This window comes from Lampetra planeri, chromosome 38, assembly GCF_965212315.1.
Source record: "Lampetra planeri chromosome 38, kcLamPlan1.2.h2, whole genome shotgun sequence".
Taxonomy (NCBI): Eukaryota; Metazoa; Chordata; class Hyperoartia; order Petromyzontiformes; family Petromyzontidae; genus Lampetra; species Lampetra planeri.
Genome location: NC_136144.1, coordinates 4040903 through 4112991, shown reverse-complemented (window position 1 = coordinate 4112991; position 72089 = coordinate 4040903). Strand labels below are relative to the sequence as shown.

General features: G+C 48.7%; 2 protein-coding genes across 2 annotated transcripts in view; both read left to right on the top strand.

Annotated features, from left to right (window-relative positions):
* Positions 1-7414, top strand: part of LOC144731214 (lysozyme C-1/C-2-like) — a 9975-nt gene extending 2561 nt beyond the window's left edge. Inside the window, exons 3-4 of the mRNA XM_078612217.1 lie at positions 4306-4381; positions 6361-7414. Of these exons, the coding sequence (XP_078468343.1) occupies positions 4306-4381; positions 6361-6427 (143 nt within the window). The 3' untranslated portion in view covers positions 6428-7414. The remainder of the gene's footprint in view (positions 1-4305; positions 4382-6360) is intronic.
* Positions 7415-24838: 17424 nt separating this feature from the next.
* Positions 24839-63046, top strand: LOC144731213 (lysozyme C-2-like). Its single transcript, XM_078612215.1, has 4 exons — positions 24839-25110; positions 28414-28569; positions 60723-60798; positions 61962-63046. The coding sequence occupies exons 1-4, from the start codon at positions 24969-24971 to the stop codon at positions 62026-62028; spliced, it is 441 nt and encodes a 146-aa protein (XP_078468341.1). The 5' UTR covers positions 24839-24968; the 3' UTR covers positions 62029-63046.
* The last annotated feature ends 9043 nt before the right edge of the window (positions 63047-72089 follow it).

Sequence of the window (72089 nt, the reverse complement as noted above, 5' to 3'; positions counted from 1 at the left end):
TCCCCCTGCTCTGTGTGGCTTTCCTCCGTGCCCTCTGGTCCCCTCCTCCCTCGGCCAGATCACCGCGCCGTGTGCCCGGCGCTCGGCCACTCGGCCACACACGCTGCTACTGATACTCCTGCTGTTATGGAGTGACTCATGCAGCCAGCTGTGGCTGCAAAGTTTGGTCGTACATGTTACGTGTATATCGTTTATTGTTAAATTTTAATCACAGTTCCTGTGATCGCTGTTACATTGTTTTAATAGCTTTATTTTGGTGATTTTGAAAACGGTTTGGTCTAGCCATGTTTGTTTGTTGAAGTACAGAGTTAGCATGATAACTTTAATCTACATTGTCTTATGGTTGTTGTTATTGTTTGACTTTCATCCCACTTGGATTTTTGCACACACCGTTGAAATACGGTGTTTTTTCTGGAAGACTTTGTAGGAATAGGATGACCAATTCATAGAATTGACCCAACTTCCTCAGCTACAAAAAACTCCCTGAAAAAGTAAAACATCTTCTTTAGAAGGTGTTTTACTAAACATTTCCTGCTTCAAAACATCCTGGCCAGCCTACCGCAGCTGGCGGAATCCCATACTTGCGGTCTAAAAACAAAAAGAAAAACAAAATGACCAAGACCAAAGTGATACCACTCACTGTTGGCGCCTGGAATGTGTGCACTTTGATGGACACATCTGGATCAAAAAGGCCTGAGAGACGCACCGCTCTCGTGGGCAGAGAGCTAGCAAGATACAACGTGGATGTTGCTGCCCTTAGTGAAACCCGACTGGCCAATACTGGGCAGGTGCTTGAAGTGGGTGTAGGTTACACATTCTTCTGGAGCTGACGAGGCCAGGAGGAGATACGTGATGCTGGTGTTGGTTTTGCAGTAAAATACCACCTGGTCAACCAACTGGCAAGCCAACCCAAGGAGATAAACGACCGTTTAATGACCTTAAAGCTCCACCTATTGGGTAAAAAGGAGGCCACCATCATCAGTGCCTATGCGCCTACCATGACCAACTTTGACGAGATCAAAACCAAGTTTTATAATGACCTGGAAGTCATTATTGCTGCCACTGCCAGCTCTGACAAACTCCTGATACTTGGTGACTTCAATGCCAGAGTTCGGAAGTGACCATCAATCATGGAATGGAGTCATAGGTGCACACGGAATTGGAAAATGTAACAGCAACAGTCTTCTGCTGCTGAAAACATGCTCTGAATTTGACCTGCTCATCACCAACACGATATTCCAACTACCAAAGCGCAAGAAACTTCATGGATGCATCCTCGTTCACACACCACTGTCCACGTGATTGGCTACGTCGTCATGAGGAGGAGCAACCGGCACGATGTCAGGGTGACCAAGGCGATGTGTGGTGCTGAATGTTGGACTGACCATCGTCTCATCATCTCCAAACTTAACATCCGGATTAAGCCTCCCAGACGCCCACAAGGAAAAAGACATGTCAAGCGTCTTAACATCACTCGCCTTCAACAGGAACACACCAGACTGGCCTTTGTTGAGGCTCTAGACCATCACCTGGAGTCTCTAAGCTTCGAGCATACAGACGCTGAGGCAGACTGGACTGCTCTCAAGACCGTGCTGCATTCTACAGCCCTTGAATCACGTGGTGTTCCTATACGTACACATCAAGATTGGTTTGATGAGAACGATGCAGAAATCCGCGCACTCCTTGCCGAAAAACATCGCCTGCACGAAGCATATCTGAATGACAGCAGCTCAAGCTTAAAGAAAACTGCCTTCCTCAACATTCGCAGGGTTGTCCAACGGAGACTCAGTCATGCAAGACACCTGGCTGTGCGCAAAAGCTGAGGAGATTCAATCCTACGCTGACAGTAACAACACCAAGTGCCTCTATGATGCACTCAAGCAGGTCTATGGCCCGCAACACTCAGGAGCTTCACCTCTCCTGCATGCAGATGGAACAACACTCCTCACACAGAAGGACAAAATACTTGCAAGATGGGCTGAATACTTCAACGCAGTCCTCAACCAGCCATCATGCATAAATAAGGAGGCAATTGCGAGACTGCCTCAAGTTGAAATAAACCAGTCCCTTGCTGTTCTACCATCCATTGAGGAAACCAGCAAAGCCATAAGCCTCCTCTCATCAGGCAAAGCTCCAGGGTCCGATGCCATTCCAGCGGAAATCTACAAGGCTGGAAGGCCTCACTTAGTCGAGAAACTGACCGACCTCTTCCAGTATCTGTGGAAATTAGAATCCGTTCCCCAGGAGTTCAAGAATGCCTCTATAACCCATCTCTATGAGAAGAAAGGCAATCGGCAGGCCTGCGACCAACCATAGAGGCATCTCTATACTATCAATCGCTGGGAAAATTTTGGCAAGAATCCTTCTGAACCGCCTAATTGTCCACCTAGACCAGGGTCTGCTACCTGAAAGTCAGTGTGGTTTCAGAAAAGACCGCGGAACCACTGACATGGTATTTACTGCCCGGCAGTTACAGGAGAAATGCCAAGAACAAAATGTTGATCTATATTTGGCTTTTGTTGATCTAACAAAAGCATTCGACACAGTCAGCCGGGAAGGCCTATGGAAGATCATGGCCACGTTTGGGTGTCCAGACGAGTTCATTGACATCGTGCGCAATCTCCATGATGGTATGATGGCCAGCGTCAGAGACCAGCAAGAACTCTCTGATCCGTTCCCAATCACAAACGGGGTGAAGCAACGCTGCGTTTTAGCGCCAACGCTCTTCAGCATGGTGTTTCCTGCCGTGCTGCAAGACTCAATCCAGAACCACAAAACTGGGATTAGCTTCATCTACCGTTTTGACGGTGGGCTTTTCATGCAAGCCAAAACTAGAGTGGAGGAAGTCACTGTTCGAGAACTTTTGTTTGCTGATGACTGTGCTCTGGCTGCTGGCTCAAATAAGGATCTACAGGACAGTATGGACCACTTCTCCTCAGCTTGTAACAACTTCTGTCTAACAATCAGCACAAAGAAGACTGAAGTCCTATACCAACCTGCTCCTGGAAAACCCTACACTGAGCCCACCATCTTTGTGAATGAGCAAAATCTTTCAGCCGTTGACAAGTTTACTTACCTTGGTAGTACTCTGTCTCACGCTGTGCACATAGATGATGACGTTAACATGAGGGTTGTCAAAGCCAGTGCAGCCTTTGGACGTCTACGTGACTCGGTATGGGAAAGGACTGGCATCAAGCAGGAGACAAAACTGAAGGTCTACCGGGCTGTTGTCTTACCAACTCTTCTGTATGGGTGCGAAGCCTGGACAGTTTACTAGCGCCATGCTAAGAAATTGAATCATCTCCACTTGAGCTGTCTGAGGAAACTGCTGAGGATCAATTGGCAAGACAATCCCTGACACGGAAGTCCTCAGTAAGGCCAATATCCCCAGCATCTACACCTTGCTTGCGAAGGAACGGCTTAGATGACTGGCCATGTGACCAGAATGCCCTGCGCGAGACTTCCAAAACAAGTCTTCTTTGGCGAGCTGAAGAATGGCAAGCGAACGCAAGGTGGCCCCAAAAAGCGCTACAAGGACACCCGTAAAACTTCCTTGAAGAGCTTTGGATTCGACCTGAAAAGCTGGGAACCCCTAGCACAGGACCGACTTGCCTGGAGAAGAACAGTACAGGACGGTGCAGTCCTCTGCGAGAGTAGGAGAAGCTCCTGTGCCATCTTGAAGAGGCAGCAGCGCAAATCTACCAAGGAAGGATTTGTGGCTGCACCTCAGAGCTCTACATCCTCCCTGACCTGTCCAGTGTGCCACAGAGAATGCCGGGCTCGGATTGGCCTGTTCAGCCATCTGCACACTCGTCAAAACCCAACACAACGTGCCATGGTCATCATCAACTATGATGGACGAACAAGAGAGAGATGTGAGTCTATGTGTCTCTGTGTAAGTCTATGGGTCTCTGTGAGTCTGTGTCTCTGTGTAAGTCTATGGGTCTCTACTTCAGTCGATGGTTCTCTGTAAGTCTATGGGTCTCTGTGAGTCTGTGTCTCTGTGTAAGTATATGGGTCTCTATGTGAGTAGACAGTTCTGTGTAAGTCTATGGGTATCTATCCGAATCTACGTGTCCGTGTGTAAGTCTATGGGTCTCTACTTCAGTCGATGGTTCTCTGTGTAAGTCTATGGGTCTCTATGTGAGTTTATGGTGACCGGGCTGAGACCACCATCTCACTGACGGTGTAATCACCGTCAGCGCCTAACACCCACGTTGGAACCCAGGGGCTCAGCGGTGCCACTCACCGCATCTCTGCCACCGCTCTGCTGCTTCTTCTCAACGTCGCCGCTGTTGTTCACAGAGCTCCTTGAGGACGACATCACGAAGTCCGTCGCCTGCGCCAAGTTGATTGTCCAGCAGCAGGGACTGAAGGCCTGGTGCGTAGCCACGACGCACGCAGCAGCAGGACACGGCAAGGCTCACCACGAATCGGCATCATCGTCATCGGCATCATCGTCATCGGCATCATTGTCATCTGCATCGGCAGCTTTGCCAGGATCATCCACATCGGCATCATCAGCGGAATCATCATCATCAGCGTCGTCATCATCGGCGTTATCAGCCAAATCATTGTCGACATCATTATCAGCGTCATCATCTGCACGATCATCAGCAGCGTCAAGGTGGCACGGTGGTTCACGTGTTACCTTAAGACCGCAAACGAGTTAAGTTCAATTCCCTGCCACGGCTAACATCAGTGACGAGTGATATTTGAACCAGTCCTCGCACTGACCAGCGTGGTGAAGTATGGTCAAAGAACCCCGCATGACTCAATGCGACGTGAGGATGTCTTCGTCCAGCAGTGGATTGACAAAGGGCTGTACATGTATTAGTGTGTGTGTAGTAACGCTTATGACTCGTTCACACCGGAGTTGGAGGCACACTTGTTTATTCAACACCCACGTTGTGACATACACATTTGAGGGGGTATCGGCATATGTGGGACAAAGTCATTGTTATGCAAGTCCAAGTCGAGTCGCAAGTCATCAAAATCATGACTCGAGTCTGACTCGAGTCCAAGTCACATGACTCGAGTCCACATCTCATAGGTGGGACAAAGTCATTGTTATGCAAGTCCAAGTCGAGTCGCAAGTCATCAAAATCATGACTCGAGTCTGACTCGAGTCCAAGTCACATGACTCGAGTCCACACCTCTGGGTATCGGCCCCCTCACCCGTCTATCTGAGGAAACACCTCTTTAGCTAACCCTAGCCTGCCTCTGAGTCCTCCACTAATGGGCTAGGGGAGGCTATCTTGGCCCGACACTGGTCAGTCGGGCCCAGTACCCAGAGTCCAGACCAGCACTGGCTCTGGCCCTGGTACCACGCCACTGGCTCGAGCCTGCGCGGTCCTGATAAGGACGGCGTACCAGGGGGAGTCCAGGGCTCTATCTCGGACGTCTTCCGTCTTCTCTTCTTTAGCTAAACATCACTCCCGAGCCCTTCGATACATTCCCCTTTTATACCCAACCCCTCCCTGAGGGGTGGGGCCCCGGGGGATCATAACGACCGAATCGACCCCCCAGGGTGTCTGGCGCGGACGTCGCAGAGGGCACCTGCTCGTGCACTCATGTAGCCCCGCCTACTGTGTTTGTTTACCATAGGCTGCCATGCATAACGGGCTCTCTCTCTAACACCCCTACATGTGTATGCGAGTGAATAAACCGTGAGTGTGAGTTGTGTGTAGAGAAAGACCGAAACTGAATTTCTGGTTTCGTCCGAAACCGAAAGTAAACCGAAAGTAAAAAATTGACTTTCCTCCGAAACCGAAACTACGCCGAAAGACGCCATTTTCGAACTTTTGGCGCCAAATCCGAAACCGGATGTCGGTCGGCCTCTAGTTGTGTGATACAACACTGGGGAGTCTCGGGGAGATTCCCGCGCGATAAGAGACTTGCATCGGATGTCAACGCCATTGCAAGGGGGCACCCCCAGTAGTAGCTGTCCCTGTGAGGCACCAGGTGGATTCAGCACCGGGCGCTCTGAGCGGGTATCGGTCTGTCAGTCGAGGGGGGTGGTAGCTGCTGCTGTGGGATCTCAAAGGGGTCATTTGCGGTGCGATTTTTGTTTTAAATGTGGGCCATGACACCAGCGCACACTAACGCACTGCGAGTGAATTTGACGACGCTTCGTAGTATTGTCGGGGGTTAATACACACCGCAGTGTTAACCATGGTGGCTTCCCGGATTCGAAGCACGACTCTTTGCAACCAGCGGCTGGGCCACTACGCACTACTAACTGAACGATCGGACTAGGGGTGACTGAACGGACTGGCCGAGTGAACAAACTGACCCAGAGCGAGCGAGCGAATGAGCGGGATGAACTAACGAACGAACGGCGGCTCCCTTCCGTTGCAGGTATGGCTGGAAGTCGAAGTGTCAGGGCAAGGACGTGTCGGTGTACGTGCAGGGCTGTAAGCTCTAGCCGTGACGCCGCAGGAGGAGACGGGGGCTCTGACCGGGGGACGCCGCTCGCCCAACGTCGCTGCTGGGTTCATCTCGGCTCGCTCCGAGCTTGCTTTAAAACACAAACAGACCGAGACAAAAACAAAAACATTGCATTGATCACGCCACGGGATATTGACGAAGCCGATCAGAATGATGTCATCCGACAATCTATAGCGCGGGTAATCGGGGGGAATATAAATGTTTAGTGGAGCTCTTTGATCACAGATGTTCAGTCGAGCACGGGGTCAGAACAACGAGCAACGCAACCGCAATAGGAGTGCACAGTATAAGAAAGGAAAACAAATTACTTGAGCAATACATACAAAGAAAACTAAACTTTTTAGGTAAAACGTGCGCTCAGAGGACTATGGACGCCGCGGTGGCGAGATGTTAACTACCTCGCCTGGTCTACAGGAGGTCGTAGGTTCGATCCACGACCCTGACGCCTGCTGCTGTATATTTGCGCGTCTCTCTCCCGGTGGTGGCATGGATTTTTCTCACGCCTTTTAGAGTTTTTGGATGCTATACATTTCCACATGATGATGGTGACAAATAAGCCACTTCGTAGGGCTATCATTTGTGATGGGCCAGGTCGCTTCTGAAAAGAAAACAACAAATTCTTACCGAGTAAAGTAAAATAAATTATGTGGTTCCCTGGTGCTAATTACGACGTCACCTGCCACTGCACTACACTGTGATCATTGGGGCATCGTCTATTATCGAATGGTAACACAACCATGTCCACACACACAGCCAGACCTTAGGGTCTATCGACTACTTCACGCTTGTTAATGGAACCAGCACTATAGCACCTGTTATGCACCCATGCACAAGCACTGTCCGGTCTGTATAATTACAAATTGTGTTTTTTTATATTTACTGCTTAAGATAATTTTCTAATTGCGTGCATTCATTATGTCGCCGTAACTACCAATAAACCAATCGCATGTCGCTATGAGCAACGCCTTTCTGGTCAGCCTCGTTCTCCTTCGTAACGACAAAGGGACCGCTGCACCATCTGTGGCACCGGAGTAGAGGACGCGACGCGTCGGTAGAGAAAGAGAGAGACAGAGAGAGAGACAGAGACTAATGACTTTTAAACAAGTTCATGCTACCTTCAGCAATTTCTCTGGAGCCACTTTCGACGCGGTATCGACAAAAAACAACAACCAGGCAAACAGCACCACGGTACACTCGCCGCACGCCACGCCAGCGCCGCGTCGCCACGCGCACCGCCCGCACAAGGTCAGATCCTCAAAACGTGAAGGTCAGCACGCCATCCGTGTCGGTGCAGAGGGCCTGTCCGGCCCCCCACCGTTCAAGGATCGCGGTGCGCGCGTCCCCGGCGCAGGTGCAGTACGCGTGCTCCAGTCGGAGCCGCGCCTTGAGCAGGCCCTTCAGCATTACCACCACTGAGCAGCCAGCGTCCGTGTCACCCTGCAACTTTTCTTGCGGGTTTTGTAAATTTCCATCTTGACCTGGGCGCACGCAAAGTTCACGAGGTCGTGGTGTTTATTCGCCAGGTAGGGCACCCCACAAACAAACCAACTCTTGCAGAAGGGCACCCCCAGTTTGCGGGAGATGGACCCCACAACCCAACCATGAACACTCCAGGTATTGGTGTGCTGGATCTTCTCTCACGCCGCAGAAGGCGCACAGGTCCGACGACCCCATGGGCGACCTTACTCAGCTACACGGCCGAGGGCAGCATCCAGTGCATCAGCCGCCACTGGAGGTCTCCACAGCGCTTGGCTATGGGGGACCTGTACTAGCGGCTCCACTGGGGGGCGGTGTCAACCATGTGTAATAAAAGATTCCTTCAGGCACTGCTGGTCTCCGCTTGTCTTTTATTCAGGTTCTTCTCCACACCCCACTGGCCTCTTCCACGGACCAGTGTCGTCTCGCGCGCGTCCTGCGCACGCGCTTCCTCCACAGCTCCTCCACTCATCCTCACACCCCGCAGGTCCTGACAAGGGACCAGCATCTCCTCTCGCGTGCCACGCACGCTCCTCTCGCGTGCCCCGCACGCTTCTCTCGCGTGCCCCGCACGTTCCTCTCGCGTGCCCCGCACGCTCCTCTGTCAGCTCCTTCTCCCGCTCCGAAACACCGCTGGCCGACGGTGTGCCGAAGCCCCATCAGCCACGTGGCTGATGGCGCGGCGGCCACCCAACGTGGTCCCACTTCTTCACTCCATCAACTGGCCCCAATCTCTTCCGGGATCCCCTCTATAACCTCTCTCCCACGTGACCCTGACTCCTCCCTACCGGATCGTCAGATCCGGCCTTCCCATACTGCCCTGCTGGCTCCACCTCCATTCACCTCGCTTCCCATTGGAGCAGAGGTGAACGGCGGCCCCTCTCACATGCCCCCCATACCGGGCTCCGCCCCCAATACCCCGGGTCGTGTGATTGGGCCAGAGTCCAGCAGCAACCCCATTTACGCTCGCATTACATGACCCCCCCCCCCCCCCGAGGAAAAATCCAGCCGTCCCGGCTGCAATAGGATAAAATAAAGCGAGCGACGGCATCACAATCAGGAATCACCCCAGACACAACGGAAAGTACAACGACAGCACAATTAACGAAAGGCAAGGGATCTGGATCCAGTACGGAACACCGGCCCATCCTCCGCGCAACAAGCAAGAAAGAATTAAGGAATGGAAAGCAATAAACAACAACGGTAACCGACACGCAAGAACGGCCGACGCGCATAAACCAGGAATGCAGTGTCTTAGAGCGTGTCCGTGTTGCTGGTCCATCCGCCTGGCTCAAGTCCAACTTCAGAGAGCAACTGATAAAGCAGGAGTGACGAACAAGTGCTCCACTCCCCCTTCAAGTCCACATCCGGTTAGCACAACCAGTAACACCCAGTGTGGCAGGCGCCGAAGATCTCTGACGAGAAGGAGAATCCAACCCCCTGAGGCACAGCACAACGAAACGCACATCCGCATGTCGTACACAACAGCCACCCGGCCCCAGGGTAGTGGAGATGATCTAAATCCGCCCCGCGTAAGGAGAACCGCAATAAATACCCAAAAATCGACGCGATGGATGCCCCAGTATTTACATTTTAACAAAAAAATATTATTTACACATGACAACAAAAATTTACCTGCTCTTGCCCATCAGCAGTCCTCCCTTGAGGACCAGCACAGACAGCCCCCAGCCGCACACCCTCGCGTGGAGAGAGCCACGCTCCCCAGCGGCAATATTTAACTCGCCTTCACCCTCACCGTGGTCGTCCAACCACAGCAACGTCGACTGGCCATACACTCGGCCAGTGCAATTTCGGGGACGAGACAATGGCACATCGCAACGACTCAGCCACGCTCCATCCCGTACTATCCCATCACCAATGGACACACCCCAGCATCTTATAGTCTGACGCTTTACAGACAAGGGAAGGTTCATCCCTTGGCAAGGCCAGACCCCATCGACCCCCCCCCCCCCCCACGGGGCAATGTTCCCTAGCCAATATCTTGACGATATGGAGTCGCACTCCCCTGACACGCATTCTGAACAACTTAGGATTACTATCACCAATAGGCTGAACCCGCTGTCCAGCATGTGTCCTCAATGCCGTCGTAGCAATCACCCCGGACCCATCGCATTCCGCTAACCTAGGCCATATTCCAATCGCTTGAACCCCCACAATATCCATATCCCCGAATAGAATCTGCAGGACTAGTTTCCCTATACATTCAATAACGTCATAACCCAGAGCGGAACAAGTCCGCGGCCCTTCCCGCTGGAGGACCCACAAGGGGAATCCCCGCCCCATGTGAGCCAGGTCTCCCCGTTCGTTGCCACGTAACGGAACCTCTACTCCTGAATTCCGTGAGCCCCCGGCCCACCAGGTTCACAGTCTGCCACCGCACGACGGAACCCCGACTCCCCGAGCCATATGAGCACACGGCCAATTAGTTTGAGACATACCACGGAGTATCTCGCCTCCGGGCCGGCAGGTCAGCCATCGGCCATAGGCCGATGTGACCACAACTCGTGCATCACCCACTCAACAATGGCAGGCGTATACTGGTGAAATATTTGCCCCAGAATAGAACCCAGCCAGCATCTCTGTCTTAAATGCTGGTGCAATGACACACCCCCACCCCTTAGTCAGACACGGGCCACTATGCTCCTGTTACCCCGATGGGCGCCAACACGCCAGCATTGCGCACAACACGCAATGCACGCACACAAGTTAGAGTGCAACACGAGAGTCAAGGGATGATATCCATAACCGCATCCCCGCGGCTCGACGTGTATACTCGAAATGGCGGCGGCACGCTCAAAGTGCCCCACCAAGGTTTTCCCCTGCGCGCTCAAAATGGCGGCCCCACGCGCCGAGCGCTTCCCCGCGATTTCCCGCGCGCGCTCAAAATGGCGGCACCCTTCGCCAAGCGCATCCCCGCTATTTCCCGCGCTAGCCAAAATGGCGGCCCAACGTGCGACCACGTAGGCAGTTTTCCCCGTGCGTGCACCCCAGCTGCCCCTTGCTGGGGGTCACAACACACATCCCCTGTCACGTTTTAACAACCCCCAATGATACGACGCATAGCCGTTGACCAAGACACATTGCTCATACACACCAACTCGCAATGCAACCCCTGGCCGCATGCAATCAACGGAAAGAGCAACGCCACTTGGCGCCAATTTACGGCCCCATCACCCTTGACGGCAGAGCCACCAACAACGCCCTCATCCCTGAACACTCGCAATTTCCTATGAACACACATGCAATCTCGTGTGCACGAACACCCATACAACCAAATTTGAGGGTCCCCCCCGAATTGACCAATTTCCGAACAGGTACGCACAACTAATAACAATCCCGAACCCAATGGTTAAAACAATACAACAGAAAGACAGTCTATGCAGTACATGCAGTCAGCATATCGCGATTACAAGCAGCAAAGTTCCACACAGGTCGTATATTATGCAGGCAGACAACAGACCGTTAACCCTGTCGCACCGTGCAGCAAAAAAAATCATCAAAATAACCACGTCGCACACGGCAACCCACGGGATGGTAACAGCGCGGGAAACTCGACGCAACCAAATTAATAATTAACCTCGCCATCAAGATAACATCCCCATGCCGTGACGCATAACCACTATTTGACCCAGAGCAACACAAGCAGACAGCCGGTCCATCCTCACACACACACACATCTCGACCCGCGCTCCGCACGCTCGAGACATACAACAATCGCACCCCGGCACAAGCAAGATGGGTGAGATGTGTGTTAGTGGCCGGGTGCATATCGTCACGACTCGCCCGTGACCCTGACTCCTCCCTTCCGGATCGTCAGATCCGGCTTTCCCATACTGCCCTGCTGACTCCACCTCCATTCACCTCGCTTCCCATTGAAGCCGAGGTGAACGGCGGCCCCTCTCACACGCCCCCCACACCGGGCTCCGCCCACAATACACCGGGTCATGTGATTGGGCCAGAGTCCAGCAGCAACCCCATTTGCGCTCGCATTACACATGGGAGGGAACACGTCCCTCCATTTCGTGTCCGGGAGAGCTGCCAATTCCTGGCAATGCAGCGCATTGACGCAGCACTCGTACAGCACCTTCTTATGGCCACTCCGGAAGGCCACGTCCCTGCAGTTCTCAAGCTTCAGCAGCCTCACTGAGTCGATGCGCCCAGAAGGCTGGGCGCAGGAAAAGCGCAGCTTTAGCCGCAGCTCCCGCATCGCCGCAAGCAGCGCCCACAGCAGCTTTTCCCCGGCGAGCATAGAGTGGAGCCCCGCAGCGCTGCTGATCTCGGCCGCGGTCTTCCACTCGGGGCGACGGCCATGTCGCCAACCGTCCGCACCCCCGCCCAGGTGAAGCGAAGGGCCAGCGTCTTCTCTTCCCGGATTCCCTTGAAGCGGCCACTGAAGAACAGGGGTTCACCCATGAAGTGTTCGATCGCACAGTGCGGGTTCGCCCTGCTCCACACGAGGCTCCACCATGCGTCCAGGAGGCTACGCTGGTACTCCGGCAGCCCTGCGCAGTCGACCAGGGCCAGGTCCAACAGGAAGAGTTCCCTCCCGTACCCCAGGCTCCCCCCGGCGTCCCTCAGCAGGGTGAGGGTCAGCGCCGTCCAGGGCAGCTACCCTTGTCCGTACAGCAGCCACCTCACAGTCTGCAGCATGAAGGCCATCTCCCTGGCGGAAACATCCACTAGGCCCTCGCCGCCCTCACCCACTGGCAGACAGAGGACCCCCGGCCTCAGCCAGTGTTTGATGCCACGCCAGACAAAGCGGGTGAGTGAGTGAGCTGTTTGACCCCGCAAGTAGCCACCCTGGGGGCTGGAGGACCTTGGCCCTGTGCCACAGCACAGCGGCCGCCAGGTTGTTCACGACGAGCACTCGCCCCACTGAAAGACATCAGCGGGGCGAGGTGTGCCCAAGCCCTTAGTTTGGACTCAAAAAGATCCCTCAACTCAGTCCAGATAGCTCAGCCCTCTGCCTGCGACCCCAACCACAGAGCCTCGCACTTGGGCCAGTTCACCTTGGCGCCAGATGCCTCTTCGTACGCCTGCACTGCCCCGGAGAGCGCGGACACATCCTGAGCGTCGTTGATCACGACGCACAAGTCGTCCGCTTATGCGGAGACTGTGACGACTGCAGTACCCCGACAACGAAAGTCTCAGTCGGCACAGGAGCGGTTCGATGGACAGAGCATAGAGGAGCCCCGAGAGCGGGCATCCCTGCCTGACCTCCCTGGTCACGTGGAAGGGGCTGCCGAGCCGGTGGTTTATTTTTACCATTCTGGAGATACCCGTGTAGAGAAGCCGCACGTGCGATGTGAAGACACGTCCGAACCCACATGAGGTGAGCAGCCTTCCCAGATACACGTGGCCCACCCTGTCAAACGCTTTCGCGTGGTCCACGAGGAGGAGGAGGCCCTAGTCTGCCCCACTCTTCCGCGCAAGCGAAATCACATCCCTGACCGTGCCAATGTTGTCATAGATGCACCTGCCAGGGATGCAATACGCTTGCTCAGGTCGGACGAGCTGATCGACCACCGTCTTGAGGCGGTTGGCCTGCACCTTCGTGAAAATATTATAGTCGGCGCACAGGAGGGACACAGGCCGCCAGTTTTCAATTCGGCGCAGGTCCCCCTCTAGGGCAGCAGGGTGATCACGGCCCTCCTGCAGCTCAGCGGGAGCTCCCCCTCCCGCAAGTTCTCCGTCAGCAACTCCAGCAGTCGGGGGCCGAGCTCGTCCCAGAAGGCCGCATAGAACTCCACCTGTAGGCCGTCGATCCCTGGGGCCTTGCCAGCTGTGAGCCCCCGCATGGCGGCATGGAGCTCCTCCAGGGTGACGGGGCTCTCCAACCGCTTGCTTTCCGAGTCCCCTCGGGTAGGGCCCCCGTCGAGCAGGTCCTGGATCGCCTCGGCACGCACATCTCCCGCCTTGTACAGCTTGGAGTAGAAAACCCTGGCAACCCTGGCAATTTGGTCCCCCTTCGTGGCCGCCACGCCCTCCGGGGTCTGCAAACTCGAAATGCCGCTGTTGGCGTTGGACTTGTGCGTCAATCAGAAAAATAACTTGGAGGGGAAATCCATGTGCGTCAGGTGCTGCATCCGCTTGTGCACAAAGCAGTGGTATGCCCGCTGGTCCGTAACGGTTCTGAAGAGCCGCTGTTCCTCCAGCAGCAGCCCACCCTTGTCACCGTGCGCGTCCTGTGAAGAGCCCCACTCCGCTTCAAGGAGCAGCAGCAGCTCACACTGCAGGTGCCTTGCTGCGTCCTCCCTGGCGGTGGCGTGCTGGCCCTGGAGCTGCAGACATAGAGCCCGGATCTGGGCATTCACGTGTTCCCACCACCACCGGCCACAGTCGAAGCTGTCCCTGGTGGCCACCCAGTGAGCCCAGCAGGCCCTAACGTTTCTTTGAAGGCCGTATCCTCAAGCAGACGCACATCAAGCCTCCATTAGGCGCTGTGGCGCTCCGCCCTGGGGATCCGCAGCAGCACGGAGACCAGGCGGTGGTCAGAGAATCCCGACGGTACAATTCTGCTGTCACCGAGCAGGTTGGCACTTGTATTGTCGACATGAAGCTGATCGAGCCTGGCGAGGATAATGTTCCCCCCAGAGCCAGAGCGACACCGCAAGTCTTGACGCTGAGCTGGTTGGTGCAGCCGCCACGTGTCCAGCAAAACAAATGTCCGCACCACGTCGACCAACGCCCTCGCCGACTCTGGGTGAGGCTCGGCGCCGATGCGGTCGAGGGCCGGGTCGAGGGTGCAATTGAAATCACCCCCCACGACTGTGAGCACATCATCCGCGTCGTCCGCCTCCAGGGCATCCCGCAGCGCGCTCGAGAAGAAGAGCTTGCGTTTGCAGATCTTGCCAGGCGCATACAGATCGTTGAGAACGAAGTCTACCGAAATTAAACGACCATTCACAACCTCCTTAAAGATCACACCCTCGGGGGTGAAGCCTGGGCCAAATAAAATCGCGACTTCAGTTTTCTCACCATGGCTGAAGAAGGACCGGCCACTAATGAGTGGCTGACGTCAGTCCTACAGGGCAATGTCAAAGTACGTCTCCTGCAGGAGGGCCACGTCAATCCTTTGGTCCCGAAGCTGACGGCACACGCGGTGCCACCTCTGTTCGCTGCGGGCGTTATTACATTTCAAAGTAGCTACCTTGATTCCCGAAGCCATCACAAGGGTGTCGGGAGAGACCGCAGGAATCATTTCAGAAGGGTAGCGGCCTCCCTCTTCACCTTCTGTGCCAGCGCCTTCAGCTTAAAGCATTGTCGTGGGCTGGCGCTATACTTTTGAGGTTCCCTGTAGACCATCTGCACGGCCTTCAAGAATCCCGGCACATCGGGTAAGCTGGTTTCGACACGGACTCCCCGCTTCCTACAGGTGGATCGGAGGAAGTTGAGGATCTCCTCCGGCGAAGACTCCTGTTCCCCCGCAACCCCCAAAAAACTCAGCTCACTCGCGCCCTCGTCGACCTCCGACCCCGACTGGTGGTCGTCGGAGTCGTCGTGGGCATCGGCGCTCGGCGCGGCTGCCACCCCCTGCATCGCGCTGCACAGAGCCGGGGTCCCACCTGGCTCGGAGCGCCTCTCGTCTGCGGGGTCCGTGGCCGTCGCCCCGTCGAGCGATCGGGCCGGCGGGGTGGCCCCCCCTCCAGTCGTGCTGGTGTGGCCGAGGCCGGGTCCGATGGTTGTTCCAGCGCCTCGGTCACGTGTTCCTTGTCTGCACTCACACCGGTGCACTCATCGCTATGACTTCGCGTTCACGTGTCTGTGACTTTCCTATTGTCTCAACCGAGTTCCTTTTTCGGTATATAGTAAATACCAGGAGGGAGACAAAGGCGGCCGGGCGTGGTGTTGGCCAACTACCTCATCATAGCTGCTGATACACGCTAACAGCAATTACCAAAAAAGACAAAAACATGTTTTGTGAATTTCTTTCAACCTGTTGACAGGTGGTGTAATGGTGAGTGCACGACGCTGATGCACGTTCATCACGCCGTCGCCTACAGCCCTGAGCCTCCTCGCCCCCCCCTCGGGGGGAGGGAAGGGTAGGCGCCCCCCACGGCGACAGCGTCGCGGGCTGCCGCATTCAAGTTTGGATGTTCTCCCACTCTGTTCTGCAGAGTGAGAGAGAAAGAGAGTAAGTGGAGTTTTATGTTCTCCCCTGTTCCGCAGAGTGAGTGAGTGGAGTTTGTGTGATCTCCCCCTGTTCTACAAAGTGAGAGTGGAGCTTGTATGATCTCCCCCTGTTCTACAAAGTGAGAGTGGAGTTTGTATGATCTCCCCCTGTTCTACAAAGTGAGAGTGCAGTTTGTATGATCTCCCCGTGTTCTACAAAGTGAGTGAGTGGAGTTTGTGTGATCTCCCCCTGTTCTACAGAGTGAGTGAGTGCAGTTTGTATGATCTCCCCCTGTTCTACAGAGTGAGTGAGTGGAGTTTGTGTGATCTCCCCCTGTTCTACAGAGTGAGTGAGTGGAGTTTGTGTGATCTCCCCCTGATCTACAACGTGAGTGAGTGAAGTTTGTGTGATTGTGATGCCACCGCCACGAAGCCGTTCGGCAGGCGCCCCATCCCCAACCTCGCCACCACCAAGCAACGGAACCAACCCCTTGCCCCCCTCACCTCACCTCACATGAACACACCCGCACACATTTTCCCCCACCCATAGAGCGGGAAGGGGAGATCACCTGATCGACCGGTTTTTATCCGAGAAACCCTTATCGGGATTAACTCTCACGGTTTCCGGCGATCAGGGAATTGGATGACCTCCCCCGACGCTACGTTGCGCCGCGGCGCTGCGACCAGCCTTAATATGGTATGGTCGCGGCGTGGGGCATTCGGCCACCGCGGTTGAGGCGCATCCCCCACACACACCACCCACGTGTCGACGGGGCAAGCAGGGACGGGACAGCCTGAATAGCGGGACCGCAGGGGCTCTTGCGCATAGTCATGGAGGGTTGGGATAATTACGCTTGAGCGCGCAGGCCCCATTGTTAGGAAGGGTAAGGGATTAATTAGAATTTATGCCGCACATTGATTAGCATATCAAAGGTGCCCGGAACCGCCGTGCGCGTGCAAGCGGGCGCGAGCCCATTGTTAGGGAAGGGCGGAGGAACGCCATCCCGCTCGGAGCCGCATCCCTTTGATGTAGGGAGGATAAAAAGGGGGCACAAACGAGAAATCGCTCTTCTCTCCAGTGCCAGGCGACAGGACGCTCTCCAGTCCAGCGACCCGAACGTCCGTGAAACGCATCGAGGCACGCTGCGAGTACGGGATCAACGAACCGCCGTGGGCATCTAACAGGGAGTAAGAAGGTGAAGTAGGATCATAGCCGATAGATAGAGAATAGATTCAGGGGTGGTAGAATAGGCCAGCCTCGTCGACTCATACTGATCTAGCATCAATTCGCAGGTAGCAAATAATAAATCATTAATAGCGAAGCGTGGCCTCGTGTGATCTCGTGAGCGGTGTGGACGCGTGTACTGCTGCTGCTCGCCTCGTGGGAGCGCTGCGCAGAGCGGCGCGAGAGTGGGTGTCGCGTGTGGAGCTGCGTGTGTGCGTGTGCGTTCGCTCCGCGTGGGATACAGGTGTACGATCATAATGTGAGGAGTCAGTGTGGAGTTGGAGTGCACGGAGCTGTGTGTGTGTGGGTGTGCATACGTTCGCTCCGTGTGGGTTGCAGGCGCGCGATTAGGCAAGGGAGGTATCGTGGTAGCGTAAAGGGGGCATAATACTACTCGGTATCTAACCATGCCTACGACGCGGACCCGCGGTGGAGGGGAATCCTCGAGCGACGGCTCCCACACCATGGGTGAGGAACCCAGCAGCGGTTCGCTTAGCAGCGGGGGGGCGAGTGATGATGTTAGCCCGGCTGTAAGCATTATCGAGGGAGGGATCTCGGGGACTAGCGACCCCCACATATTGGTGTCAGAAACGGGACAATCCCCCGCACCCCCAAGAGAAAGAGGCCCCCCAACCCAGATTAAAATCAAATGCACATTTACGGGCAAAGGAATTCCATCATGGAAATCGTTTGCCCGCAGCATCAGGGGGGCTAAAAAAGTTAATGGGAGGTCAGATGAGGAGGCGTTGCAGCAGTTAGAGCTACATTTAGATGGGCGGGCAGCTGACTTTGTGGAAGCTTTGCCCGCAAGCGCACAAACTCAGTGGGAAAAATTAATGTGCGAACTCGAACGGCGCTTCGGCGCCTATGACGAGGAGGATGCGCAGACGGCCTTAGAGGCACGCCGCCGCCAACCCGGCGAGGATCTACGAGATTACGCCGAGGATGTACGCATGTTGACCCAGCTCGCGTACCCAGAGTACGAGGCCAAAATAATTGAGGGCCTCGCCGCCGGTAAAATCCAGCGATATTTGGCACGCACCCCGTGGTGGCAGCCAAATGTAGACGGTGCACGCCTCTCCTTTAACACCCTCGTCGAGTGCGCGCGCAAATGTGAGAAACTCTCGGGTGAGCGCGCGCAGCCTCGAGGGAGGGGACGAGAGTGCGCCGTAGCAAGCCTACTCTCCGACGAGGAGGAAGAACTCGCCATCGCAGTAAGGGGACGGCCAAGGGAGCCCCAGAGACCCAGCGAAACAACTCCGGGGTGGGTAGCTGGGTTACAGGCAGGTATGGGAGATATGATAAACCAGGTAGGTGAGAGGGTAACCCACGTAGGTGAGAATGTGACCAAACTGCAATCCGCCGTTGAGACCATCCGATCCGAAATGGGGGACCTACGCGCCACGGTAGGAGGGTTATCTGGAAGGGTAGCCCGACTAGAGGCGGAGGGTGGACAGCGGCGTAATGGGGGGGGAGGGAGTGGGCAGGGGGCCCACTACGGAGCCGCCCCCCCTCCCCGGACATGTTATATGTGCGATCGCCGAGGGCATCTAGTGAGAGACTGTCCTGAAATCACCCGAGCTAGGCAGACGCGGGTGTTAAACTCCAACGCCTCCTAGTGAGCGGACCAAATAGGGGTGCAATCGACGCGGTCCCGATACAAATAGACGATAATGAAAATAATGGCGAGCGAGTGATCTTCACACAGGTTCCAGCAACAACGCCCACGGAAACGGTGACTCCTGGCGACTGGCTACGGGAGCTGGTGGCAGGAATCACGGGGGCCACGTCGCTGGTGGAAGGGGAGGTGAACGGAATGCGTACCCGAATCCTGCTGGACACGGGGGCGGTGGCCTCGCTCGTGAGCGCAGCGCACTGCAGCGCGATCGGGGTCGACGTACGTCACCTGCAGGCACCGGACCGCGCGCTGCACACGGTGAGCGGAGCCAGAATGGGGCTGCTGGGGAGAGCCACCCTAGAGGTCCGCATAGGCAGCCAGGTATGCACCCAGGAGTTCTACGTGTCGAGTGCGTTGTGTCACGAGTGTATCGCAGGTACCGACCTCCTGGAACGGTTGGGACTCAACGTGCAACCCCGCCAGCGATGCGCCACCATGGAGAGCAACGGCGAGCGGATACCGTTCTTGGGACGAGAACCGACGCGCCCCCGCTTCGCACCTGTGGCTGCTATCCTGGCGACGGCAGTCACCATCGGGCCGCTCACCGAGATGCTGGTGCCGGTAGCAACATCCCCCACCGACCCCACGCTCCGACCATCAGGAGAGGTAATGCTAACTCCTCACCCGGAGTTGGCAAAACGGTATGGGGTCGTGGGATCCGCCACGTTGGTAAACGCAGATGGTGACCGATTGTTTATGCGGATGTTTAACCCGCACAATACCCCAGCGAGAGAGAGTGCAGTGTGTGCCACAGAGACCCTCACAGGTGGCACCGAGGATCCTGTCGACCGCCCGGCAAGCGCGGGACCCACGGCTCGGGACCCGGCGGATCACCCCGCCCCGATCGGACGGATCCAGGAGGACGTCGGCTGCGCCTTCCCGGGCCTAAACGACGAGCAGCTGAGACAGACCCAGCAGCGAGATCCCGATCTGGCGGCAGTGGAGGCGGCACTGCGGGAGGAAAAGAGCGCCCTACCAGGACCCTGGAGCGGTTTGTATGCCCGGTTGTGTGTGCAGAACGGAGTGGTACGGGAGTTAACCGAGGCCGGCCAGCCGGGGTGCATCTGTGTTCCTGCCCAGGTGCGACCCCAGCTGCTACGGCTGGTGCATGACCACCCACTCGGGGGCCACAATGGGGAACGACGCACTCGACAGACCCTGCGTCGCCAGTATCTCTGGCCCAAATTGGCACAAGACGTGGCGGCTTGGGTACAGGGCTGCCGCGCCTGTCAGCAGTGCGGGCCAAAACCGGCACAATACCAGGTACCCCTAAGGCCGTTCCGCGTCAGCTGCACGAATCAGCTGGTCGGGATCGATCTACAGGGGCCATTCCCGCGATCCCATTGAGGCAACCGGTATATTCTAGTCGCAGTAGAGTATTTCACCCGCGACCCCGTGGCAGTGGCCATCCCTGATAAAACGGCCTTGGTGGTGGCCTGGGCATTCGTGGAACATTACGTACTCAAGCACGGGATCCCAGAACGAGTCCTCACCGACCAGGGTAGCGAGTTCGAGGCCGAGCTGTTCCAGGCACTGTGCCGAGAATTCGGAATCCAGAAGGACCGAACCACAGCGTACCACCCCCAAGCGAACGGTATGGTAGAGCGCATGAATCAGACCCTAGCGGGGAAACTCAAACGTATGGCGGCCGCAAATCAACGGGATTGGGACGAACACCTCCCCTACGCCCTTTTCGCCTACGCCACCACCGTACACACGTCGACGGGACAAACCCCGTTTTTAATGATGTTCGGCCGTGAGTCTCGTTTACCCGCAGATCTGCTATTCGGCGTTCCTTCCCCCCAGCCGGAGGAGGGAAGCCGCCCCGTGGAACACCTGTTGGAGACCCTGCGAGAAGCCCGAGGCCGAGCATACCCGCAAGGGGAAGCCGCGCATCGGCGGCAGGAACAGGGCACCCGACCCCGCATGGAACCCCCCTTATTCCTGACAGGCGCTAAGGTGTGGCTACACACCCCTCGCGTCGGGGCCGGGCAGGTGGGGAAACTGACGACCTACTGGCGGGGACCCTGGACCGTGGTGCGGCAGATCTCCCCCTGGACGGTACTAATTTATGGCGGGGAGAGGGGTCGAGAGACGGTGGTCAACGTCCGCCGCTTAAAACCGTGGAAAGCGGCCCCGGCGAGAGAGAACCCCGTCACCCGAAGGCCCCGAAATCCCGGAGTACCCGCACCCCTCGTGTTGGGGGGCCTCGCACACTACATGGGCCCCGCCGGGCCCCCGATATGCCCCGATCCAGTCTGGAGACGGCGCGGACGACGGGCCCTAAACCCTTCCGCTGCTGAGTTTGTGCCCCAGCCCACAGGTGCCGGAGGACGGGGAGAGCCGCTGGAGTGGAGGAGGAGGCCGCCGCAGGAGCTACAGAGGACGGAACCACCCGCGCCGAGACCAGCCACCAGGTCCGGGTGGATCCCCCGGACCCCGCAACGTTTCCTCGTGGGCGCGGCCCAAGCGAGGTGCTCCAGTCAACCCGGGACGGGGACTGGCACCTCAGGGGGCTATGTGATGCCGCCGCCACGAAGCCGTTCGGCAGGCGCCCCATCCCCAACCTCGCCACTACCAAGCAACGGAGCCAACCCCTCGCCCCCCTCACCTCACCTCACATGAACACACCCGCACGCATTTTCCCCCACCCATAGCGCTGGAAGGGGAGATCACCTGATCGACCGGTTTTTATCCGAGAAACCCTTATCGGGATTAACTCTCACGGTTTCCGGCGATCAGGGAATTGGATGACCTCCCCCGACGCTACGTTGCGCCGCGGCGCTGCGACCAGCCTTAATATGGTATGGTCGCGGCGTGGGGCATTCGGCCACCGCGGTTGAGGCGCATCCCCCACACACACCACCCACGTGTCGACGGGGCAAGCAGGGACGGGACAACCTGAATAGCGGGACCGCAGGGGCTCTTGCGCATAGTCATGGAGGGTTGGGATAATTACGCTTGAGCGCGCAGGCCCCATTGTTAGGAAGGGTAAGGGATTAATTAGAATTTATGCCGCACATTGATTAGCATATCAAAGGCGCCCGGAACCGCTGTGCGCGTGCAAGCGGGCGCGAGCCCATTGTTAGGGAAGGGGGGAGGACCGCCATCCCGCTCGGAGCCACATCCCTTTGATGTAGGGAGGATAAAAAGGGGGCACAAACGAGAAATCGCTCTTCTCTCCAGCGCCGGGCGACAGGACGCTCTCCAGTCCAGCGACCCGAACGTCCGTGAGACGCATCGAGGCACGCTGCGAGTACGGGATCAACGAACCGCCGTGGGCATCTAACAGGGAGTAAGAAGGTGAAGTAGGATCATAGCCGATAGATAGAGAATAGATTCAGGGGTGGTAGAATAGGCCAGCCTCGTCGACTCATACTGATCTAGCATCAATTCACAGGTAGCAAATAATAAATCATTAATAGCGAAGCGTGGCCTCGTGTGATCTCGTGAGCGGTGTGAACGCGTGTACTGCTGCTGCTCGCCTCGTGGGAGCGCTGCGCAGAGCGGCGCGAGAGTGGGTGTCGCGTGTGGAGCTGCGTGTGTGCGTGTGCGTTCGCTCCGCGTGGGATACAGGTGCGCGATCATAACGTGAGGAGTCAGTGTGGAGTTGGAGTGCACGGAGCTGTGTGTGTGTGGGTGTGCATACGTTCGCTCCGTGTGGGTTGCAGGCGCGCGATTAGGCAAGGGAGGTATCGTGGTAGCGTAAAGGGGGCATAATACTACTCGGTATCTAACCATGCCTACGACGCGGACCCGCGGTGGAGAGGAATCCTCGAGCGACGGCTCCCACACCATGGGTGAGGAACCCAGCAGCGGTTCGCTTAGCAGCGGGGGGGCGAGTGATGATGTTAGCCCGACCGTAAGCATTATCGAGGGAGGGATCTCGGAGACTAGCGACCCCCACATGATCTCCCCATGTTCTACAGAGTGAGTGAGTGCAGTTTGTATGATCTCCCCCTGTTCTACAGAGTGAGTGAGTGGAGTTTGTGTGATCTCCCCCTGATCTACAGACTGAGTGAGTGGAGTTTGTGTGATCTCCCCCTGTTCTACAGAGTGAGTGAGTGGAGTTTGTGTGATCTCCCCCTGTTGTACAGAGTGAGCGAGTGGAGTTTGTGTGATCTCCCCCTGTTCTACAGAGTGAGTGAGTGAAGTTTGTGTGATCTCCCCCTGTTCTATAGAGTGAGTGAGTGGAGTTTGTATGATCTCCCCCTGTTCTACAGACTGAGTGGAGTTTGTGTGATCTCCCCCTGTTCTACAGAGTGAGTGAGTGGAGTTTGTGTGATCTCCCCCTGTTCTACAGAGTGAGTGAGTGGAGTTTGTGTGATCTCCCCCTGTTCTACAGAGTGAGTGAGTGGAGTTTGTATGATCTCCCCCTGTTCTACAGAGTGAGTGGAGTTTGTGTGATCTCCCCCTGTTCTACAGAGTGAGTGAGTGGAGTTTGTGTGATCTCCCCCTGTTCTACAGAGTGAGTGAAGTTTGTGTGATCTCCCCCTGCTCTACAGAGTGAGTGAGTGGAGTTTGTATGATCTCCCCCTGTTCTACAGAGTGAGTGGAGTTTGCGTGATCTCCCCCTGTTCTACAGAGTGAGTGAGTGGAGTTTGTGTGATCTCCCCCTGTTCTACAGAGTGAGTGAGTGGAGTTTGTGTGATCTCCCCCTGTTCTACAGAGTGAGTGGGTGGAGTTTGTGTGATCTCCCCCTGTTCTACAGAGTGAGTGAGTGGAGTTTGTGTGATCTCCCCCTGTTCTACAGAGTGAGTGAGTGGAGTTTGTGTGATCTCCCCCTGTTCTACAGAGTGAGTGAGTGGAGTTTGTGTGATCTCCCCCTGTTCTCCAGAGTGAGTGAGTGGAGTTTGTGTGATCTCCCCCTGTTCTACAGAGTGAGTGAGTGGAGTTTGTGTGATCTCCCCCTGTTCTGCAGAGTGAGTGAGTGGAGTTTGTATGATCTCCCCCGTTCTACAGAGTGAGTGGAGTTTGTGTGATCTCCCCCTGTTCTACAGAGTGAGTGAGTGGAGTTTTTATGATCTCCCCCTGTTCTACAGAGTGAGTGAGGGGAGTTTGTGTGATCTCCCCCTGATTTACAGAGGGAGAAAGTGGAGTTTGTTTGTTCTCCCCCTGCTCTGCGGGGGGGGGGGGGTCCCTCCCGTCGGTAACCCCCACACACCGTGTCGGCTATCGACCAAGCGTGAAGCTTATCTCGCTTTAATCTTGACTTAAAGCTTTCGTGAGTGCAGGAATACTTATTTTTCGGATCTTTCAGTAAAGTCACGTAGATAGTGACTTTATTTATTTATTTTGTATTTATTTTAATTTCAAATTTTTACCGACGTGACTTTACCGAAAAAACCTAAGAATATGAATCCTTGCAGTCACTAAAGCTTAAAATCTAGAATCACGTAGATAGGTTGAAAGAAAATCACCAAAAAACTTTTTTTGTAGGTTTTTGTTACTTTATTTCAACCTATCTACGGGGCTTTACCGCTTGTAACATGCGCAATGCTATAGTCACTGCGCCACCGCCCCCCATTATGTACTGTGAGACACAAATGCACCGTATTACGTCAACAAAATTTTGGGGCAAGTGCTGTTGACGACCAACTATGGGCGACGACTTGGCAGCCGAAGGGGTGGGTGGCCAAGCACCGTGCTCGCCCGCCTTTGTCTCCCCAGTGGCGATGTTTTACGCATCGCACCAGGTACTCGTTTCAGACTGAGTCGACCTAGGGGGAGGCTACGGGACCGCTTTCAGATAATCGTCACTGGGTTGGTGGCCGTGAGCTAGAAACCTGAACTCGGGGTCACCAGGGTTCGTAGCGCAGTGCAACGCTAACCACTGCACCACCGCTCGTCCCCCACGCCCACACGCAAGCCACGACTTGTCGGCGAGCAGTTCCGGGGTGTGAGCGGTGGTGGGGGGCTCTAAATGCCGGGTGCGGGCTGAACAGCGAGAGGCAGAACGAGAGCGGGGAGCGGCCGTGGTGGAGAAAACAAAAAGAATCTCTCGCGATGTCGTTTCGTTCGTTCGCGATGTTCGTGCTGGCGGCGTCTCTCTGCGTCGTCCCCCGCACGCGTGCCAAGGTGTTCGCACGATGCGAGCTCGCGAAGGCCCTGCACGACATGGGAGTGGGGAAAGCCAGCCTCGGCGACTGTGAGAGCTTCACCCACACACCTCCACTACCAACATTCCGAGCCAGAGACGGGCGTTGATCGAGGATCTGGGGTTGTTGTTGTTGTTCTGACGGTCAAAATCTCAGGATTTTTTTTTGTTCAATCCGCCAGCACGTCCCGTCGGGCAGTTGCATTCGTTTGGTTGAGATGGTAATTGTTTGGGACGGTAATTCATCCAGATGGCGACTTAACGAGATGTTAATTGATTGAGATGGTCATTGATCGGGGTGATAATTTATTGCGATGGTCATTGATTGAGATGGTCATTGATTGGGGTGGTAACTAATTGGGATGGTAATCGACTGCGATGGTAATTGAATAGTCGACAATGCAGTGTGCCAGCACCATTTAATAATTTGCCTTTTCAATGCAAATGTGTTTGATTATTTAGCAGCAAATACGTTGTGATCATTGAAGGGCTTTGTCTTTCTGAGTAGCCACTATTCGTCGAACTATTCACGGTTCAATTTATAAACTAAACTATCTTGATTTGAAGCTTTTGTGACTGCAGGAATCCATACTCTTTGGTTCTTTTGGTAAAGTCACCTAGGTAGAAAATAAAATAAAAAAATCACGACGTTTCGATCGCAACACGAGCAATTTTCATCAGGTGGAACAACCTCATCAACCACAGCTCTCTCGCCTACTTCAGCATTTTTTGCTGTGGTTATGTCCCACCTGATGAAGCTTGCTTGTGTTGCGATCGAAACGTCGTGAGTTTTCACTAACCAGGGCGGCCAATCGGATTCGAACTGCAGACTTCTGCAACAAGCGGCGAAACGCGCGACCGCTTAACTACTGTATTGACATTTTACCAGAGCTATTTAGCTCTTGTTCGGTAGCAACCTGCCCATAATTGAGTGGCTTATTGTGTATACATTTCTTAACGTGGAAGGAAAACCCGAAGGACCCTGGAGAAAATTCCTCTGGACAACGAGACATGCAAACTCCACATATACATTCTAGATTTGAAGCTTTCGTGACTGCAAGGATTCATATTCTTAGGTTTTTTCGGTAAAGTCCCGTAGGTAAAACATTAAAATTAACAAAAGTAAAATAAAATAAAAATCACGACGTTTCGGAGGCAACACAAGCTTCCGTCTTCAGGTTGAAACGTCACAGCCACGACAGCTGTATCAAGTAAATGAGAGATTGCAGGAGCTACCACTCCGTTTATATAATGGTTGGAGAGGGGGGGGGCAAGTAAAGCACACTTTTTATTCATATGGTAAGGTGAGGCTTAAGAGGGTGAGCCTTTGTTATGGAGAGGTACGGTTTGTGACTCAACCTGTGACAAGGAGACAACCACTAAACATGGTAAACCTGTAATAGTCTGTCAAATAAGATTGGCCAACTAAGTGTAGTTAAATCTTTTTTGCATGGTTAATCACATCTTTCCAATGATTACTCAGTTTGTAACCATCATCACGGTTGAAATTATGTCTGTGTTTGTATATTTGTATGGCTTCGTGTACAAACCTTTGATGGTAGCCAGGAGGTTTGCAGAGAACCTTGGTCTCGGAAAAGACAATTTCATGAGAGCCCACCGAGTTGTAGCAATGATCGGCAACGGCCGACGAATCAGTTCTGCCGTGTTTCAAATCTGACTTGTGCTCGCGGACACGATCAGAGAGGAGGCCTGATGGATCCTTGGGACATTCTGTCTACAGGAAAGCCACCCACACAGATTCCTACTTGAAACAGGATTCCCACCACCACCCATCTCAAAAGAATTATCTCATCAAAACGCTATACCACAGAGCCCATGGCATTTCTGACCAACACCACCTGGCCGGTGAATTAAGACATGTACATCGGGCCCTCAGGATGAACGGATACTCTGACCGCACTATCCGCCAAGCTGTTTCTCCCACCACACAGAAACAGCCACATGAAACTCCGACCAAAACTATCACGTTACCATACATAGCAGGCGTGACCAAAAAGATCTCCAAAATTCTAAACAAACATAAGATCCAAGTCCGATTCAGTACAGTGCATAAAATCCGTGATCTGATTCCATCTGTGAAGGATGTTGTTCCTGACTTACAGTATCCTGGAGTCTACAAATTGAGTTGCATTTGTGGTGATTGCTACATTGGAGAAACGAAACGTCATGTTTCTGATCGTGTCCGCGAGCACAAGTCAGATCTGAAACACGGCAGAACTGATTTTTCGGCCGTTGCCGATCATTGCTACAACTCGGTGGGCTCTCATGAAATTGTCTTTTCCGAGACCAAGGTTCTCTGCAAACCTCCTGGCTACCATCAAAGGTTTGTACACGAAGCCATACAAATATACAAACACAGACATAATTTCAACCGTGATGATGGTTACAAACTGAGTAATCATTGGAAAGATGTGGTTAACCATGCAAAAAAGATTTAACTACACTTAGTTGGCCAATCTTATTTGACAGACTATTACAGGTTTACCATGTTTAGTGGTTGTCTCCTTGTCACAGGTTGAGTCACAAACCGTACCTCTCCATAACAAAGGCTCACCCTCTTAAGCCTCACCTTACCATATGAATAAAAAGTGTGCTTTACTTGCCCCCCCCCTCTCCAACCATTATATAAACGGAGTGGTAGCTCCTGCAATCTCTCATTTACTTGATACAGCTGTCGTGGCTGTGACGTTTCAACCTGAAGACGGAAGCTTGTGTTGCCTCCGAAACGTCGTGATTTTTATTTTATTTTACTTTTGTTAATTTTAATGTTTTACCTACGTGACTTTACCGAAAAAACCTAAGAATATGAATCCACATATACAGGCGTCACCCAGCCACTCACCCACTCACTCAACCACTCACCCAACCACTCGCTCACCACGGTGAGTTAGAGAGATACTCTCACACAGGACAGCGGGTTTCTCCCACGCGCTGTTAGCTCACCCCTGGGGAGGATGTTGTGGTTCACTCGCTGGTGGTGGTGAGCGGTGGTGGTGAGTGGTGGTGGTGAGCGGTGGTGGTGAGCGATGGTGGTGAGCGATGGTGCGACGATTAACACTACGCTGCGCTACGAATCCGGCGACCCGAGTTCGATTCCCGCTCGCTGCCAACACCACCGGTGGTTATCTGAACTGGTCCTGGGCCTCCCCTAGGTAAACTCAACCTCAAATGAGTACCTGGCGTGGTGTGTAAACATCGCCACTGCGGAGACAAAGGCGGCCGGGCGTGGTGCAGGCCACCCACCCCCTCGTGTGTCACGGTGCCGGCCTTCGCAGGCGCTGCTGATCGCTAAAGGCTGTGCGTGGCGGGGGGATGTTTGTGTTTGGTGCCCAGGGGTGTGTTTGGCTCAGGCCGAGAGCAGCTACAACACGAGGGCCACGTACCACAACTACAACGGCTCCACTGACTACGGCATCTTCCAGATCAACAGCAACTGGTGGTGCGACAACGGCAGCAAGGGGCACAACGCGTGCCAAGTCAAGTGCTCCGGTGACGTCCTCCTGCAGTCGTCATCATCGCCATTGTCTCATTACCGTTATCATAATCGTCATCGCCATTGTCTTCATTACCGTCATCATAATCGTCATCGCCATTGTCTTCATTACCGTCATCATAATTGTTATCGCCATTGTCTTCATTACCGTCATCATAATCGTCATTGCCATTGTCTTCATTACAGTCATCATAATCGTCATCGCCATTGTCTTCATTACCGTCATCATAATCGTCATCATTGCCATTGTCTTCATTGCCATCATCATAATCGTCATCATTGCCATTGTCTTCATTACCGTCATGAAAATCGTCATTGCCATTGTCTTCATTACCCTCATCATTATTGTTATCATCGCCATTGTCTTCATTACCGTCATCATAATCGTCATCGCCATTGTCTTCATGACCGTCATCATAATCGTCATCGCCATTGTCTTCATTACCGTCATCATAATCGTCATCATTGCCATTGTCTTCATTACCGTCATCATAATCGTCATCATTGCCATTGTCTTCATTACCGTCGTCATAATCGTCATCATTGCCATTGTCTTCATTACCGTGATCATAATCGTCATCGCCATTGTCTTCATTACTGTCATCATAATCGTCATCGCTATTGTCTTCATTACCCTCATCATAATCGTCATCGCTATTGTCTTCATTACCATCATCATAATCGTCATCGCCATTGTCTTTATACCTTCATCATAATCGTCATCGCTATTGTCTTCATTACCCTCATCATAATCGTCATCGCTATTGTCTTCATTACCGTCATCATAATCGTCATCGCCATTGTCTTCATTACCGTCATCATAATCGTCATCATTGCCATTGTCTTCATTTTCGTCATCATAATCGTCATCATTGCCATTGTCTTCATTACCGTCATAATAATCGTCATCATTGCCATTGTCTTCATTACCGTCATCATAATCGTCATCATTGCCATTGTCTTCATTACCGTCATCATAATTGTCATCGCCATTGTCTTCATTACTGTCATCATAATCGTCATCGCTATTGTCTTCATTACCCTCATCATAATCGTCATCGCTATTGTCTTCATTACCGTCATCATAATCGTCATCGCCATTGTCTTTATTACCTTCATCATAATCGTCATCGCTATTGTCTTCATTACCCTCATCATAATCGTCATCGCTATTGTCTTCATTTCCGTCATCATAATCGTCATCGCCATTGTCTTCATTACCGTCATCATAATCGGCATCGCCATTGTCTTCATTATCGTTATCATAATCGTCATCATTGCCATTGTCTTCATTACCGTCATCATAATCGTCATCATTGCAATTGTCTTCATTACCATCATCATAATCGTCATCATTGCCATTGTCTTAATTACCGTGATCATAATCGTCATCATTGCCATTGTCTTCATTGCCGTCATCATAATCGTCATCATTGCCATTGTCTTCATTACCGTCATCATAATCGTCATCATTGCCATTGTCTTCATTACCGTCATCATAATCGTCATCATTGCCATTGTCTTCATTACCGTGATCATAATCGTCATCGCCATTGTCTTCATTACTGTTATCATAATCGTCATCGCTATTGTCTTCATTACCCTCATCATAATCGTCATCGCTATTGTCTTCATTACCATCATCATAATCGTCATCGCCATTGTCTTTATTACCTTCATCATAATCGTCATCGCTATTGTCTTCATTACCCTCATCATAATCGTCATCGCTATTGTCTTCATTACCGTCATCATAATCGTCATCGCCATTGTCTTCATTACCGTCATCATAATCGTCATCGCCATTGTCTTCATTACCGTCATCATAATCGTCATCATTGCCATTGTCTTCATTTCCGTCATCATAATCGTCATCATTGCTATTGTCTTCATTACCGTCATCATAATCGTCATCATTGCCATTGTCTTCATTACCGTCATCATAATCGTCATCATTGCCATTGTCTTCATTACCGTCATCATAATCGTCATCGCCATTGTCTTCATTACTGTCATCATAATCGTCATCGCTATTGTCTTCATTACCCTCATCATAATCGTCATTGCTATTGTCTTCATTACCGTCATCATAATCGTCATCGCCATTGTCTTCATTACCGTCATCATAATCGTCATCATTGCCATTGTCTTCATTTCCGTCATCATAATCGTCATCATTGCTATTGTCTTCATTACCGTCATCATAATCGTCATCATTGCCATTGTCTTCATTACCGTCATCATAATCGTCATCATTGCCATTGTCTTCATTACCGTCATCATAATCGTCATCGCCATTGTCTTCATTACTGTCATCATAATCGTCATCGCTATTGTCTTCATTACCCTCATCATAATCGTCATCGCTATTGTCTTCATTACCGTCATAATAATCGTCATCGCCATTGTCTTTATTACCTTCATCATAATCGTCATCGCTATTGTCTTCATTACCCTCATCATAATCGTCATCGCTATTGTCTTCATTACCGTCATCATAATCGTCATCGCCATTGTCTTCATTACCGTCATCATAATCGTCATCATTGCCATTGTCTTCATTGCCGTCATCATAATCGTCATCATTGCCATTGTCTTCATTACCGTCATGAAAATCGTCATCGCCATTGTCTTCATTACCGTCATCATAATCGTCATCGCCATTGTCTTCATTACCGTTATCATAATCGTCATCGCCATTGTCTTCATTACTGTCATCATAATCGTCATCATTGCCATTGTCTTCATTACCCTCATCATAATCGGCATCGCCATTGTCTTCATTACCGTTATCATAATCGTCATCGCCATTGTCTTAATTACCGTGATCATAATCGTCATCATTGCCATTGTCTTCATTGCCGTCATCATAATCGTCATCATTGCCATTGTCTTCATTACCGTCATCATAATCGTCATCATTGCCATTGTCTTCATTACCGTCATCATAATCGGCATCGCCATTGTCTTCATTACCATCATCATAATCGTCATCATTGCCATTGTCTTAATTACCGTGATCATAATCGTCATCATTGCCATTGTCTTCATTGCCGTCATCATAATCGTCATCATTGCCATTGTCTTCATTACCGTCATCATAATCGTCATCATTGCCATTGTCTTCATTACCGTCATCATAATCGTCATCATTGCCATTGTCTTCATTACCGTGATCATAATCGTCATCGCCATTGTCTTCATTACTGTTATCATAATCGTCATCGCTATTGTCTTCATTACCCTCATCATAATCGTCATCGCTATTGTCTTCATTACCATCATCATAATCCTCATCGCCATTGTCTTTATTACCTTCATCATAATCGTCATCGCTATTGTCTTCATTACCCTCATCATAATCGTCATCGCTATTGTCTTCATTACCGTCATCATAATCGTCATCGCCATTGTCTTCATTACCGTCATCATAATCGTCATCGCCATTGTCTTCATTACCGTCATCATAATCGTCATCATTGCCATTGTCTTCATTTCCGTCATCATAATCGTCATCATTGCTATTGTCTTCATTACCGTCATCATAATCGTCATCATTGCCATTGTCTTCATTACCGTCATCATAATCGTCATCATTGCCATTGTCTTCATTACCGTCATCATAATCGTCATCGCCATTGTCTTCATTACTGTCATCATAATCGTCATCGCTATTGTCTTCATTACCCTCATCATAATCGTCATTGCTATTGTCTTCATTACCGTCATCATAATCGTCATCGCCATTGTCTTCATTACCGTCATCATAATCGTCATCATTGCCATTGTCTTCATTTCCGTCATCATAATCGTCATCATTGCTATTGTCTTCATTACCGTCATCATAATCGTCATCATTGCCATTGTCTTCATTACCGTCATCATAATCGTCATCATTGCCATTGTCTTCATTACCGTCATCATAATCGTCATCGCCATTGTCTTCATTACTGTCATCATAATCGTCATCGCTATTGTCTTCATTACCGTCTTAATAATCGTCATCGCCATTGTCTTTATTACCTTCATCATAATCGTCATCGCTATTGTCTTCATTACCCTCATCATAATCGTCATCGCTATTGTCTTCATTACCGTCATCATAATCGTCATCGCCATTGTCTTCATTACCGTCATCATAATCGTCATCATTGCCATTGTCTTCATTGCCGTCATCATAATCGTCATCATTGCCATTGTCTTCATTACCGTCATGAAAATCGTCATCGCCATTGTCTTCATTACCGTCATCATAATCGTCATCGCCATTGTCTTCATTACCGTTATCATAATCGTCATCGCCATTGTCTTCATTACTGTCATCATAATCGTCATCATTGCCATTGTCTTCATTACCCTCATCATAATCGGCATCGCCATTGTCTTCATTACCGTTATCATAATCGTCATCGCCATTGTCTTCATTACCCTCATCATAATCATCATCATTGCCATTGTCTTCATTACCGTCATCATAATCGTCATCATCGCCATTGTCTTCATTACCGTCATCATTATCGTCATCGCCATTTTCTTCATTACCGTCATCATAATCGTCATCATAATCGTCATCGCCATTGTCTTCATTACCGTCATCATAATCGTCATCACCATTGTCTTTATTACCTTCATCATAATCGTCATCGCTATTGTCTTCATTACCCTCATCATAATCGTCATCGCTATTGTCTCCATTACCGTATTCATAATTGTCATCGCCATTGTCTTCATTACCGTCATCATAATCGTCATCGCCATTGTCTTCATTACCGTCATCATAATCGTCATCATTGCCATTGTCTTCATTGCCGTCATCATAATCGTCATCATTGCCATTGTCTTCATTACCGTCATCATAATCGTCATCATTGCAATTGTCTTCATTACCGTCATCTTAATCGTCATCATTGCCATTGTCTTAATTACCGTGATCATAATCGTCATCATTGCCATTGTCTTCATTACCGTCATCATAATCGTCATCATTGCCATTGTCTTCATTACCGTCATGAAAATCGTCATCGCCATTGTCTTCATTACCGTTATCATAATCGTCATCGCCATTGTCTTCATTACCGTCATCATAATCGTCATCATTGCCATTGTCTTCATTACCCTCGTCATAATCGTCATCGCCATTGTCTTCATTACCGTTATCATAATCGTCATCGCCATTGTCTTCATTACCGTCATCATAATCGTCATCATTGCCATTGTCTTCATTACCCTCATCATAATCGTCATCGCCATTGTCTTCATTACCGTTATCATAATCGTCATCGTTGCCATTGTCTTCATTACCGTCATCATAATCGTCATCATTGCAATTGTCTTCATTACCATCATCATAATCGTCATCATTGCCATTGTCTTAATTACCGTGATCATAATCGTCATCATTGCCATTGTCTTCATTACCGTCATCATAATCGTCATCATTCCCATTGTCTTCATTACCGTCATCATGATCGTCATCATTGCCATTGTCTTCATTACCGTCATCATAATCGTCATCATCGCCATTGTCTTCATTACTGTCATTATAATCGTCATCGCTATTGTCTTCATTACCCTCATCATAATCGTCATCACCATTGTCTTCATTACCGTTATCATAATCGTCATCATTGCCATTGTCTTCATTACCGTCATCATAATCGTCATCATTGCAATTGTCTTCATTACCGTCATCATAATCGCCATCATTGCCATTGTCTTAATTACCGTGATCATAATCGTCATCATTGCCATTGTCTTCATTACCGTCATCATAATCGTCATCATTGCCATTGTCTTCATTACCGTCATCATAATCGTCATCATTGCCATTGTCTTCATTGCCGTCATCATAATCGTCATCATTGCCATTGTCTTCATTACCATCATGAAAATCGTCATCGCCATTGTCTTCATTACCGTCATCATAATCGTCATCGCCATTGTCTTCATTACCGTTATCATAATCGTCATCGCCATTGTCTTCATTACTGTCATCATAATCGTCATCATTGCCATTGTCTTCATTACCCTCATCATAATCGGCATCGCCATTGTCTTCATTACCGTTATCATAATCGTCATCGCCATTGTCTTCATTACCCTCATCATAATCATCATCATTGCCATTGTCTTCATTACCGTCATCATAATCGTCATCATCGCCATTGTCTTCATTACCGTCATCATTATCGTCATCGCCATTTTCTTCATTACCGTCATCATAATCGTCATCATAATCGTCATCGCTATTGTCTTCATTACCCTCATCATAATCGTCATCGCTATTGTCTCCATTACCGTATTCATAATTGTCATCGCCATTGTCTTCATTACCGTCATCATAATCGTCATCGCCATTGTCTTCATTACCGTCATCATAATCGTCATCATTGCCATTGTCTTCATTGCCGTCATCATAATCGTCATCATTGCCATTGTCTTCATTACCGTCATGAAAATCGTCATCGCCATTGTCTTCATTACCGTCATCATAATCGTCATCGCCATTGTCTTCATTACCGTCATCATAATCGTCATCGCCATTGTCTTCATTACCGTTATCATAATCGTCATCGCCATTGTCTTCATTACCGTCATCATAATCGTCATCATTGCCATTGTCTTCATTACCCTCATCATAATCGTCATCGCCATTGTCTTCATTACCGTTATCATAATCGTCATCATTGCCATTGTCTTCATTACCGTCATCATAATCGTCATCATTGCAATTGTCTTCATTACCGTCATCTTAATCGTCATCATTGCCATTGTCTTAATTACCGTGATCATAATCGTCATCATTGCCATTGTCTTCATTACCGTCATCATAATCGTCATCATTGCCATTGTCTTCATTACCGTCATGAAAATCGTCATCGCCATTGTCTTCATTACCGTTATCATAATCGTCATCGCCATTGTCTTCATTACCGTCATCATAATCGTCATCATTGCCATTGTCTTCATTACCCTCGTCATAATCGTCATCGCCATTGTCTTCATTACCGTTATCATAATCGTCATCGCCATTGTCTTCATTACCGTCATCATAATCGTCATCATTGCCATTGTCTTCATTACCCTCATCATAATCGTCATCGCTATTGTCTTCATTACCGTCATAATAATCGTCATCGCCATTGTCTTTATTACCTTCATCATAATCGTCATCGCTATTGTCTTCATTACCCTCATCATAATCGTCATCGCTATTGTCTTCATTACCGTCATCATAATCGTCATCGCCATTGTCTTCATTACCGTCATCATAATCGTCATCATTGCCATTGTCTTCATTGCCGTCATCATAATCGTCATCATTGCCATTGTCTTCATTACCGTCATGAAAATCGTCATCGCCATTGTCTTCATTACCGTCATCATAATCGTCATCGCCATTGTCTTCATTACCGTTATCATAATCGTCATCGCCATTGTCTTCATTACTGTCATCATAATCGTCATCATTGCCATTGTCTTCATTACCCTCATCATAATCGGCATCGCCATTGTCTTCATTACCGTTATCATAATCGTCATCGCCATTGTCTTAATTACCGTGATCATAATCGTCATCATTGCCATTGTCTTCATTGCCGTCATCATAATCGTCATCATTGCCATTGTCTTCATTACCGTCATCATAATCGTCATCATTGCCATTGTCTTCATTACCGTCATCATAATCGGCATCGCCATTGTCTTCATTACCATCATCATAATCGTCATCATTGCCATTGTCTTAATTACCGTGATCATAATCGTCATCATTGCCATTGTCTTCATTGCCGTCATCATAATCGTCATCATTGCCATTGTCTTCATTACCGTCATCATAATCGTCATCATTGCCATTGTCTTCATTACCGTCATCATAATCGTCATCATTGCCATTGTCTTCATTACCGTGATCATAATCGTCATCGCCATTGTCTTCATTACTGTTATCATAATCGTCATCGCTATTGTCTTCATTACCCTCATCATAATCGTCATCGCTATTGTCTTCATTACCATCATCATAATCCTCATCGCCATTGTCTTTATTACCTTCATCATAATCGTCATCGCTATTGTCTTCATTACCCTCATCATAATCGTCATCGCTATTGTCTTCATTACCGTCATCATAATCGTCATCGCCATTGTCTTCATTACCGTCATCATAATCGTCATCGCCATTGTCTTCATTACCGTCATCATAATCGTCATCATTGCCATTGTCTTCATTTCCGTCATCATAATCGTCATCATTGCTATTGTCTTCATTACCGTCATCATAATCGTCATCATTGCCATTGTCTTCATTACCGTCATCATAATCGTCATCATTGCCATTGTCTTCATTACCGTCATCATAATCGTCATCGCCATTGTCTTCATTACTGTCATCATAATCGTCATCGCTATTGTCTTCATTACCCTCATCATAATCGTCATTGCTATTGTCTTCATTACCGTCATCATAATCGTCATCGCCATTGTCTTCATTACCGTCATCATAATCGTCATCATTGCCATTGTCTTCATTTCCGTCATCATAATCGTCATCATTGCTATTGTCTTCATTACCGTCATCATAATCGTCATCATTGCCATTGTCTTCATTACCGTCATCATAATCGTCATCATTGCCATTGTCTTCATTACCGTCATCATAATCGTCATCGCCATTGTCTTCATTACTGTCATCATAATCGTCATCGCTATTGTCTTCATTACCGTCTTAATAATCGTCATCGCCATTGTCTTTATTACCTTCATCATAATCGTCATCGCTATTGTCTTCATTACCCTCATCATAATCGTCATCGCTATTGTCTTCATTACCGTCATCATAATCGTCATCGCCATTGTCTTCATTACCGTCATCATAATCGTCATCATTGCCATTGTCTTCATTGCCGTCATCATAATCGTCATCATTGCCATTGTCTTCATTACCGTCATGAAAATCGTCATCGCCATTGTCTTCATTACCGTCATCATAATCGTCATCGCCATTGTCTTCATTACCGTTATCATAATCGTCATCGCCATTGTCTTCATTACTGTCATCATAATCGTCATCATTGCCATTGTCTTCATTACCCTCATCATAATCGGCATCGCCATTGTCTTCATTACCGTTATCATAATCGTCATCGCCATTGTCTTCATTACCCTCATCATAATCATCATCATTGCCATTGTCTTCATTACCGTCATCATAATCGTCATCATCGCCATTGTCTTCATTACCGTCATCATTATCGTCATCGCCATTTTCTTCATTACCGTCATCATAATCGTCATCATAATCGTCATCGCCATTGTCTTCATTACCGTCATCATAATCGTCATCACCATTGTCTTTATTACCTTCATCATAATCGTCATCGCTATTGTCTTCATTACCCTCATCATAATCGTCATCGCTATTGTCTCCATTACCGTATTCATAATTGTCATCGCCATTGTCTTCATTACCGTCATCATAATCGTCATTGCCATTGTCTTCATTACCGTCATCATAATCGTCATCGCCATTGTCTTCATTACTGTCATCATAATCGTCATCGCTATTGTCTTCATTACCGTCTTAATAATCGTCATCGCCATTGTCTTTATTACCTTCATCATAATCGTCATCGCTATTGTCTTCATTACCCTCATCATAATCGTCATCGCTATTGTCTTCATTACCGTCATCATAATCGTCATCGCCATTGTCTTCATTACCGTCATCATAATCGTCATCATTGCCATTGTCTTCATTGCCGTCATCATAATCGTCATCATTGCCATTGTCTTCATTACCGTCATGAAAATCGTCATCGCCATTGTCTTCATTACCGTCATCATAATCGTCATCGCCATTGTCTTCATTACCGTTATCATAATCGTCATCGCCATTGTCTTCATTACTGTCATCATAATCGTCATCATTGCCATTGTCTTCATTACCCTCATCATAATCGGCATCGCCATTGTCTTCATTACCGTTATCATAATCGTCATCGCCATTGTCTTCATTACCCTCATCATAATCATCATCATTGCCATTGTCTTCATTACCGTCATCATAATCGTCATCATCGCCATTGTCTTCATTACCGTCATCATTATCGTCATCGCCATTTTCTTCATTACCGTCATCATAATCGTCATCATAATCGTCATCGCCATTGTCTTCATTACCGTCATCATAATCGTCATCACCATTGTCTTTATTACCTTCATCATAATCGTCATCGCTATTGTCTTCATTACCCTCATCATAATCGTCATCGCTATTGTCTCCATTACCGTATTCATAATTGTCATCGCCATTGTCTTCATTACCGTCATCATAATCGTCATCGCCATTGTCTTCATTACCGTCATCATAATCGTCATCATTGCCATTGTCTTCATTGCCGTCATCATAATCGTCATCATTGCCATTGTCTTCATTACCGTCATCATAATCGTCATCATTGCAATTGTCTTCATTACCGTCATCTTAATCGTCATCATTGCCATTGTCTTAATTACCGTGATCATAATCGTCATCATTGCCATTGTCTTCATTACCGTCATCATTATCGTCATCATTGCCATTGTCTTCATTACCGTCATGAAAATCGTCATCGCCATTGTCTTCATTACCGTTATCATAATCGTCATCGCCATTGTCTTCATTACCGTCATCATAATCGTCATCATTGCCATTGTCTTCATTACCCTCGTCATAATCGTCATCGCCATTGTCTTCATTACCGTTATCATAATCGTCATCGCCATTGTCTTCATTACCGTCATCATAATCGTCATCATTGCCATTGTCTTCATTACCCTCATCATAATCGTCATCGCCATTGTCTTCATTACCGTTATCATAATCGTCATCGTTGCCATTGTCTTCATTACCGTCATCATAATCGTCATCATTGCAATTGTCTTCATTACCATCATCATAATCGTCATCATTGCCATTGTCTTAATTACCGTGATCATAATCGTCATCATTGCCATTGTCTTCATTACCGTCATCATAATCGTCATCATTCCCATTGTCTTCATTACCGTCATCATGATCGTCATCATTGCCATTGTCTTCATTACCGTCATCATAATCGTCATCATCGCCATTGTCTTCATTACTGTCATTATAATCGTCATCGCTATTGTCTTCATTACCCTCATCATAATCGTCATCACCATTGTCTTCATTACCGTTATCATAATCGTCATCATTGCCATTGTCTTCATTACCGTCATCATAATCGTCATCATTGCAATTGTCTTCATTACCGTCATCATAATCGCCATCATTGCCATTGTCTTAATTACCGTGATCATAATCGTCATCATTGCCATTGTCTTCATTACCGTCATCATAATCGTCATCATTGCCATTGTCTTCATTACCGTCATCATAATCGTCATCATTGCCATTGTCTTCATTGCCGTCATCATAATCGTCATCATTGCCATTGTCTTCATTACCATCATGAAAATCGTCATCGCCATTGTCTTCATTACCGTCATCATAATCGTCATCGCCATTGTCTTCATTACCGTTATCATAATCGTCATCGCCATTGTCTTCATTACTGTCATCATAATCGTCATCATTGCCATTGTCTTCATTACCCTCATCATAATCGGCATCGCCATTGTCTTCATTACCGTTATCATAATCGTCATCGCCATTGTCTTCATTACCCTCATCATAATCATCATCATTGCCATTGTCTTCATTACCGTCATCATAATCGTCATCATCGCCATTGTCTTCATTACCGTCATCATTATCGTCATCGCCATTTTCTTCATTACCGTCATCATAATCGTCATCATAATCGTCATCGCTATTGTCTTCATTACCCTCATCATAATCGTCATCGCTATTGTCTCCATTACCGTATTCATAATTGTCATCGCCATTGTCTTCATTACCGTCATCATAATCGTCATCGCCATTGTCTTCATTACCGTCATCATAATCGTCATCATTGCCATTGTCTTCATTGCCGTCATCATAATCGTCATCATTGCCATTGTCTTCATTACCGTCATGAAAATCGTCATCGCCATTGTCTTCATTACCGTCATCATAATCGTCATCGCCATTGTCTTCATTACCGTCATCATAATCGTCATCGCCATTGTCTTCATTACCGTTATCATAATCGTCATCGCCATTGTCTTCATTACCGTCATCATAATCGTCATCATTGCCATTGTCTTCATTACCCTCATCATAATCGTCATCGCCATTGTCTTCATTACCGTTATCATAATCGTCATCATTGCCATTGTCTTCATTACCGTCATCATAATCGTCATCATTGCAATTGTCTTCATTACCGTCATCTTAATCGTCATCATTGCCATTGTCTTAATTACCGTGATCATAATCGTCATCATTGCCATTGTCTTCATTACCGTCATCATAATCGTCATCATTGCCATTGTCTTCATTACCGTCATGAAAATCGTCATCGCCATTGTCTTCATTACCGTTATCATAATCGTCATCGCCATTGTCTTCATTACCGTCATCATAATCGTCATCATTGCCATTGTCTTCATTACCCTCGTCATAATCGTCATCGCCATTGTCTTCATTACCGTTATCATAATCGTCATCGCCATTGTCTTCATTACCGTCATCATAATCGTCATCATTGCCATTGTCTTCATTACCCTCATCATAATCGTCATCGCCATTGTCTTCATTACCGTTATCATAATCGTCATCGTTGCCATTGTCTTCATTACCGTCATCATAATCGTCATCATTGCAATTGTCTTAATTACCATCATCATAATCGTCATCATTGCCATTGTCTTAATTACCGTTATCATAATCGTCATCATTGCCATTGTCTTCATTACCGTCATCATAATCGTCATCATTCCCATTGTCTTCATTACCGTCATCATGATCGTCATCATTGCCATTGTCTTCATTACCGTCATCATAATCGTCATCATCGCCATTGTCTTCATTACTGTCATTATAATCGTCATCGCTATTGTCTTCATTACCCTCATCATAATCGTCATCGCCATTGTCTTCATTACCGTTATCATAATCGTCATCATTGCCATTGTCTTCATTACCGTCATCATAATCGTCATCATTGCAATTGTCTTCATTACCGTCATCATAATCGCCATCATTGCCATTGTCTTAATTACCGTGATCATAATCGTCATCATTGCCATTGTCTTCATTACCGTCATCATAATCGTCATCATTGCCATTGTCTTCATTACCGTCATCATAATCGTCATCATTGCCATTGTCTTCATTGCCGTCATCATAATCGTCATCATTGCCATTGTCTTCATTACCGTCATGAAAATCGTCATCGCCATTGTCTTCATTACCGTTATCATAATCGTCATCGCCATTGTCTTCATTACCGTCATCATAATCGTCATCATTGCCATTGTCTTCATTACCCTCGTCATAATCGTCATCGCCATTGTCTTCATTACCGTTATCATAATCGTCATCGCCATTGTCTTCATTACCGTCATCATAATCGTCATCATTGCCATTGTCTTCATTCCCCTCATCATTATCGTCATCGCCATTGTCTTCATTACCGTTATCATAATCGTCATCATTGCCATTGTCTTCATTACCGTCATCATAATCGTCATCATTGCCATTGTCTTCATTACCATCATCATAATCGTCATCATTGCCATTGTCTTAATTACCGTGATCATAATCGTCATCATTGCCATTGTCTTCATTTCCGTCATCATAATCGTCATCATTGCCATTGTCTTCATTACCGTCATCATGATCGTCATCATTGCCATTGTCTTCATTACCGTCATCATAATCGTCATCATCGCCATTGTCTTCATTACTGTCATCATAATCGTCATCGCTATTGTCTTCATTACCCTCATCATAATCGTGATCGCTATTGTCTTCATTACCGTCATCATAATCGTCATCGCCATTGTCTTTATTACCTTCATCATAATCGTCATCGCTATTGTCTTCATTACCCTCATCATAATCGTCATCGCTATTGTCTTCATTACCGTCATCATAATCGTCATCGCCATTGTCTTCATTACCGTCATCATAATCGTCATCGCCATTGTCTTCATTACCGTCATCATAATCGTCATCATTGCCATTGTCTTCATTGCCGTCATCATAATCGTCATCATTGCCATTGTCTTCATTACCGTCATGAAAATCGTCATCGCCATTGTCTTCATTACCGTCATCATAATCGTCATCGCCATTGTCTTCATTACCGTTATCATAATCGTCATCGCCATTGTCTTCATTACCGTCATCATAATCGTCATCATTGCCATTGTCTTCATTACCCTCGTCATAATGGTCATCGCCATTGTCTTCATTACCGTTATCATAATCGTCATCGCCATTGTCTTCATTACCGTCATCATGATCGTCATCATTGCCATTGTCTTCATTACCCTCATCATAATCGTCATCGCCATTGTCTTCATTACCGTTATCATAATCGTCATCAATGCCATTGTCTTCATTACCGTCATCATAATCGTCATCATTGCAATTGTCTTCATTACCATCATCATAATCGTTATCATTGCCATTGTCTTCATTACCGTCATCATAATCGTCATCATTGCAATTGTCTTCATTACCATCATCATAATCGTCATCATTGCCATTGTCTTAATTACCGTGATCATAATCGTCATCATTGCCATTGTCTTCATTACCGTCATCATGATCGTCATCATTGCCATTGTCTTCATTACCGTCATCATAATCGTCATCATCGCCATTGTCTTCATTACTGTCATCATAATCGTCATCGCTATTGTCTTCATTACCCTCATCATAATCGTCATCGCTATTGTCTTCATTACCGTCATCATAATCGTCATCGCCATTGTCTTTATTACCTTCATCATAATCGTCATCGCTATTGTCTTCATTACCCTCATCATAATCGTCATCGCTATTGTCTTCATTACCGTCATCATAATCGTCATCGCCATTGTCTTCATTACCGTCATCATAATCGTCATCGCCATTGTCTTCATTACCGTCATCATAATCGTCATCATTGCCATTGTCTTCATTGCCGTCATCATAATCGTCATCATTGCCATTGTCTTCATTACCGTCATGAAAATCGTCATCGCCATTGTCTTCATTACCGTCATCATAATCGCCATCGCCATTGTCTTCATTACCGTCATCATAATCGTCATCATTGCCATTGTCTTCATTACCCTCGTCATAATGGTCATCGCCATTGTCTTCATTACCGTTATCATAATCGTCATCGCCATTGTCTTCATTACCGTCATCATAATCGTCATCATTGCCATTGTCTTCATTACCCTCATCATAATCGTCATCGCCATTGTCTTCATTACCGTTATCATAATCGTCATCATTGCCATTGTCTTCATTACCGTCATCATAATCGTCATCATTGCAATTGTCTTCATTACCGTCATCATAATCGTCATCGCCATTGTCGTCATTACCGTTAATTATAATCGTCATCATTGTCATTGTCTTCATTACCATCATCATAATCGTCATCATTGCCATTGTCTTCATTACCGTCATCATAATCGTCTTCATTGGCATTGTCTTCATTACCCTCATCATGATCGTCATCGCCATTGTCTTCATTACCGTCATCATAATCGTCATCGCCATTGTCTTCATTACCGTCATCATAATCGTCATCGCCATTGTCTTCATTACCGTTAATTATAATCGTCATCATTGCCATTGTCTTCATTACCGTCATCATAATCGTCTTCATTCCCATTGTCTTCATTACCGTCATCATAATCGTCATCATTGCCATTGTCTTCATTAACGTCATCATAATCGTCATCGCCATTGTCTTCATTACCGTCATCATAATCGTTATCATCGCCATTGTCTTCATTACCGTCATCATAATCGTCATCGCCATTGTCTTCATTACCGTCATCATAATCGTCATCATCGCCATTGTCTTCATTACCGTCATCATAATCGTCATCGCCATTGTCTTCATTACCGTCATCATAATCGTCATCATCGCCATTGTCTTCATTACCGTCATCATAATCGTCATCATAATCGTCATCGCCATTGTCTTCATTACCGTCATCATAATCGTCATCGCCATTGTCTTTATTACCTTCATCATAATCGTCATCGCTATTGTCTTCATTACCCTCATCATAATCGTCATCGCTATTGTCTTCATTACCCTCATCATAATCGTCATCGCCATTGTCTTCATTACCCTCATCATAATCGTCATCGCCATTGTCTTCATTACCGTCATCATAATCGTCATCGCTATTGTCTTCATTACGCTCATCATAATCGTCATCATCGCCATTGTCTTTATTACCGTCATCATAATCGTCATCATCGCCATTGTCTTCATTACCGTCATCATTATCGTCATCGCCATTGTCTTCATTACCGTCATCATAATCGTCATCATAATCGTCATCGCCATTGTCTTCATTACCGTCATCATAATCGTCATCGCCATTGTCTTTATTACCGTCATCATAATCGTTATCATCGCCATTGTCTTCATTACCGTCATCATAATCGTCATCATCGCCATTGTCTTCATTACCGTCATCATAATCGTCATCACCATTGTCTTCATTACTGTCTTCATAATCGTCATCATCGCCATTGTCTTCATTACCGTCATCATAATCGTCATCGCCATTGTCTTCATTACCGTCATCATAATCGTCATCATTGCCATTGTCTTCATTACCGTCTTCATAATCGTCATCGCCATTGTCTTCATTACCGTCATCATAATCGTCATCATTGCCATTGTCTTCATTACCGTCATCATAATCGTCATCATTGCCATTGTCTTCATTACCGTCATCATAATCGTCATCGCCATTGTCTTTATTACCGTCATCATAATCGTTATCATCGCTATTGTCTTCATTACCGTCATCATAATCGTCATCATCGCCATTGTCTTCATTACCGTCATCATAATCGTCATCGCCATTGTCTTCATTACCGTCATCATAATCGTCATCGCCATTGTCTTCATTACCGTCATCATAATCGTCATCGCCATTGTCTTCATTACCGTCATCATAATCGTCATCATTGCCATTGTCTTCATTACAGTCATCATAATCATCATCGCCATTGTCTTCATTACCGTCATCATAAGCGTCATCATTGCCATTGTCTTCATTACCGTCATCATAATCGTCATCATTGCCATTGTCTTCATTACCGTAATCATAATCGTCATCGCCATTGTCTTCATTACTGTCTTCATAATCGTCATCATCGCCATTGTCTTCATTACCGTCATCATAATCGTCATCGCCATTGTCTTCATTACCGTCATCATAATCGTCATCACCATTGTCTTCATTACTGTCTTCATAATCGTCATCATCGCCATTGTCTTCATTATCGTCATCATAATCGTCATCGCCATTGTCTTCATTACCGTCATCATAATCGTCATCGCCATTGTCTTCATTACCGTCATCATAATCGTCATCATTGCCATTGTCTTCATTACAGTCATAATAATCGTCATCATTGCCATTGTCTTCATTACCGTCATCAAAATCGTCATCATTGCCATTGTCTTCATTACCGTCATCATAATCGTCATCGCCATTGTCTTTATTACCGTCATCATAATCGTTATCATCGCCATTGTCTTCATTACCGTCATCATAATCGTCATCATCGCCATTGTCTTCATTACCATCATCATAATCGTCATCGCCATTGTCTTCATTACTGTCATCATAATCGTCATCGCCATTGTCTTCATTACCGTCATCATAATCGTCATCGCCATTGTCTTTATTACCGTCATCATAATCGTCATCATCGCCATTGTCTTCATTACCGTCATCATAATCGTCATCATCGCCATTGTCTTCATTACCGTCATCATAATCGTCATCGCCATTGTCTTCATTACCGTCATCATAATCGTCATCATTGCCATTGTCTTCATTACCGTCATCATAATCGTCATCATTGCCATTGTCTTCATTACCGTCATCATAATCGTCATCGCCATTGTCTTTATTACCGTCATCATGATCGTCATCATCGCCATTGTCTTCATTACCGTCATCATAATCGTCATCACCATTGTCTTCATTACCGTCATCATAATCGTCATCGCCATTGTCTTCATTACCGTCATCATAATCGTCATCATTGCCATTGTCTTCATTACAGTCATCATAATCATCATCGCCATTGTCTTCATTACCGTCATCATAATCGTCATCATTGCCATTGTCTTCATTACCGTCATCATAATCGTCATCATTGCCATTGTCTTCATTACCGTCATCATAATCGTCATCATTGCCATTGTTGTATATGTTGGTTATGAAAATGTTGATATGTTGTATGCGTGCGTGGGTGAAATTATTATGTCGTATATGTGGGTTATGAATATTCAGTGAAAATAATAATAATCAAATGAAATTTGGCCAAATGTGTAATTATCCGGAAATATGTTAATTTATGTAATTATGCACATTTAGTTATGCCAATTCGAGAGGTAATCGTAGTAATTATGCGAGTGGGTGTAATTATGATAATGCAAGTCGTTATGATAACCAGACCCCGCCTCGGTGACGAGGGTGGGTTATCGATCGGAATAAGGCAATTAATCGTATGCAGTTATGCAGGTGTGGTGTAAGTATGCAAGATTAACTTAGATTAACTCGGCCTCGTTGTCTAGGTTCGTCTCATTCTCGCTTATTTAGGTCCCCGGTTCGCCCCGTTATCGCTTTAACATTTACTGAGTATGTGTTAGTGTGTTTATTAAGGTCACCAAGTTCAGATCTCAACGCAGAAGCAGATCTTATGCATAGTTCAGGAAAGAATCACACAACCACTTCTGTATTAATCAATTTATTACTAATTCAACCTCAACTATGATATAGTATGCGAACTCTCAATCCCGGAACGTCAACACGGCATCAATACAGTATCATCAATGATTGTCTGATTTCACTTGACAACGGCACATGGATCCCGCGTAACGCGATGGTTGTTAGTGAGAGAGAGAGTCGTTAAAACGTGCAAATACTATGCTAAGAAAACCTTAACGTTAATGAATGAAAGATGCTTGAAAGATTATACGGCGATAAAACACAATCAAAACAGTTATGATTCTTAAAGGCACCAATCTCAACAGATACATCGCAGGTTATCTGACAACAGAGTGGCTCGGCGGAAGGAGGTGCCAAGAATCAATTCGTATTGATGGATCTGTTGGGAATTTATGCGATTAAGAGTACAGTCCACTAAATATTAAAGATAATACTCTTACAAATGACGGATGGCCATCACTCGGTCTCGAGTTTTTCTTCACAGCCACGGATGGCTTATGGGTTCGAGTGGGTTTGAGTGGTAAGAGTTGTCTTCAATAGTCAGTGTTCGGAGTCGGTTCTTTATGTCAAACAAACGCCTGGTGGTCGTGTGGTGAGGGGGCGGTGCGCGTCATACGTATTAGTCGCTCCTCTGTCGCCGTGGGGAATTGGTTGGATGCCTGTTGATACGCTGTCGTAGTTCGGAACCCGGTCGGTAGGTGGCGCCCGCAGCTCGCTCGCAGCGCACCGTCGTCCTCTCGTCGCCAGACCGCGACCCTGGCTGCCAGCAGGGGCCTCTGACGCGGCAGGTTGAGCTGTCAAGCGGGTCTTGCCCGCCTGCAGAGGAGACGGGGAGCCGCTCGAGTCGAGCCCCGAGAGCCGGCTGAACTCGGCTGAGTCCCAGAAGCTGAAGAGTCGAGCCGACCCGCTCGGTCGAGCTCGCTCCGGAGCCGACCCGCTGGTCGAACTCGTGATGAGTTGACTCCCCTGGTCGAACTCGGCTGATGAGTCGAGCCGACCCTTCCGGTCGAGCTCGCTCATGAGTCGACCCGTTGGTCGCCCTCGTGATGAGTTGACTCTCCTGGTCCAACTCGGCTGATGAGTCGAGCCGACCCTTCCGGTCGAGCTCGCTCCAGAGCCGACCCGCTCGGTCGAGCTCGTGATGAGTTGACTCCTGGTCGAACTGGTTTCCAATGCTCAGGGTCCTTTCTTTTATGCCGAAAAATCCCTTTGGGTCCTGCCCACAAGGCGGGGTTTTCTTTTGATTTACTGTGTCAGGATCTGTCCGTGTGTAGGTGTGTTCATGTGTGTGTCCGTACGTCCGTGTGCTTGTGTGCATCACCCACGGCATTTTCCGTTGTCATACTCCCTCCATAAAATCCATGAGCAAACAATCAGATGTTACAAATTGCCTCGAAGTCGTCTCTCTGTCTGGCCTCCTTCATGAACCAAAACACAGACGTTACAAATCGTCTCATAGGCACCTCTGTTCGTGTTGCACGACCTGGAGGGAGGGGCACACTCCCTCCGATCCTCACAGCACACAAAGACATGGTTAAAAAGTTTTAAATTAACATTTGTCCCTTACCATTTCCCAGTTATGATTCTGTATGTAACCTCAGGTGTGTCGTTTCCCATCGTGGTGCTTGACTCAAGTGGAGGTGCCTCCCCGAGCACATACACACTCCCATCCCGTGCTGCGGGGATACAAAGACGGCCGGGATCTCCCTTTCTCTCCGACCCTGGGTTTAACATCGCTCTTTTATTATGTATTTTATTTCGACCTGGTGGTGATTTATCCCGCTATCCTGGCTTTTCATAAGTTTTACTTTTGTCTTTCATGCATAGGCTTATTATTATTAATTATTCCCGATATCTTAGGTTAAGGGGTAAGTTTCTTGATCCTAGGAATTCGTATTCCTTGGTGTCTGCATGGTTATATAAGCGGAATATAGTTGACGGTGAATAGCGTTAACATTGATGTTATGTACGATATTATGTATTGTGATGTCATTAACTTAACTTGTTGGTCAGGCTTCACTGACATGAAGTTGTATTTCATAGCCTGGCAGTCTTTGCCTCACTCTGTCTCTGCTCGCCGGTGTTGTTGCTGTCCAGCTGACGCCGTTAACTCAAGGCCTCATTAATTTCCGTCACTTCTTGTAGGTGAGGGCGGTTGAACCTTGGAGTCAGTTCTGGTTTTTGTCTGCTTGCTTTTTCTGATGTCCCCTGACCCCGGGAGTTATCATTCCTACTTTATGGCCTGTCGAAGCCCGACTCGCTGTTGTTGGCTTGGTGTGTTGTTCCCGGCTTTTTGCTTACGTTTGCAGTTCGCCGTGCTCTTAATTTCCTTCCCTCTTCAACCTTATATCGACTATTCGCTCCTATCTGGGTGCGATTCAATTTTGACTTAGGAAGGTTCTGATTGTCATATGCTTCGGGTCGAGTTGTATATTAAAGTATGGAAATAACATTTCATATTGACTTAATGATGGTGATGGTTCAGTAGGCGTAACTTGTGGCCTGGTTTAATTGGAGTGGGTGTGAATATCAATAACTTTAGCCTACCCTGTTGTTAAATTCTGACTCTAACGTTACTTTAACAGCAATACAGAATAATTGAGCTTTTTGACTTAACTAGGCGAACGCGAACTCCTGGTAACCTCCGCAGCCTTGTTATTCAGCTGAGTCTGCATCCTTGATATACAACGCTCTTATTCGTCTCACTGTGGTCATCCAACCTTCTTAACTTCAGGTCAAAGGCCCCCTCACGTTCAGCCGCGCAGGGTTGTTAATCAGCTCCCTCCCCTGTGCACACAGCGTTGCTGACCCACTTCATTTGACCACTCACCCTGGATTTAATAATTTAACTCCTTAAAACCATGCAGGATGGTTGGCTTTTTGCCTTAATTATGTCTGGCTGACTCTCCCACTGTCTCTGCCGCCTGCACGGGTGACATATGCCCGTTCATCAGGCCCCCTCCTTCCTTGAAGCAAGGTTGCAAATTCTGCCATCCTAGACCTCCTCCAGTCCATTACTTAGTGACACCTGGTGTTTTGCAGTCTGCTGCTTTTGGTGTGTTTTCCTTCATTATATATCAAGTAAGAAGATAATATATAAAAATATCAAGTTTGGAAGAAGGGTTAGGATACAACATACCGCCCTTTTAAAAATGACCAGTGGTCAAATGGCCACGGGTTATTTTTAAAAAAATGTATACCCTTCTTCCATCATGAACCATCAACCGTCCTCCAGTTTTGCTGCTATTTCCTTACAACGCGCGCGTACGTGTCACAACTTAACATGGTTATATGTGACAAAGAAAAAAATATTCTAAAGGAAGGTAAAACGATAAGGAAGGGAGAAATTATTCTATTGACTACGTGTTATAGGAGATATCGTTAAAAAGATAGTTTCTACGGTTATTCTTGGGTGGCATCATCAGGCCTTGGCTCCCTTCTAGCTTGGCAAGGTACGTTAGCAGGAGCGTGAGCAGGAGGGCTGCCATTTCCTGGAAAACATGTTACATATTATCGTAGTGTGATATGCCCATTAGTTTAGTTCCCCAGAGATTGGTGTTTATTCTGAGTTAATTTTTTTATGTCCTAAGGTTAAGCGTTATTATGTTTCCACTTAAGCTTTCTGGAATTCGTACTCTTTAGTTTTTATTTTTATTTTTTTGGAAGGTCGTGTAGGTAGGAAACATATAATAATAAAAATTATTGTTTGTTGGTTAATTATCTTTGTTAAGTTTCTACTTTTCGGTACGGAAAACGTTAAGAAAACGCGAAGTTTCAACCGTTATTTATTCTGCCCTTATCTGTATCTCTAGATGTCTTGGGAGGCTAGTCCATACATCTTTTGTCCATTTGGATGTTCATGACCTCTTTGTGACTGAACTCTCAACACTTTAACCGCCCTCCATGTTTCATGGATTCCTGGTGTTCTTGTGAGGAGAAGTGAGTTGTTTTCATTAATTAATTTAAAAAAAAGGTATATATATAAAAATTAAAAAAAATTATTATATTTTTTTGAATTGTTCTTAATTAAAAAAATAGACACAACAATCCGCCCGTTTGAATAATTATCAGGGGTCGATTTGGCCACTGGCGAATTTCCAAACCAAGTAAATGCCCCTTTTTTGTGTTATGAATCTATAAGCCGCCCTCACTCTCGGCGGTTATTCTTACGACGCGCGCATATGTATCACCATCGTAACATGGTTACTTTGAAATAAGCAAAAAAAAAAATAAAACACCACGTTAAACATCGGTACTAATCCATAACGCATTCCTTCCAAAGCGCGCATGTATCACAATCTTAACAAGGTTACATTTGAAATAAGCAAAAGAAATAAACTTTAACATCGATATCACCAGTTACATGGTTCTCATCCCTCATAACTCCGACGGATATTAATTTTTTTTGTTTTTGTTAAATCCTGGGAAACGATATGTAGCGGTTTCGAACGCATTTTTGCGTTAATTCCCTCCTGTTACATCCTTGCAATCTTTTTACCAAGTTCTGAGTGTCTGGTTTACCACTTATCACTTTGATCATTCGATCACGGTTTTCCGGTTCGTTTTTGTAATTTCCCCTCTCACTCTCTCGCGTCGTGGGAGTGTGGGGTGTAAAATTGTGCTGCACATAATCAGAATTCGCGCACACAACCAACTTCTCTACTCCGTCATCACTGGCATTCGCTCTCTCTGCGATTACATGCACATTTGCCGAGTCAGTGTGTCGATTTAATTCTGTCCCTCGTAATGTTGCCCTCTTTGTTTTTACGAGTGTGTTGGATTCCAACACCATTCCCGATACGTCATGGACATTCGTCTCCATTTTAGCACTCCGACCCACATAAATTTTGGTTTCCCTTGGATATTTTCCATTCAAAGGCTCATGCCTGCGCTCCTCAGGGCGTGTCCCTGCTGTCGGTTTTTGTACTGTCCGATCACGCTTCAATGCAACCCTGTCCTTGTATTCGATCCGCGCGTCATTTACGGGAGTACTGTCCACGTTTCTGCCCGCCCAGTCACTTGCAGCCTGCCCGTATTTCTCATTGAGTTTCGGGTTTAATATCTCGGCGGGTGGGGCGCGTGTTGGCCGCTCGCTCGCGCTCACTATGGGTAGTTCATCAAGTCTTTGGACCGCATTCTGTGTTATTCCTCTATTCCCTCCTGGTATAGCCGGTGGAGGAATTGGTCGGAATTGGATCGATTGTGTTTGACCTCCCATCCTGCGATTACTCTGAATGTTCGCATCCATACCTCCGCGGTCTGTGTAACACCTTCCCGCTAGGTGGTTATCTCGCCATCTCTGTGCGTAATTTTGGCCTCGTGTGTGTCGTGGCATGGGGTGTTGGTATGGTTCTGTTCCGAACCTCCCCCTCCTGCGATTCCTCTGAATGTCCGGCTTTGTGCCGCTCTCATCCTCGTGCCAACCTCTCTCTGGGTTATTTTGCCATGTGTGCGTGTTTGTTTGCTCCGTCCTGCATTGTGGGACTGCTCGGTGATTTTTATTCCTCTCTGAGAGGCTGGGTTCCTTATCCCTCTCCCTGTGTTCTGGATCCGAATTATGATTCTTAGCTCTGTATAACCACGCCATGTACGCCTTGCTCTCTATGCGGCGTAAGGATGCGGTTTCTGGATTCAAAACCATTCTCACCCTTTCTGTAATCTCTGGGCTCAAGGATTCAAAAAACATAATTTTGAACATTTTATCTCCTTCGTGGTATTGATTCACATCGCCTGCGTAATACGCTCTTTTAAATTGTACGAGGTAGTCACGTGGATCTTGGTCCATGCCCTGGGTCATCGATTTTACAGCATAAAACCCCTCAGTGAGTGTCGAATATTCTCCAAACTTCCGAATCACTGCCAGGCTCAGTTGTTTAAAATCATTTCTAACCTTGTGTGGTAGTGACTTTACCCATGGAATAGAACCTTTATTTAAGCTTCGTTTCAACAAACTCGCTTTTTCATCCCGTCTCATCAACCCTCTAATCATTGCCTCCTCTTCCACTGTTGCGATATGTGTGTGGATATCCATAGTCTTATTGTGGGGGTCAAAATCGGGAATTCTGACTAGAGCCTTGTCCATCAATTTAAGGGTTTTACTGGTGAATAGGTATTCCGAAAGTTGATCGCCGTCAGCGTCATCATCAAACAAGTTATCATCAGGCAATCTGTCACTTTTATATGTTCTGCGTGGGGCGTGATTAAGCGGTGTGCATTTCCTGTGTGCGCGCCCAGTGCCGTGTCGCTCGTGTTGCCATTTCCCTTCAGTTTCTTCCTCTGCCCTTAGCGGAACACGTCCTGTCAACTTTACTTTAACATTTTGCTTCCCTCTATCTGTGAAGTTGTCAATCTCACATGTTTTTGTTTGCATATGTATCTCTCCATCCCTTCTCTCGAATGAGTGTGATTTAATGTTACTTCCATATTTATTCTGTGGATCCACGTCTGTGAGTTCCGCTGGTGTCGCGAGCCCTGATTTCTCCTCCCTTACGATGGTGTGAGGACATTTTCCCTCGTTTATTAGAGACGATTTCTCTCCTGTTTCCTTCCCGAATTTTCCTTTATTCCACCATCCCCGACTGTATGCCTGTGTGAGGAGGAATGAGTCCTGTCCTGCCTTCTCTGCAGCTTTTGCATCGTGTTCGCCTCTGTTACATTTTATCCAGTCAATTAGTTTCCTCCGAGGTGTGTTCGTGTTATCGATACAGCTCCCTCCCCATATGTCTCTCTGACTGTACTGCTTTGTAACAGATTGGTCGGTACGTTTTAATACGAGCTCCCCGTACCCCGTCACCCATTCAAAAATTATTCTTAATCCTATAATCTCAAGTGGCAGGAGTTACTCTAGAATTCCCCTTCAGAGTACTTATAAACAATTGTATCACAGGATGCGTCAGTTCAACTCGAGCAAATAATTTCAGCCCAGCTGTCTTTGTTATACTCTGCTACTCTGGTATTTCCCTTCAGAGCGCGTTTTTTTTGTTTTACGCCCGTTTACAATCACAAGGCAACGTCAGTTCACACCACTTTGATTAACACAACAGTGATTCGTTCCTGAATTCATGCACAAACTGTCTGCGAGAAATCCCGGACGAGCCCCCATTATGTTGTATATGTTGGTTATGAAAATTTTGATATGTTGTATGCGTGCGTGGGTGAAATTATTATGTCGTATATGTGGGTTATGAATATTCAGTGAAAATAATAATAATCAAATGAAATTTGGCCAAATGTGTAATTATCCGGAAATATGTTAATTTATGTAATTATGCACATTTAGTTATGCCAATTCGAGAGGTAATCGTAGTAATTATGCGAGTGGGTGTAATTATGATAATGCAAGTCGTTATGATAACCAGACCCCGCCTCGGTGACGAGGGTGGGTTATCGATCGGAATAAGGCAATTAATCGTATGCAGTTATGCAGGTGTGGTGTAAGTATGCAAGATTAACTTAGATTAACTCGGCCTCGTTGTCTAGGTTCGTCTCATTCTCGCTTATTTAGGTCCCCGGTTCGCCCCGTTATCGCTTTAACATTTACTGAGTATGTGTTAGTGTTTATTAAGGTCACCAAGTTCAGATCTCAACGCAGAAGCAGATCTTATGCATAGTTCAGGAAAGAATCACACAACCACTTCTGTATTAATCAATTTATTACTAATTCAACCTCAACTATGATATAGTATGCGAACTCTCAATCCCGGAACGTCAACACGGCATCAATACAGTATCATCAATGATTGTCTGATTTCACTTGACAACGGCACATGGATCCCGCGTAACGCGATGGTTGTTAGTGAGAGAGAGAGTCGTTAAAACGTGCAAATACTATGCTAAGAAAACCTTAACGTTAATGAATGAAAGATGCTTGAAAGATTATACGGCGATAAAACACAATCAAAACAGTTATGATTCTTAAAGGCACCAATCTCAACAGATACATCGCAGGTTATCTGACAACAGAGTGGCTCGGCGGAAGGAGGTGCCAAGAATCAATTCGTATTGATGGATCTGTTGGGAATTTATGCGATTAAGAGTACAGTCCACTAAATATTAAAGATAATACTCTTACAAATGACGGATGGCCATCACTCGGTCTCGAGTTTTTCTTCACAGCCACGGATGGCTTATGGGTTCGAGTGGGTTTGAGTGGTAAGAGTTGTCTTCAATAGTCAGTGTTCGGAGTCGGTTCTTTATGTCAAACAAACGCCTGGTGGTCGTGTGGTGAGGGGGCGGTGCGCGTCATACGTATTAGTCGCTCCTCTGTCGCCGTGGGGAATTGGTTGGATGCCTGTTGATACGCTGTCGTAGTTCGGAACCCGGTCGGTAGGTGGCGCCCGCAGCTCGCTCGCAGCGCACCGTCGTCCTCTCGTCGCCAGACCGCGACCCTGGCTGCCAGCAGGGGCCTCTGACGCGGCAGGTTGAGCTGTCAAGCGGGTCTTGCCCGCCTGCAGAGGAGACGGGGAGCCGCTCGAGTCGAGCCCCGAGAGCCGGCTGAACTCGGCTGAGTCCCAGAAGCTGAAGAGTCGAGCCGACCCGCTCGGTCGAGCTCGCTCCGGAGCCGACCCGCTGGTCGAACTCGTGATGAGTTGACTCCCCTGGTCGAACTCGGCTGATGAGTCGAGCCGACCCTTCCGGTCGAGCTCGCTCATGAGTCGACCCGTTGGTCGCCCTCGTGATGAGTTGACTCTCCTGGTCCAACTCGGCTGATGAGTCGAGCCGACCCTTCCGGTCGAGCTCGCTCCAGAGCCGACCCGCTCGGTCGAGCTCGTGATGAGTTGACTCCTGGTCGAACTGGTTTCCAATGCTCAGGGTCCTTTCTTTTATGCCGAAAAATCCCTTTGGGTCCTGCCCACAAGGCGGGGTTTTCTTTTGATTTACTGTGTCAGGATCTGTCCGTGTGTAGGTGTGTTCATGTGTGTGTCCGTACGTCCGTGTGCTTGTGTGCATCACCCACGGCATTTTCCGTTGTCATACTCCCTCCATAAAATCCATGAGCAAACAATCAGATGTTACAAATTGCCTCGAAGTCGTCTCTCTGTCTGGCCTCCTTCATGAACCAAAACACAGACGTTACAAATCGTCTCATAGGCACCTCTGTTCGTGTTGCACGACCTGGAGGGAGGGGCACACTCCCTCCGATCCTCACAGCACACAAAGACATGGTTAAAAAGTTTTAAATTAACATTTGTCCCTTACCATTTCCCAGTTATGATTCTGTATGTAACCTCAGGTGTGTCGTTTCCCATCGTGGTGCTTGACTCAAGTGGAGGTGCCTCCCCGAGCACATACACACTCCCATCCCGTGCTGCGGGGATACAAAGACGGCCGGGATCTCCCTTTCTCTCCGACCCTGGGTTTAACATCGCTCTTTTATTATGTATTTTATTTCGACCTGGTGGTGATTTATCCCGCTATCCTGGCTTTTCATAAGTTTTACTTTTGTCTTTCATGCATAGGCTTATTATTATTAATTATTCCCGATATCTTAGGTTAAGGGGTAAGTTTCTTGATCCTAGGAATTCGTATTCCTTGGTGTCTGCATGGTTATATAAGCGGAATATAGTTGACGGTGAATAGCGTTAACATTGATGTTATGTACGATATTATGTATTGTGATGTCATTAACTTAACTTGTTGGTCAGGCTTCACTGACATGAAGTTGTATTTCATAGCCTGGCAGTCTTTGCCTCACTCTGTCTCTGCTCGCCGGTGTTGTTGCTGTCCAGCTGACGCCGTTAACTCAAGGCCTCATTAATTTCCGTCACTTCTTGTAGGTGAGGGCGGTTGAACCTTGGAGTCAGTTCTGGTTTTTGTCTGCTTGCTTTTTCTGATGTCCCCTGACCCCGGGAGTTATCATTCCTACTTTATGGCCTGTCGAAGCCCGACTCGCTGTTGTTGGCTTGGTGTGTTGTTCCCGGCTTTTTGCTTACGTTTGCAGTTCGCCGTGCTCTTAATTTCCTTCCCTCTTCAACCTTATATCGACTATTCGCTCCTATCTGGGTGCGATTCAATTTTGACTTAGGAAGGTTCTGATTGTCATATGCTTCGGGTCGAGTTGTATATTAAAGTATGGAAATAACATTTCATATTGACTTAATGATGGTGATGGTTCAGTAGGCGTAACTTGTGGCCTGGTTTAATTGGAGTGGGTGTGAATATCAATAACTTTAGCCTACCCTGTTGTTAAATTCTGACTCTAACGTTACTTTAACAGCAATACAGAATAATTGAGCTTTTTGACTTAACTAGGCGAACGCGAACTCCTGGTAACCTCCGCAGCCTTGTTATTCAGCTGAGTCTGCATCCTTGATATACAACGCTCTTATTCGTCTCACTGTGGTCATCCAACCTTCTTAACTTCAGGTCAAAGGCCCCCTCACGTTCAGCCGCGCAGGGTTGTTAATCAGCTCCCTCCCCTGTGCACACAGCGTTGCTGACCCACTTCATTTGACCACTCACCCTGGATTTAATAATTTAACTCCTTAAAACCATGCAGGATGGTTGGCTTTTTGCCTTAATTATGTCTGGCTGACTCTCCCACTGTCTCTGCCGCCTGCACGGGTGACATATGCCCGTTCATCAGGCCCCCTCCTTCCTTGAAGCAAGGTTGCAAATTCTGCCATCCTAGACCTCCTCCAGTCCATTACTTAGTGACACCTGGTGTTTTGCAGTCTGCTGCTTTTGGTGTGTTTTCCTTCATTATATATCAAGTAAGAAGATAATATATAAAAATATCAAGTTTGGAAGAAGGGTTAGGATACAACACCATTGTCTTCATTACCGTCATCATAATCGTCATCATTGCCATTGTCTTCATTACCGTTATCATAATCGTCATCATTGATATTGTCTTCATTACCGTCATCATAATCGTCATCGCCATTGTCTTCATTACCGTCATCATAATCGTCATCATTGCCATTGTCTTCATTACCGTCATCATAATCGTCATCACCATTGTCTTCATTACCGTCATCATAATCGTCATCGCCATTGTCTTCATTACCGTCATCAAAATCGTCATCATTGCCATTGTCTTCTTTGCCGTCATCATAATCGTCATCGCCATTGTCTTCATTACCGTCATCATAATCGTCATCATTGCCATTGTCTTCATTACAGTCATCATAATCGTCATCGCCATTGTCTTCATTACCGTTATTATAATCGTCATCGCCATTGTCTTTTTTACCGTTATCATAATCGTCATCGCCATTGTCTTCATTGCCGTCATCATAATCGTCATCGCCATTGTCTTCATTGCCTTCATCATAATCGTCATCATCGCCATTGTCTTCATTACCGTCATCATAATCATCATCGCCATTGTCTTCATTGCCATCATCATCATCATCGCCATTGTCTTCATTACCGTCATCATAATCGTCATCATTGTCATTGTCTTCATTACCGTTATCATAATCGTCATCGCCATTGTCTTCATTACCGTCATCATAATCGTCATCATCGCCATTGTCTTCATTACCATCATCATAATCGTCATCATTGACATTGTCTTCATTACCATCATCATAATCGTCATCATCGTCATTGTCTTCATTACCTTCATCATAATCGTCATCATTGTCATTGTCTTCATTACCGTCATCATAATCGTCATCGTCATTGTCTTCATTACCGTCATCATAATCGTCATCGTCATTGTCTTCATTACCGTCATCATAATCGTCATCGCCATTGTTTTCATTACCGTCATCATAATCGTCATCATTGCCATTGTCTTCATTACCGTCATCATAATCGTCATCATCGCCATTGTCTTCATTACCGTCATCATAATCGTCATCATCGCCATTGTTTTCATTACCGTCATCATAATCGTCATCATTGCCATTGTCTTCATTACCGTCATCATAATCGTCATCATTGCCATTGTCTTCATTTCCGTCATCATAATCGTCATCATCGCCATTGTTTTCATTACCGTCATCATAATCGTCATCATTTGCCATTGTCTTCATTACCGTCATCATAATCGTCATCATTGCCATTGTCTTCATTACGGTCATCATAATCGTCATCGCCATTATGCTCGTCATTTTCTTCATTATCGCCATAATCATCGCCATCGTTGTCGGTCACTGTCTATTGCTCACTCTGGCTCCTCTCTGAGTGGACTCTCTCTCTGCTCTCCCCCTGCTCTCCGTGGCTTTCCTCCGGGCCCTTTGGACCCCTCCTACCTCGGCCAGATCACGGCGCCGTGTGCCCGGCGCTCGGCCACACACGCTGCTACTGATGCTCCTGCGGTTATGGAGTGACTCGTGCAGCCAGCTATGGCTGCAATGTTTGGTCGTACATGTTATGTATATCGTTTATTGTTAAATTTGAATCACAGTTCCTATGGTCACTGTTACATTGTTTTTATAGTTTTATTTTGGTGATTTTGAAAACGTTTTGGTTTAGCCATGTTTGTTTGTTGAAGTACAGAGTTAGCCTGATAACTTTAATCTAAATCGTATTATGGTTGTTATTGTTTAACTTGCATCCCACTGGGATTTTTGCACACAGCGTTGATATACGGTGCTTTTTCTGGAAAACTTTGCCGTTTTTTCCTGGATTTTTCTGTTGCGTGTCGTCACTTTAAGATGTTTCTTGTTCATGTTTTTGTTTGTTGCGGTTGCACCCGAGTCAAGAGCTGCATGGCTCACAGGGCTATACCTAATACATGAAACTGAAAACTGAAAAGTCGGCACCAACACCGCCGCACGAGCTGATCTCACCACTCCGTCTCCACCGTGGACGTCTTCTCAGACGCGTTCTCTATTCCTTGGCTGCCACTCCGTTATTGTCCTTGACCACAGGCCACGGGACGTGTCCTGTCGAAGCCTTTTTGATGTGTTATGAAGGCCCGTTTCCTGAAACTTCTATTATGTTGAGAAATGTAATATAGCTTTTTTGTGGGTCTAGGGTTAGATGTGTGAGTGTATGGGTCTCTGTGCGAGGAGTCTGTGTCCGTTTAATCCATGGCTTTCTGTGTGAGTCTGTGTTTCTATGTGAGTCTATGTATCTGTGTGTAAGTGTATGGGTCTCTACTTCAGTCGATGGTTCTCTGTGTAAGTCTATGGGTCTCTATGTGAGTTCATGGTGACCGGGCTGAGACCACCATCTCACTGCCAGTGTAATCACCGTCAGCGCCGAACACCCGCGTTGGAACCCAGGAGCTCAGCGGTGCCACTCACCGCATCTCTGCCACAGCTCTGCTGCTTCTTCTCAACGTCGTCGCTGTTGTTCACAGATCTCCTTGACGACGACATCACGAAGTCCGTCGCCTGCGCCAAGTTGATTCTCAAGCAGCAGGGACTGAAGGCCTGGTGCGTAGCCACGACACACGCAGCAGCAGGACACGGCACGGTTCACCACGAATCGGCATCGTCATCGGCATCATCGTCATCTGCATCGGCAGCTTCGCCAGCACCATCCACATCGGCATCATCCTCGTCATCACCAGCGGAATCATCATCATCAGCATCGTCATCTTCGGCGTTATCAGCCATATCATTGTCGGCATCATAATCAGCGTCATCATCTGCTCGATCATCAGCAGCGTCAAGGTGGCACGGTGGTTCACTTGTTACCATAAGACCACAAATTATTTAAGTTCAATTCCCTGCTACGGCTAACATCAGTGACGAGTGATATCTGAACCAGTCCTCGCACTGACCAGGGTGGTGAAGTATGGTCAAAGAATCCCACATGACTCAATGCGACGTGAGGATGTCTTCGTGCAGCAGTGGATTGACAAAGGGCTGTACATGTATTAGTGTGTGCGTGCGAATAAACCGTGAGTTTGAGTTTTGTGTAGAGGCCGACCGAAACTGAATTTCTGGTTTCGGCCGAAACCGAAAGTCAACTGAAAGTTAAAAATTTACTTTCGTCCAAAACCGAAACTACGCCGAAAGAGGCCATTTTCCAACTTTTGGCGCCGAAACCGAAACCGGATGTCGGTCGGCCTCTAGTTGTGATACAACACTGGAGAGTCTCAGGGAGCTTCCCGCGCGATAAGAGACTTGCATCGCGTGTCAACGCCATTGCAAGGGGGCACCCCCAGTAGCAGCTGTCCCTGTGAGGCACCAGGTGGATTCAGCACCAGGCGCTCTGAGCGGATATCGGTCTGTCAGTCGAGGGGGGAGACAGCTGCTGCTGTGGGATCTCAAAGGAGTCATTTGCGGTGCGATTTTTGTTTTAAATGTGGACCATGACACCAGCGCACATTAACGCACTGCGAGTGAATTTGACGACGCTTCGTAGTATTGTCGGGGGTTAAAACACACCGCAGTGTTAACCATGGTGGCCTCCCGGATTCGAAGCACGACTCTTTGCAACCAGCGGCTGGGCCACTACGCACAACTAACTGAACGAACGGACTAGGGGTGACTGAACGGACTGGCCGAGTGAACGAACTGACCCAGAGCGAGCGAGCGAGCGAACGAGCGGGATGAACTAACGAACGAATGGCGGCTCCCTTCCGTTGCAGGTACGGCTGGAAGTCGAAGTGTCAGGACTTCGACGTGTCGGTGTACCTGCAGGGCTGTAAGTTCTAGCCGTGACGCCGCAGGAGGAGGAGACGGGGGCTTTGGCCGGGGGACGCCGCTCGCCCAACGTCGCTGCTGGGTTCATCTCGGCTCGCTCCGAGCTTGCTTTGAAACACAAACAGACCGAAACAAAAACGGAAACATTGCATTGATCACGCCACGGGATATTGACTAAGCCGATCAGAATGATGTCATCCGACAATCTATAGCGCGGGTAATCGGAATATAAATGTTTAGTGGAAGGAATCCGATGAGCTGTGAAGCTCTTTGATCACAGATGTCCAGTCGAGGCACGGGGTCAGAACAACGAGCAATGCAAACACAATAGGAGTGCACAGTATAAGAAAAGTAAACAAATTACTTGAGCAATATATACAAAGAAAACTAAACTTTTTTGAGGTAAGGTGTGTGCTCAGAGGCCTATGGACGTCGCGGTGGCGAGATGTTAACTACCTCGCCTGGTCTACAGGAGGTCGTAGGTTCGATCCACGACCCTGACGCCTGCTGCTGTATATTTGCGCGTCTCTCTCCCGGAGGTGGCATGGATTTTTCTCACGCCTTTTAGAGTATTTGGCTTCTATACATTTCCACATGATGATGATGACAAATAAGCCACTTCGTTGGGCTATCATTTGTGATGGGTCGCTTCTGAAAAGAAAAAAACTAATTCTTACCGAGTAAAGTGAAACAAATGATGTGGTCCCCTTGTGCTAATTATGACGTCACACGCCACTGCATTAGACTGTGATCATTGGGGCATCGTCCATTATCAAATGGTAACACAACCACGTACACACACACACAGCCAGCCAGCCCTTGGGGTCTATCCACTACTTCACCACGCTTGTTAATGCAACCAGCACTATAGCACCTGTTATGCACCCATGCACAAGCACTGTCCGGTCTGTATAATTACAAATTGTGTTTTTTTTTATATTTACTGCTTAATAAGATAATTTTCTAATTGCGTGCGTTCATTATGTCGCCGTAACTACCAATAAACCAATCGCATGTCGCTATGAGCAACGCCTTTCTGGTCAGCCTCGTTCTCCTTCGTAACGACAAAGGGACCGTTGCACCATCCGTGCCACCGGAGCGGAGGACACGACAGCACTGGAGGCGATTTCGATATGAAATACACAAAGTCACCAGCAAAGAAATGAAACTAAACGCTACAAATCCACTCGCTAAGGCGCTAAAAGCACCGCGCACAACACGAAAGAAAAGTCACGTGGTGGTGGTCATTGCGCACGCCACGGTGACGAGCGAGCGCTTCAGAAGTTGAACATGAGGGTGTTGTCCATGCTGGTTACAGAGGGCTTTTCCGGCTCACCAGCGTTCGAAGAAGACGTGCACATCACCGACATGTGTGTGGCACATGGCGTGCTCCAGCCGGAGCCGCGCCTTAAGCAGGCCCCTGAACACTGGAAGCACAGAGCAGCCGTCAGTGTCACCTTCCAGCATCTTTTTCCTCGTTCTGTACACGGCCATCTTCACCTGAGCACAGGCGAAGTTGGCGAGGTCATGGTGCTTGTTAGCCAGGTAAGGCACCAGCCCATATACGAAGCTGCTGCTGTAGAAGGGCACCCCCAGTTTCCTGAAGATGTCCCCCAAAAAGCGGAACATTGGTTTGAGCCACTGGCAGGGTAGGTACTGGTGGGGTAGGTCCTCCCTGGCACCGCAGGAAATGCACAAGTCTGTTACCCCTGGCGAGATTCGGCTGAGCCACACGTCCAATGGCACCGTGCAGTATGCCAACCTCCACTAGAGGTCACAGCAGCGTTTGGCGACGGGAGATTTGTACATTTGTTTCCACTGAGGGGCGGCCGCAATGAGGGGAGAGAAATGGTCTCTCCATTTTGTGTCTGGTAGGTCGTCCAGGTCCCGGGAATGCAGCACCTTGACACAGCCACGTGTAGAGCGCCTTGACACAGCACGTGTAGAGCGCCTTGACACAGCCACGTGTAGAGCGCCTTGACACAGCACGTGTAGAGCGCCTTGACACAGCACGTGTAGAGCGCCTTGACACAGCCACGTGTAGAGCGCCTTGACACAGCACGTGTAGAGCGCCTTGACACAGCACGTGTAGAGCGCCTTGACACAGCACGTGTAGAGCGCCTTGACACAGCACGTGTAGAGCGCCTTGACACAGCACGTGTAGAGCGCCTTGACACAGCACGTGTAGAGCGCCTTGACACAGCACGTGTAGAGCGCCTTGACACAGCACGTGTAGAGCGCCTTGACACAGCACGTGTAGAGCGCCTTGACACAGCACGTGTAGAGCGCCTTGACACAGCACGTGTAGAGCGCCTTGACACAGCACGTGTAGAGCGCCTTGACACAGCACGTGTAGAGCGCCTTGACACAGCACGTGTAGAGCGCCTTGACACAGCACGTGTAGAGCGCTGTGTTTGGGGCACTCTTGAGTGGTACGTTCCTGCAGCCTCGGAGCTTCAGTCGCTTGCCGGACTCGCTGTGGCCAGGAGAAGCAAAACTCCGGGAAAGAGGAGGGGGGGGGGCGCCACCATCCCCCAGTGCCTCCAGCTTCAGGCGCAGCTCTTTCATGGCGTGGAGCGACGTCCTGCAGCAGCTTCTCCCCGGCGAGCGTGAAGCGGAGTCCCGCGGTGCTGGCGATCTCAGCTGCGGTCTTCCACTTGAGCTGGTGGGCCTGAACGAGGTGGAAAACTGTCCGCAGCCCTGCTGATGTGAGGCATAGAGCCAGGGTCCTCTCTCCTCTGATCCCCTGGAAGAGGCCGTTGCAGAACAAGAGCTCGTTCAGGAACTGCGCGCGGTCGTAGGGCGCGCGCATTTTGCTCCACTCGAAGCTCCGCCACGCGTCCAAGAGGCTCCGGTGATAACCTGGCAGCCTCGTGTAGTCGACAGGCTCAGGTCCATCAGGAAGAACTCCTTTCCGTACCCCAGGCACCTTCCTGCATTCCTCAGCAGGGCGAGGGCCGGCGACTTCCAGGGTAGCTCCTCCCAGTCGTACAGCAGCCGCCTGACTGCCATGAGCCTGAAACTCATGATCCTGGCGGCGACGTCCACCAGACCCTGGCCGCCCTCGCCCACCGGCAGGCAGAGAACGACCGGCCTGAGTCGGTGCTTCCCGTGCCAGACGAAGTGCGCGAGTGAGCGGTTGACTCTGGTGAGTAGCCAAGCAGGAGGCTCGAGGGCCTTGGTCTTGTGCCACAGCACGGATGCTTCCAGGGTGTTAGCGACGAGCACTCAGCCCCTGAAGGACATCTGCGAAGCGAGGCGTGCCCATGTCAGTAATTTAGCCTTGTGTTGGCCAGATCGGTCCAGTTGTTCAAAGCGACGTGTGGTTTCCCCAGGTAACCCCCAGGTACTTGACTCCATCGTCCCGCCTATTGAATCCTCCTGAGAGGAGCACAGAGCGAACGCCGCCTCGCGACCCCAAACACAGCGGGGGCCTCGCACTTGGCCCAGTTGACCCTGGCGGAGGAGGCCCTCTCGTACACTGCAACCGCCTGGCAGAGCGCGGAGATGTCGTACGCGTCGTTGAGCACGACGCATCACTTCGTCGTATGCGTAAGCCGAGAGCTTGATGACCACACTCTCAGGTCCCGGGACCTTGAGGCCAGACAGATTTCGTCTCAGGTGGTGTAGCAGTGGCTCAATGGACAGGGTGTACAGCAGCCCCGAGAGGGGGCATCCCTGTCTGACTCCCTCGTCACAGGGAAAGGGCTGCCGAGCCGCTGGTTTATCCTAAAGAGGCTGGATGTGCCCGTGTACAGGAGCCTAACGTGCGAAATTAAGGCCTGGGGTGGGGTAGTGATAGGGGTAGGTGGTGATCGGGGTAGGGGTAGTGACAGGGGTGAAGTAGTGATAGGGGCTGGGGTAGTGATAGGGGTTGGGGTAGTGATAGGGGTTGGGGTAGTGATAGGGGCTGGGTAGTGATAAAGGCTGGGGTAGTGATAGGGGTTGGGGTAGTGATAGGGGTAGGTGGTGATCGGGGTAGGGGTAGTGACAGGGGTGAAGTAGTGATAGGGGCTGGGGTAGTGATAGGGATTGGGGTGATGATAGGGGTTGGGGTAGTGATAGGGGTTGGGGTAGTGATAAGAGTTGGGGTAGTGATAGGGGTTGGGGTAGTGATAGGGGTTGGGGTAGTGATAGGGGTTGGGGTAGTGATAGGGGTTGGGGTAGTGATAGGGGTTGGGGTAGTGATAGGGGTAGGTGGTGATCGGGGTAGGGGTAGTGATAGGGGTGAAGTAGTGATAGGGGCTGGGGTAATGATAGGGATTGGGGTGGTGATAGGAGTTGGGGTAGTGATAGGGGTTGGGGTAGTGATAAGAGTTGGGTAAGTGATAGGGGTTGGGGTAGTGATAGGGGTTGGGGTAGTGATAGGGGTTGGGGTAGTGATAGGGGTTGGGGTAGTGATAGGGGTTGGGGTAGTGATAGGGGTTGGGGTAGTGATAGGGGTAGGTGGTGATCGGGGTAGGGGTAGTGATAGGGGTGAAGTAGTGATAGGGGCTGGGGTAGTGATAGGGATTGGGGTGGTGATAGGGGTTGGGGTAGTGATAGGGGTTGGGGTAGTGATAAGAGTTGGGGTAGTGATAGGGGTTGGGGTAGTGATAGGGGCTGGGGTAGTGATAGGGGCTGGGGTAGTGATAGGGGCTGGGGTAGTGATAGGGGCTGGGGTAGTGATAGGGGCTGGGGTAGTGATAGGGGCTGGGGTAGTGATAGGGGCTGGGGTAGTGATAGGGGTTGGGGTAGTGATAGGGGCTGGGGTAGTGATAGGGGTGGTGATAGGGGTTGGGGTGGTGATAGGGGTTGGGGTAGTGATAGGGGTGGTGATAGGGGTTGGGGTAGTGATAGGGGTGGAGTAGTGATAGGGGCTGGGGTAGTGATAGGGGTTGGGGTGGTGATAGGGGCTGGGGTAGTGATAGGGGTGGTGATAGGGGCTGGGGTAGTGATAGGGGTGGAGTAGTGATAGGGGCTGGGGTAGTGATAGGGGTTGGGGTGGTGATAGGGGCTGGGGTAGTGATAGGGGTGGAGTAGTGATAGGGGCTGGGGTAGTGATAGGGGTTGGGGTAGTGATAGGGGCTGGGGTAGTGATAGGGGTTGGGGTGGTGATAGGGGTTGGGGTAGTGATAGGGGTGGAGTAGTGATAGGGGCTGGGGTAGTGATAGGGGTTGGGGTGGTGATAGGGGTTGGGGTAGTGATAGGGGTGGAGTAGTGATAGGGGCTGGGGTAGTGATAGGGGCTGGGGTAGTGATAGGGGTTGGGGTAGTGATAGGGGCTGGGGTAGTGATAGGGGTTGGGGTGGTGATAGGGGCTGGGGTAGTGATAGGGGTGGTGATAGGGGCTGGGGTAGTGATAGGGGCTGGGGTAGTGATAGGGGCTGGGGTAGTGATAGGGGTTGGGGTAGTGATAGGGGCTGGGGTGGTGATGTTGTTGATGTTGTCGATGTTGTCACCGTGCGTAGCTGCGTGCGCGTTCCTGCGCCCTGTTGCCAGATGGCAGCACAGCACCGTGGCGGCCCCACGTGGCGGCCCCACTTGGAGACGGCGGTGGGAGCGCGTGGCGCGCTGCCCTACGGAACCCCGCCGACCCGAGTTCGATTCCGGATCACGGCCACCACCGCCACCACCAGTGACCGAATATTCTGAACCGGTCCTGGGCCTCCCCCTAGGTCGACTCAGGCCTCAAATGAGTGGCTGGTGCGGTGTGCAGTTAACGTCGCCACGCGCTCGTGTGCCGTGCCGGCCTTCATGGGTGCTGCTACTCGCTGACAGCACTTGCCCCAACAGTCTGTTCAGGCTATACGGGGGGTCTTTGTCTTGTTCTGCACCCTGTTGGCAGATGGCAGCACAGCATTGTGGAAGCGCGCCAGGACCCAACATTAAGTCACTGAGTCCATCGTGATGGAAATTCAACATTCCTATGGCGGGAGCAGGTATGGTCTATATGGAAACGACCGTTGAGATCTCACGAGGTGGTACCTAATGTATCTACCCCAAAGGGATGATGGGGTCGAGTCAACTCTCCTTTGGAATTTGAACCCGGGGTTTTAACAAACGGGTGGTGACGTCACCATAGCGCCCGTGCCAGGCTAGGTGCACCGTGAGGCCATGAAGTGTGCTGCTGATCGGGAGGTCATGGAGACAGCCCCAGGTGTTGTGACGAGTCGTAGTTGGCAGCGGTGCACGAGCAAAGCTAACGTCGCTTCATTTTTGTGATTTCGAAAACGTTTAGGTTCAGCCATATTTGTTTGTTGTAGTACAGAGTTAGGCTGAGAACTTTTATGTAAATTGTCTCATGGTTGTTATTGTTTGACTTGCATTCCACTGGGATTTTTGCACACAGCGTTGATGCACGGTGCTTTTTCTGGAAGACTTTGTTGATTTTTCCTGGATTTTTCTGTTTGCGCTTAGTCACTTTAAGATGTTTTCTTGTTCATGTTTTTGTCTTGTTGCGGTTGCACCCGATTCATGAGCCGAATGGCTCACAGGGCTACACCAAATACATGAAACTGAAAACTGAACACCACTCGGCTCCGTGCCGACAGCACCAGACGAGCGGCGCTCACAACAACGAGCGGAGCGCCGGCACAAGCAGTGCATCTGCCGGTCATCTCAGTCAGTCAACCCACGGCACCACCTGGGTCTGTACCGTGACCTCCTGCACCTAGCCTGGCACAGCGGAGAGCACAGGTGGTGCATCTGCCGGTCATCTCAGTCAGTCAACCCACGGCACCTGCTGGGTCTGTACCGTAACCTCCTGCACCTAGCCTGGCACGGTGGAGAGCACAGGTGGTGCATCTGCCGGTCATCTCAGTCAGTCAACCCACGGCACCACCTGGGTCTGTACCGTAACCTCCTGCACCTAGCCTGGCACAGCGGAGAGCACAGGTGGTGCATCTGCCGGTCATCTCAGTCAGTCAACCCATGGCACCACTTGGGTCTGTACCATGACCTGTCAGCAGCGAGCTTTCGACACTTCACGTGTCCTCAAAGTGCACCGAGCCTGGCACAAGTACAGTGGTGACGTCACCACCACTTAATAGCAATTTGCGGCTGTTATCTTTATTATTCTGGACGTAAAAAATCGATTCGGCGACGTTACGGGGAATGGCCCTTCTTCGTAGCACACAAATAAAGCGGCCAGAGGAGAGACGGAGTGGATGATAATAGTTGGAATCACATTTTCCAATTGGTTTCTGATAACCCCAGCTTGAAAAATTGGGGCATATGAATAGCTGCAAGAACATCGTTGCTATATTGAGTACCAGACAAACCCCTTCACTCATCACCCAGGTAGGCATCACTCGGAAATATATAAATAAACGAATTTATATTTAAAGTTAAAATTCGTTTAACGGCTCACCTCCACATTGTCATGCCCCAGACATGTCTGCCTCAAAATGCCAGGCAGTAAAATTCCTTCTGTTAAGATGATCACAGGGGGGGGGGGGGGGGGATGTTAACTACCTCGCCTGGTCTACAGGAGGTCGTGGGTTCGATCCCGACCCTGACGCCTGCTGTGTATTTGGAGTTGGCGTGTTTCTCTCTCATCATCATCACGGTGGCTAGGAGATGTTAACTACCTCGCCTGGTCTACAGGAGGTCGTGGGTTCGATCCCGACCCTGACGCCTGCTGCTGTGTATTTGGAGTTGGCGTGTCTCTCTCTCTCTCCCCGTGGTCGCGTGCATTTTTATCCAGATCCGACGAGTTTCCCGTTCCACATCGAATCGACGTCGCGCGTTTCGAGTATTTGTCTGGTCTAAATCCCCACGTGATGATGATGATGGCGATGAGCCGCTTCGCTGAGCTATCATTTGTGCCCAGGTCTGAAAAAGAGCCGTCCATAAATGACGTCACGCGATTTTGGACGATTTTTGACCCCCCCCCCCTTCATCATACGACGTCACAAAAAGTCAGACCCCCCCCCCCTCAAATATGACATCACAAAGCCCTGCCCCCCCCAAAGAAAATAAAACATGCTTCAAATCGCTTTAAACTATTGTCATTGTTGTGCGTATTTAATGTACCGCTGCACTCTGATGTTGTAGGAGAAAACATTTATTAAAAAGTAAATTTAATTAAATTTCGATTTAAAGCTTTCGTGACTGCAGGGATTCATCTTCTTGGTTCTTTCGGTACCGACCCCACCCCCCCCCCTAGGTGCGTGACGTCATTTATGGACGGCCCCTACGCCGCTCTAGCGGGGCTTACCTGGTGAACTAAAGCGAGTTCATTTCCCCGTGTTGTGTGTCGCGTTTTTTGAGCGACTTGTTGCGTCGATATCATCTCTTACATCGTTCCATCTCCCTTCAAGTCTGGCGTGACCACCCACCCCCTCCCCTGCCTCTGGCTCCTGCCACTGGGCCTCTGTACCCCACAGACAGGCGGGGCGTTGTTCTCCCTCCCTCCTGCGAGTCGCCTCGCCGAAATCCATTATCTGGGCTCGTAAACAAACACGCGCGCGGCCACGTACACACACAGAGAGAGAGACCTTCACCGCCACCCACCGCGTTGAAGCCTTCAGATGACAGCCGAGGATGTCGACTGCCTCGCCTGCAATGCGGGAAGTTCGTGCGATCGATCCCGACCCCGATGCCAGCTGTGTCTATTTGGAACTTGCGGCTGTCTGTCTCGCCACGGGGATTTCTCTCCGGGTCCTCCTGGGTTTCCCCCCCACCCCCTCCTCTACATTTCGCCTCGGCGTCACGCGTTCAGGGTAGCTTGGTTGCTGTAAATGTCCACGACGTTTCGGAGGCAACACAAGTCTCCGTCATCAGGTGGGACCGTCACAGCTAGATTTACTGTATCAAGTGAGGCAAAACATTTCAAGATACCTACGTGACTGTACCGAAAAAACCTACGAGTATGATCATGATAAGCCACTTCGTTCAGCTTTAGTTTGTGGCCAGGTCGCTTCTGAAAATCGAGCTACATAGCTCAGTGGGTCTAACCAGGTAAAATAAAATAATGGGCATAGCGGTCACTTGGAAGGTCGGAACGGGAGACGGAACGGGTGGGGTGGCCGACTTTACGCCCGCCCGCCCGCCTTTGTCTCCCCAGTGCTAATATGTCCACACCGCATCAGGTACTCATTTGAGGCTGATCTCTATCTGTCTGTCTCTGATCTCTATCTGTCTGTCTCTGTCTGTCTGTCTCTGTCTGTCTCTGTCTGTCTGTCTCTGATCTCTATCTGTCTGTCTCTGATCTCTGTCTGTCTCTGCTCTGATCTGTTTGTCTGTCTGTCTCTGATCTCTGTCTGTCTCTGATCTCTGTCTGTCTGTCTCTGATCTCTATCTGTCTGTCTCTGATCTCTGTCTGTCTCTGCTCTGATCTCTATCTGTCTGTCTCTGCTCTGATCTCTGTCTGTCTGTCTCTGTCTCTGATCTCTGTCTGTCTATCTCCACTCTGATCTCTGTCTGTCTCTGTCTCTGATCTCTATCTGTCTGTCTCTACTCTGATCTCTGTCTGTCTGTCTCTACTCTGATCTCTGTCTGTCTGTCTCTGCTCTGATCTCTGTCTGTCTGTCTCTGATCTCTGTCTGTCTCTGATCTCTGTCTGTCTCTGCTCTGATCTCTATCTGTCTGTCTCTGATCTCTATCTGGGTGTCTCTGCTCTGATCTCCATCTGTCTGTCTCTGCTCTGATCTCTATCTGAGTGTCTCTGCTCTGATCTCTGTCTGTCTCTGCTCTGATCTCTATCTGGGTGTCTCTGCTGTGATCTCCATCTGGGTGTCTCTGCTCTGATCTCTATCTGTCTGCCTCTGCTCTGATCTCTATCTGGGTGTCTCTGCTCTGATCTCTGTCTGTCTCTGCTCTGATCTCTGTCTGTCTCTGATCTCTGTCTGTCTCTGATCTCTGTCTGTCTCTGCTCTGATCTCTATCTGGGTGTCTCCGCTCTGATCTCTATCTGGGTGTCTCTGCTCTGATCTTCACTCTCGCCCTGTTGTATTTACAACATTTTGCTCTCGCCACCGCGGCGATGCACGCCACCGTCCCCTCTTCACCACCGAGGGGGCCCCTTCCTCTCCCTCCCCCGACCCTCCCGAGTCCTCCTCGCCCGCCTCAGCCGATAACCAAAACTCGCCT

Bases quoted from the DNA above. Each gene is read 5' to 3' on its own strand.
- LOC144731213 (XM_078612215.1), top strand. From the start codon at position 24,969: ATGTCGTTTCGTTCGTTCGCGATGTTCGTGCTGGCGGCGTCTCTCTGC. The intron at 25,111-28,413 runs GTGAGAGCTTCA...TTTGGTGCCCAG, and splicing joins GAAAGCCAGCCTCGGCGACT to GGGTGTGTTTGGCTCAGGCC. The intron at 60,799-61,961 runs GTGCGTAGCCAC...CTTCCGTTGCAG, and splicing joins CAGCAGGGACTGAAGGCCTG to GTACGGCTGGAAGTCGAAGT.